We start from the raw sequence: 72,089 nt of genomic DNA on the forward strand, positions 1-72,089 counted from the left end.
TTTTGGACATCGCTAGCGAAGGGATTTGGTCAGAATCTTGTGGAGAGCCTTGGGAATCTGAAAGAAAAAGTTGGCAACTGGAGATCAGAGCCATTGTGGGTTCCCCTGGCTCCGTTTCTGGGCCGCCCCCCCCTTTTTGGAGGCAGTCCCCAGGATGGGTTTGAACCAGGGGATTTTCTTGCTGTTGGTTCTGGGATGAGATGGTGGGCGGCGGTAGCTCAGTCTCCACATCTCCCCAGTCTGGATTTGCATCCCTAGGGACCCATTTTTCTTTGGGAGGAGTTCCCCCCTCTCTGAAGGAGAAGATCCTTTTCCCAGGATCCTCTGAGGATCCCTCTCCCTCAAATTGGAAGATCTGTACCTCCTCCTCAAACTGAGTCTGTTTGGGTCTTTTGTTTCTCCTACCCCCCCTCTGCTCCTTAGGAGGCAGACTTTCAGGGGCAAGAGATTTTGTTTCCGGTTCCTGGGTTTCCAGGGGCTGTTTACAAGTGAGGAAGGAAGCTTCCTCCAAGGCTTTACACCCCCCTTCCCTTTGTGCCTCCTCCCTGGGAACCGGTGAGTTATCGGGGTGCTGCCCCCGTCATTGTTCTGGAGCACCAGGTCCAGAGTTGGGTGCGTTCTGCGCCGGCATGCTGATCTGAGGGTTCTGCTGCGCCCTCAGTACATGACCCATCTCCCGCGCCATGTTTTGAACCTGGCGCTCTAACTGGGACACCCGCTCTGGCTGATACGGGGCCCTGTTTTCTCCCCTGGGCTGATCCCGGGAAGGGTAGCTGTCCCTCCTCTGGTAGTACCCCGGGTTGGGAAGATTTGGGTACCCCTCCACCCTTGGCCTCCCCTCTCCCGGATTCAGTGGTCTGGGCTCAGGGAATTGAGGAAAGAAGGATGGATGATTTTGGGGTTGGAAGTCGGGTGGATATCTGGGGTAAAAGTTCTGCCCCGGGTTTGGTAAATTTCTGCCCTCCTGTGGGAAGTTTGGAGGGAAGTTCCCTGGGTTAGGTGCTTGGCTGGATCCCCCCCCTTGGGCTGGAGGAGTCCACACATAACCCAGGATGGGTCTGTTACCTTTGTAGCGAGGACTTACATAGTCAGGAGAGCGAGGGACCCCATTTGTGGGGCTGCCTCCCTGGCTCCCTGTCTGTGACTGGCCCGAGGACCTTCTGGGCCTAGCATTATTAGGTGCAGGTAGGTTTTTAGGCCCCCCCATCTCCAAATCCAAAACGGGGGTGACCTTTACCTCTGCCACCTTGGCAGCAGCAGGGGTGCTGTTGGCTTTGGGGTTTTTCTGGGCATTGCTTTTATTTTCTATGGGCTTCTGCACCTCATAGATCCGGGTAGCCTGTTCAATGACCCAGTCTAAAGATCTTTTCTCGTGAAAATCCCTCACGAGCTGGGTCATTATATATTTGGGCAAGGCATGGAAAAACGTGTTTATAAATTCACGGCTATCCGTGCGCACCCTTCTTGTGGTCTGTGCAAAAGCCCGCTTTAACTCCTGCACAAATTCTTGTGGGGCCTGATCCTCCCCACATTGCAAATTGTAGGCTGCCTTGCGAGCCTCTTGAGGATTTCTGTGAACAGAAAAATGTTTCAGGATGGCCGCCTTATAGGTGGACCATCTTAAATGATTTTGGTCCTCCAGCCCCGCAAAGAAACTGGAGTATTCCGGGGAGAAGGTCCACTTTACATATTGAATGCAGCTTTGGCTGTCCTTCAAATGGAAAGTCTCCATCATTTGTTCAAACAACTCTAAGTGCTCCCAAACAGAATACTTCGAGTTCTTATGGTAAGGCGTGATGACGCTCCTGATCGCCTTAATCTGCTTTAAGGGGTCCTTAAGCAAGGCCCTTTTTGCCTTATTGGCCTTTTTGGTTCGGGTAACCCTTGTCCACTCTTCGTCGGACTCAGAGGCACTGCTCCCAGAGGTTCCCGTCTGTTCTTCCAGGTTTTCCCGGATTCTGCGAGCCTGGGAATGGCTGGCAGAATGTGGGGACCTGGTCTCCTGTGTCCTGCGCAGTTCAGAGGAGTCTTCAGATTCCTCCTTGCTGCCAGGATTTGATGGGTACCCCCTCCACTGACCTAACTGGGCAGAGGTTTTCAGGATGCCCTTAATGGGCCTACTCTCCTGGGGTTCCCCACTGAACTGTATTGTACTTGGGTGCCCATACCCGGATGCCCACCCCTCCATTCCTGAGTGGTACTGGCCTATGAGCCCCATACTCTTAGCTGGATAGTAATCTGCCACCCCTGTGGCCCTGTGCTCATGTGCGCCAGGGGACATGGGGGTGGTAGAGTCCAGGGACTGGGGAAGATGAAGGCCCCTGGTGTTAGGGCTCCTGCGGTTATGGTCAGGAGTCTCTCTTTCCCAACGGACCTCATCTCTATCCGCCCCTGCTCCCTGTTGCAATGCAAGAGCCTGCATTTGTGCTTTCAGTTCCTCTGTTAAGGCCTTACTCGACTCTATCAGTCTCTCCTGCATCGCTACCTGCTGTTGGAGCCTATCATTGTGCTGGCAGAGGGCCTCATTTTCCCTCTGTGCTTCCTGGTTGGTCCTGGAGAACTGGGCCAGTCTTTGCTGCAGGAGGGTTACCTCCTGAGCAATGTCCCTATTGGCCTGCTCCTTTCTTGCTAGAGCATCCTCCACCCTTCTGGTGTGCTCTACCAAGTTCTGGTTTTCTTTTTGGAGGTCACCCAGCCCCTGGTGGGCCAGGTGATTTTCTTCAATTTTCCTTTTTAAATGGCAGACTTCCTGGCCTAAGGCATCTCTTTCCTGACTAAGAGCCTGCATTTGTACCGCCAGGTCGTCCCTTTGCCGTTGAAAGGCACCAGCTTTCTGGCGCTCCTCATCAAACTCCGCCTGGGTATCCAGGTCTTTCAAGATCAGCTTGTTGCTCTCTACCTTCACTCTATCTAGATGACTTTGCAGGGTGGCTACCTGCTCCGTGCATGCCCTGTTAAAGTCTAACTGTTGCTCCAGCTTTTTCTGGCTTTGCAGTAGGGAGTCCAAACCTTCTTGGTGTTCCTTCTGCAAGGCCAGAAATCTAGTATCCTGTTCTGACTTTTCCTTTTGCAGCACCTCCATATCCTCCTTTGTTTTAGTAATGTACAGTCTGCTGTCATTTTCTGACTCCTGGCTCCTCTGCAGCCTCTGCTCAGAAGAGTCCAGATCAGATTGGACCTTCTGTAATGCCATCTGTTGCCTATTTGCCAGATTTTGGCTTTCAGCACATCTATCCTGCATGTCTCCCATATATAGGTACAGGTATGCTGCTATCCTGGCGATCTTATTGTGTTCCTCTTTGGCTTTAGGAGCCATATATAGTTCACTCAGGGCCACATGTAATGGACCCTGATCTCTATATATATCTGACCCTGTTTCAGTGACCTGTTGTGTGATGGCCTGCAACCACACATCCTGGCCCTGTTCGGTCCATTCACCTCTCACAAATAGCTTATGCAAGAGGTGCTCTCTGGCTATTTTCATGTCTACTAAGGCCGTCATTCTAGAGATTGGTCTCTGTCCTGACTTACAGAAGTTAGTATTTTATTTTTGCAGAACAGAACTTTTCTTGGAGTGTCCCTTTTGAGGAATGCTTCACAGCGTAATGCAGCGTGGTGATCCGACTGGATGTATGTATCCCGTCAGTTAGCACACTGTATTAAGCTGCACAATGGTAAATCTAACCCAGAATCTCGGATACGAGCCCCCACTTTGTAAGAGGATTCAATTCAGCACTACAGCCAAGTTAACGCCTAGTCTATAATACTGAATGAAAACCCTTATTGATATATCTTTAGGTCCAGTTCATGCGTTCTGGATGACTACCCTTGTATGACACCCCTCTCTTGGAATCCCCCTGACCCCACTGAGCCAAGAAGTAGTTCTGTTTTGCAAGTTTAAAAGGTTTATTTGATAAATTAAAATATAGATATCACACTTTATAATAAATTAATAATTGAATCTCACGCTTAATCTGATATGATAAATATTAACAACGGAGAATCTGGCACTAGCACACTTCTTATAATCACTAATGAGTTGATATGAAATGGATAAGGTAGCACACTGGTAAATATGAACAAAAGTATAATGTGGTATAGGACGCTTTATGTAGGCTCAGGTGGATGCAATGTTGAATAAAAATGCAATACAGAAAATACTCAATATGATTTCAACATACAATGTAATCACTTTCTCTGGCAATCCCTTCCCCACCCTTTTTATGCAATGCAAGGAATGGAAGGAAGCACCCAGTTCTCAAAGAGGCAATCACTGTGATTAGTTCAATCCAGCAAGCTTAAACAACAGAAAACAGATCGGAGTTTTGAAAACACAGGCCCAAATGCTTTGATATGTGTTGGCAATGAATGAGAAATATGCTAAATTTGCTTTTAATTCCCCTTCTAAGGTTCAGGGTGAGTGGTATCAAGTTAATATTAGTCCAGGCTCACACTAGCAATGATGCAGGAATGATTAGCAGGTGAAACGAATTTCTTGCAAATGAAATCAGGCGGCAGCAGTTTTTTTACATGTGAAGAAATTGCAAATCGCGGCAAAATTCGCGGATGCGTTTTCCGCGATTGCGGTAAAACTATAAGGAGTAGGAATGTGGTTCTAGGTTCCTTGGAAAGCCACGGTTCTAAGCTATCAGAGGAAAGTTACGGCAAGTCTCTAGCTCAAACGGTCGCGGAGATATGAGCGATTTAATAAAGGTCGTTTTTGGTTTTGTAAATTTTAAACGCACACTTTTTCAAAATGACAAGTGACAAATTTTTGCAGCTAGAATGACAGGTGACAGATTTGGAGCTATCAGGCAGTTCTGCTTAGGTTAAATAGATTGAATTAGATGAATTTAAACTAAGAGATTGGTTCTACACAGTTCTGCTGGGTACTCACACTATATTCTTGAATTAAATGGGCCCCGTCACGGATCTGGTCAGGGTTTTAGACTGGTCAGGTCTTTCCGGGTTCTGCTCACAGCGCCTGGTCTGGTCTCTGCTAGGCACAGCACTGCTTTCCCTCTGGTCTCTGCTCTCTGCTAGGCACAGCACTGCTTTCTCTCTCTGCTCTGGTCTCTTAGTACTGGATAGATTGATGAATTTGAAGTCAGGATCTCTGGATGTTGTATGTTTCGGCAGGGCTTCCAGCGGCATATGAAATTGAATGTCTCTATGTGTCCTGACTCTCTCCTTTTATCTGTTTCTTGAGAATGGGCGTGTGTGTTGCATCACTAGCCTTGCCCCTCTCACTCGCCATAGGTCAAATTTTCATTCCTTACTTGATTGGGGGAATGAAATGAAGTGTCATCATGATGAGGTCTGTTTATGATACAGAGAACCCACCCCTTTCAACTTTACACACAATCTATATCTGACCTAAAAACATATTTGCACAGGTACATATTTGTTTAAAATTACATATACATGGTGTGGCTGAATTTAGCCATGTCGATGTCCAAATCTGCTCATTCTCAGAGCTTGCATTCAAAAACGGCCACTTCTAGCACTTATTCATGTGCTGCACAACATTGGATCTTCATTAAATTTCATACAACTGTTCCTCACATATCTACCCATATACCAATGCATTTTCGTTTGTCTAGCTGAAACAGGGAGTCTGTAATATTAATAAACAATGGGGTTTTGCCCCAGAACATCACACAAATTCGAATTTGGCCTTGAATGAAAGGTACATTTTCTTAATTAAAGCTCTCAAAGTTATACATTTCTGTCATTTGATTACAAAGAGTTATCAGTGTTTTTGTAAAATATATATATTCCTTTCAATTCAATCCTCAGAGTGTTGAGGTCCGCCTCCAAGACTTGGGTGGGTCAGTCCTCTGGGCAGGCAGGGCTTTGTTGACAGCAAACATTTCAGAATTACATATTCCTTTCAGAGGAAAGGGTCCTTTGTGTGGTCTCTGGGAAGCTCCCAGCCAGTCTGCCTTCTATCAATCAAGAGGTCATGTGAGATTCTACCTCCTGGGGTGAAGCTTCTGGAGGTGAGAGGGTTTCCCAGGCTTCAGGCCTCTGGGAACAGCATGTGGCTAATTTTTTAATTAAAATGCAGCCTTTGAAGTCAGCTGAGTCAAATCCCTTTGTACAGCAAATGCACTCAATTCTCCAGTCAGAGTTTAGACCGCTAGTGCCGCCTAGAGGATTTTGTTGGCACTGCATGCAACTTTGGGATTTTCTTGGATTAATGCATTCTAAACAGGGATGATTCTTACATGGTAGTAAATCCTTGCTTAACATTGTTTTGATGGGGTTTTTTACAGTAATATGGTTATGTGGAACCCCACAAAAAGGGTTGAATCTTTAAAGTGGTCAATGAGTCACGATTTCAGCAACTTTTTTACGTCAGTAAAAGTGGATTTTGTTAACAAAGACCTTTCTTTACACTGGTGGGTGGCAAGTTAGGTAACCATTTTGGTGTGCGCACAACTGCGCAGCTCTCCTGGATTTCGGCGCACATGTGGGTTTTCCGCCATCTTGAATTTTCTAAGCCCACAGCACCAAATGTTGTAGCAGGATAGCTTAAACGTGGGTCAGGACACCCAACATTTGGAAGACCTGAATTACTAATGACAACCAGTACCAGCAGAGAAGATTATACATGTTCATGTATGAAGGATTAACATCTAGTAAGGACGGTTGTGACAGCCTTCATCAATATGTGCTTTGGAAGACCTGAATTACTAATGACAACCAGTACCAGCAGAGAAGATTATACATGTTCATGTATGAAGGATTAACATCTAGTGAGGACGGTTGTGACAGCCTTCATCAATATGTGCTTTGGAAGACCTGAATTACTAATGACAACCAGTACCAGCAGAGAAGATTATACATGTTCATGTATGAAGGATTAACATCTAGTAAGGACGGTTGTGACAGCCTTCATCAATATGTGCTTTGGAAGACCTGAATTACTAATGACAACCAGTACCAGCAGAGAAGATTATACATGTTCATGTATGAAGGATTAACATCTAGTAAGGACGGTTGTGACAGCCTTCATCAATATGTGCTTTGGAAGACCTGAATTACTGGTAGTGTGGCAAAATATCTAAAATAAAATGCTGAATGTGCTTTTACTGCGAATTCTGGACAAAACGAAAATGCTGAATCCCACAATACTGAAAGGAGGTTACGGGGGTGTCCCCGCTCCCCATGTTTGGTATTATGGTCTCAGGGGATGTGGGGGGTCTCCTGCTTCCCATGGATGGAGTGCAGTGCCAGTGATTAATAAAGGAAAGAAAAATATGTTTTTAAAAAAGGACCCTGTTGCGGAAGACCCTACCCACTTTATGGGTCAGAGTTCAGTCCTGAGTGAAGATATTTATGAAGAAGCAAAGGTAAGCAGGGAACAAGGGTCAAGGGTAGGGGGAAAGTGGTACAGTGTGATTTATGCGGTCACTGCCCATCTCCATTTTCGGATTCAGAAATGTTGCATTTGACAAAAAGGGGCACGCATTGATCACATAGATCCAAATTACTTAGGACACAGCAGAAAAAAAATGATATAAGTCCATTCATGAACACGTAACATCTAGTAAGGAAGGGTGTGAAAGCCCTAAGTTTTAAAATATATATATATATATATATATATATATATATATATATATATATATATATATATATATATATATATATATATTGGTAAATAATAAAATGATGCAGGTAATCCATCTCATAAAGGATGGTCTGCTAATCAGACCCCCTTCCGAATGCTCAGTGTCAAACGCATAGTGAACACATGTGCCCTACTGCATTAGTCTCCCAATATCTGAAACACCTACTCTGCAGTTTCACAGAACAGGTTCAAAAGTTAGAAATGTGCTTTTTGACAGCTATTGTGACCCAAGGTCACTGCAGACATAGATTATCTTGAACTGTTGCACTTCTGATCCAAAACATCATAATTATGGCCCTATCTGTGCGGTTGCATGGAAATATCTAAGAATAAGCCATAAATAGTTCAGAAAAGTGCACACAATTATTAAGGAACATCAAATTGGTATCATACAAATGGCAGCCCATTGAGCTCAGGTACGCCATGGAAAGGAAACATGTATTCCAGTGTAACGCTCACCTGACTCCCACGGGGGCGCTGGCCTGGTTTGCGCTGCTGTGACCTCGTCTAAGGTGATGCGCAGGGTTCGGAAGACGGACTGGACCGGGCCCCAGATCTGGCTTGTCTGACTCGCAGAAGTATCCTTCTGTAGGTGAGAATATGGGGTTAACTGTCTGCGGGGTAATGCAATCGGCCTCCCACTTACCCCTCTCACCCTCCTCAAAACCCTTCTGTGCTTCCCCGTAGCGTCTCACCTTAGGGTCTGGAAGGACGAGCTCTCCATCCTGCTTCTGATGCAGGGGCGCGTTGGTATCCAGTTACGTCACTGGATTTTCAGATGGGTGAGAACCAAACTTGCTTGGCTTCCAGGTAAGTTTTCTATAAGTGGTTCCCCTTGTGTCCATGCATTAATGTTCTAATGCTAGTGTCTTTTTCCCCATAGGGGCCGGAGTACGGAATGCCGGGGAACAGGCACCGACCCGAGGTGAGCGGTGAAATCCTTGTGGAAATCAGGTAAGTCTTTAATGAGTGTTTTGGTAATGTCTTTTCATTCACTCATTAACGCTGATGTCTTTTTCCCCTTAGGGGGCGGGGTCCGAAAATGCCTGGATGCGGCGCGGACCCGAAATGAAAAGGGAATGACCCAACAGGTAAGTCTTGACATGGAGTTTTAGCTTCCCTTTTACCTTCTTTCTCTCACTTTTGTTCTTGTCTTTTTCTCCCTAGGCGCGGGAGCGCGACTGCGAATCCGGATGGTCGCTGCAGAACATGGAGGCACCCTGTAAAGGTGAGTAGAATGCGGCGCTGCAGCGATCGATGCGATGTGCTTTAAAAATAAATGTCTTCCTTTTCAGGATTGTCGGCAAAATGTCTCTGGGATGCAGATTTAGCAGGTGAGGCCTTTTCCTTCTTCTGTCCTCTTGTTCCCTTCCTTTGCAGGTGATTCAGGATGCTGGCAGGTGTGGCAGAAGTCAAGATGCAGGAGCAGACACGGTGAGTGTCCAGCTGCTAGATGCAGAACAACGCGAAGCATGTGTGGCTGATCGGGTGTGGTTTAAATAGCCTTGGAAGAAGTTCCTAGAATGTGTCCTTCCTCCAATCAGGTATGTATCCTTCCCCGACCACACCCGGGTGGTAAATGAGTCCCACAGGTAAAGTAGTTCCTTTCAGGCCTCAAGGAGGCCGGGGTTCTGCAGCATGGTCTGTATCAGGTAAGTGCACCCAAACACTTTCATAATGAGCCTGGCGCCTATGGCGCCAGGACTGACATTTTCTATGAGCCTGGCGCCATAGGCGCCAGGACGCTGTCCAAAGGGCCCCTATAAGGGGTTGCTGGGACCTTCCCCGGGGACTTGATGTCCGCTTTCGGGGACGCAGGGCCTGAGCCGGTTCCCCGGGAGCGGGCATCGTGACAGCCAGTCTAGCCTGCCTATACTTTCTTCAGCAAGCCAGAAAAAGGCAAGAGTTAGGTTCCCTTTGTTTCTCTGAGAGGATGTAGAGGTATACATGAAATACAATCTTTTGCAGACTACCATTTACAATAAACCCACTGATAGAAACAGTATATTAATGGCATCTAGTATTCACCCGAGGACTACCATTGAAAGCATACCTTATAGTCAGTTTTTACGCTACAAGAGAATTATCTCTGAACCTTCTGACTTTGAAAATCAAGCTAACAATTTGAAAGCCACATTTCTGAAAAGAGGATACTCCCAAATTCAGCTCAATAAGGCATTGTCTAATGCTTCTGCGGTCCGAAGATCTCACATTTTGGAGCCTTCTTAGAAAACTGAATCTGAACTATTGATTTATGTTACTACCTTTTCAGAAGAGAGTTACACAATCAAAAAGATCATCAATAAGAATTGGGAAATGCTTAAGATGGATACAATACTTGCTCAGCTGTTTGCAAACAGTCCAATATTTGCTTACAGAAAAATTAAATGCATTAAAGATGATCTAGTAAGAACAGACCACCATCAGACTCTAACAGACCAAAGAACATTTAAGGGCACATTACTATGTAACAACTTCCAACATTGTAACAATGTCATCAAACGTCCTAGCATCAATCATCTGTATACAGGCAGAAAGATATTTTGAGACACACAAGCACTTGTGACTCCAGTAATGTAATATATGGTATTAAATGACCATGCAGTATATTCTATGTAGGTCTTACATCCAGGAAAGTGAAAGCTAGATGGACCGAACATGAATCTATCATCCGAAAATGCTCTACACATTTGCCAGTGGCACAACACTTTAAAACATTCAAACATTCAATAGCACAGATGAAACTTATCATACTGCAGCAAGCCAATTGTCCAAAAGAGGGGGTAACATCAGTGTGCTACTTAGGCAGAAAGAAATAGAATGGTTCGAAGAATTGGACTCTCTGGAACCAAACGGGATGAATAATGAATTTGATGTAACTTGTTTTCTTTACATTGCTGTTTTTTTTTGTTATCTAATATGGCATTTACTGGTAAATGTTCCATAATATGTCTTAGTTCACAATTTAAGTAGTTGACTGTTCTATTGTGTCGACGCTACCCTTCTACTATATATATATATATATATATGCAGCTATTTGAACATCCAGTATTTCAAGTTATTTCCATTGTAGAATTGACATTATGTGAAAAAAAAAACGAATTCAGATTGAACACACATGAATTAATCAGGTAAATCACATTACTTGTGTGGGGAGGTTGAGAGCTTTTTCTACCATTTGAACATTAATACATCTTTTATCTTAATGGAGGTTTGACTTAAGATTCAGGTTATTTAGTAGTGCAGACTAATTATGAAGGTCTGGAGAGAAAAGATTACACTGTTATTATGTGTGATTGAATGAGGAAGTCTATTTTGCTACTTCAACTGGAGACGGGTGACTCATGACATGTCTTTCTGCCCACTAGAAATCAGTAAACAGGTATATCTGATTTTAGGAGCAGACAATCCGGAATGTCTAAATATATTTTTAGCATGTGCTATTTAACATTTAACCACAATTTACGAATTCACATTTATTGATTACTTATATCATGTGATCAGCAGTTTGAGCACGTGTTTATACACTGTACATAGAAGCAAATTTGAGTAGAGTCATTTTACGTATTGTGCAAGTCGGCTGTTTATTTAGTAGCACGTTGGCGCTCCCATTCAGAGCATATTTGAATTAAGTTTCACGTGATTACTTTGTCTTTTTACACCAGCACGTACTCGACTGTGACCACATGATTAACTCTCACAGTATTCCGCAATTCAAACACATTCTGAGTATGTCAAAGCATTTCGTGTGATCTCATCACGTGATCGGACCGCGATCACGTTATTGCACACAGAAGGGAATTTAACTGCGATGTGGGACGGGAGGCTGCATCAGCAGCCTTGTTCCTGTGCCCGCATCGTAGTTATGACTTTTTGGCACATTGAGGTGAGTGAGAGTTCTATGTTTCAGCGCAGCCTAGCTGGCATATATTTTTGACTGTAACCAATTCGTAAGCATTAGTAGATAATTCCTTATTTTTTAAGTGGGTTTCACATTAACTTTAGACAGGGCTTTAAGTAGGGTAAGAAATCGAGAGGGGGCCCTCATTTGGGGGCGTGGTTTCTGGGAGGGGCGGGGCCTAAAAAGCACGCAAATAGTAAGGTCTGCACACAAATATATATACATGTTATATATCTGTGTGCGTACCTTACTATGGTTTGTGTACTTTGCAGGCCATCTTTTCTAAACATAGAAATAAGTTACATATGTTACATATTTCTATGTTTAGAAAAGATGGCCTGCAAAGTACACAAACCATAGTAAGGTACGCACATAGATATATAACATGTATATATATCTGTGTGCGTACCTTATGGTTTGCCTAGTTTTCAGGCCATGTTTTCGGGTTTATAAAAGATGGCTTTGAAAGTACACATTTCAAGCCATCTTTTATAAAGCTTTGCCGACGGACGTCCGTCGGCAAAGCTTTATAAAAGATGGCTTGAAATGTGTACTTTCAAAGCCATCTTTTATAAACCTCGAAATATGTCGAGGAATCCCCAGGTTCGCCGAGGGTTAAAGACGCCTCGGCGACCTGGGGAAACAAAGGAACAGTAACTGCCTCTGATGACCCCACGCGCGAGGGGTCACCAGAGGCAGTTACTATGACTGACAGAAGTGGCAGCCAGGCACAGCATCGCTGTGGTTGGCTGCCACTTCTGTCAGCTAGCCTGACTTCATGGCAGGCGCATCTCCCGTCGTGGCTGCGGCCGCGACGGGATAATGCATCCTGCCAATGTTGTGTGCGGTGGGACTGGGGGCCCCGGCAGGGCCCCGGCTCAGCCCCACTTTTTGGAGACTGCCGGGGCCCAGCCCCGGCAGGCCCCGGCCAACTTAAAGCACTGACTTTAGATTTGCCAGTTGGGGAAAATTAGGACATTCAAGTCTACACCAGCGTGAGCACATAGGCTTTACATAAGTTGGATAAGTATGCAAAATATTCTTTTTCTGCATTTTTTGTTTGGATTTACATGAAGAGCGAATTTACATATAACAATGTTGTATTCTTGCGAGTTTCTTGCACCGTACATTACATTGGGAATATTTGATATGTCTTACAGATCAGAACAACATCCTTAACAACAGAAATATCCAACAAATCTATTCTGGAATTATGTCATTCCGTCCAATAAGGTTGGTGAAATTAATATTAGCATGATTTACCCATGAATGTTCATTCTGAGTAGTACCTAGTAGTTACACACTTTTTTTGTTTGTTGTTTTTTTGACAGTTTGAAGTCAGCTGTAACAGCTACACCTGAAAAAGGGGTCTTTGAACCACGAAACGCGCTGTGTGAAGTGTTGCTTTTATCCATTACATCTAGCTAGACAGATGGAGTGGGATTAAGATGAATCAACACATACATGTTACTGGACTATGTTGACTATTCGTTATTAAAATAGTTTTGAGAATATTCCTCTGTACAACCCATCAAGATTGTTAATACCATAGATGGGGAATGATGTACATTCACTGAATATGGTTTTTTTCATTGAAATTATTTTCATTGAAGTTTAAAAAAGTGTATGTAAAAAATATAACAGATGTTTTGTCTATAATATGGGAAGTTGATGTTTATTTTCATCTGTACATTAAAATAATATATTTTCATCTTTTTGAAGCACAGAAAAACATTTTTTTAATACTATTGACGTGGATAATACCTCGATTGGAGTGACCAGCTTTTTAACTCAGTGGTTTCTGAGGTTACATGATTGGTAATATCTAAGAATAAGCTTTGGATAGTTCTGGAAAGGAGACTGATAGTGCTCACAATTATTAAGGCACATCTAATTGGTATCATACAAAGGGCAACCCATTGAACTCAGGTACGCCATGGAAAGGAAATATGGATTCCAGTCTAGCCTGCGTGTATTTTCTTCAGCAAGCCACACAAAGACTTAGGTTTCCTTTGTTTCTCTGAGAGGATGGGCAACGACTACACTCCTACACAGGAGCTCTTACCAGTAGAGCTCCTACAAACTATACTTCCAAGAGGCACACCCTCACCAAAGGGAAGCCTCGTTCCAGGTTGTTGCACACCAAAGAGCCTTTAAAGCTGAAGGCTTGGAAAGGGAGTGCAGTTAGCAAAGCCAGAGGTGACAGATTAGGGTTCCACTATCTTGCTTATCTATGGACATCTGTCTCCTTCCTTTCCCCTCCACTTCCTGAAGAACAAGGTACTGTGGGTAAGATGCAAGAATCAAAGGTCTCTTGTCACAATGATTGTTATTGGACCCATTACATCAGGCATGATGTTGTGTAATCCCCTTTTCCCTTTTAACCTTATAAGGAAGGGGTCTTCTACTCCTTCTTTGATTCATCTTTGACTTTAAAGGCGACAAGATGACTTCTTTGGACCTGTACTGGGAGTGTAGTCCATTCCAAAGTCCTCCAATTGTGATGTGAGGATAGAGAGTTGCAAAGGCAGAGACGAGCTCTATATCCCCTAACCATCCCCACACAGAGTGCAGTACTACCTTTGGTGCGGTCATATAACTTTGAATTGCTGATTGCATCCATTGATCTAATTCCACTCCATGTCTCAATACAGACACTCATCGCCCCTTCGGCTTGAACAGAACCTCACTGCTGTGTTAGTTCTGTCAACCACTATGCCTTTGAACAATGCATCAAACCACCAACATGTTCAGATTGAATCAAGTGAGACCTCAAATTCCACTGGAAGGATTGTGTCATTTGTCGAATTGACCTAGTAGTACGCATCACCTCAACCAGATAGACCATCAAATTGCAGCTGGTGGACTAAACAAACTGGACCATTCCAACACAGCATCATATCTTTTTAAATACATATCCTTTTTACAAAGTGACTTTGTTTTAATTTTGTGCCTCTTCACCTCTGCTACATGTTCTTCATTTTCTGTGTTCGCTCCCAAGGGGTGGATTTTGGTTAGTGTTTTTCTACAATATTAATTGCGTATTTGTTTGCTTAATTTAAGTGTAAATATATATTTATAGAACCTTGATTTAACATTCTTCAATTTGAGACTTTGCACTAGTGCTGTTTAGGTTGCTACTGTTATTACATTCACACCCTTCTTAATAGTATTGCCTGCCATCAGCCCATGTTAGCAAAAGAGCAAAGGAGGTATATGTTAAGATGGATTTCTGAACTCTGACTTGGAGGGACAGAGGTTCAGAAGGCCAGCCTAGTTTCTTGGAACAGGGTAACCTCTGGACAAGCCAGACCAATCAGGGTAGCGATGGCGGCGGTCAAGACTAAGTCTCAAGAGGGGTGTGGGTGACTGAAAGACATCAATGAGCACACAAAGCAAGGACACTTACAAATTACTCCAGACAGGTGTTATATTAAAAATATAGACACATTTATTACAAGGCCTTTGTAACATCGACCATAGCAAAGAATCACAATAATACTCAAGTAAACCAACACATCACAATCAATACAATATATATACAAGACCGAGGGGTCTAAGGAGTTATGAGCACGTAATATGTAGACCACCTAGATGGGGAGGAAAACAGGCAGTGCAAGCAATCATTAGACCCATTTCGACATCAGAAATACACCTAACTAGGAGGAAGTCCGAGCCCTATGAAGAGAGGAGCCTTATGCTCAAAAGTACCTGCAGGTGCTGGTGCCAATGAATAAAGTAGGGTCTCTTCAAGAGTCTCAGGCAGTTCAGGAAGGTGAATGAAGCGATGCAGAATAAGTCCCCACTACTCAAGCAAGGCCTCCACTTGTGGGCAGAGGCAGGGTGAGAGTGCAGGATAGAGTCGCTATTTCGCAACAGCGGCAGGAAAGAAACAGGCTCCTGCGCGAGGGGCCTCCAGTTGGGGTATGGACTACTCACTGGTCCCCGACGCAGGCAGACCCAGACTTCTCAGTTCAGTTCATGTTGCTGGCAGGTTCAGCTGTGATGATCAAGACGTCTGGACACCGTGTAGATTCTGTGTAGCAGGATGCAGGGTCTAGGGTGTCCCAAATTCAGCGGACGTGCACAGGTTGTTACCGCAGCAGGGCAACACAGCAACTGCATTTACTCTGGTCCGGGTGCACTCGTCTGACTTCAGACCGGGGAATGCCAAGTGTACGAATTTCGGTGTTAGGGTGCCGCGGACGCAGAGCAAGCAGTAGACCAAGTTTCCAGGGGTTCCATGAAACGGCGGCGGTGACAGAGCAAAGCGTCCTGCGTAAGATGGTCAGCCCACTGGTTGGCCCAGGGGCACTTCCGAAGAGGCTTACTTGCAGAGTTTGATGAAGGTGCTGGGAATAGTTGATCCCACTATTCCAATGGGTCGAAGCGCCTTCGCAGACCTTCTAGGACGATCAGATGCAGAGGGGTCTCTCTCGTAGGACGACAGCAGTTCAGGGTCCTAAACCTTCAGCGGGTCACCAGCGGTTCCTCGACTCAGCTTCTTGTTGCAGGATCCTTGGCTCCTTATCCCTTGTTCGGTGTGAACTCAGGAGATCAACATGGTAGTGATGTTTTCAGCCTCCTCTTATCCAAAGTTCCCTTCGCGCCAAAACGGAGAGGACCCAATCGGAGATCTGCTCACAAACACTCACACTATACGTGGACCTATCATGGACCACGGTGGTCCCAGGCATTCAGGACATTCCAGACTCTCTGGCACCCAGGTTGTGTATTGGGAACAGACATCCCAGTCCACATCCTGGAGGCACACACAAGGCATGCAGAGGCCCGCGAAAGCTTTGCCTTTTCGCGGGAAAGTGCATGACCAAATAAGGACTGACCCGGGTCGGCTCGACCTGGGGAAGGTGAAGGGGCAAGACGGTCAGAGGACAGGACAAAGAACCTCGTGACATGGCCATTTTGGGAGCCAGGCCACTCATTTGTGCCAAACGCGGTAAGCACGGATACCATGGCGAAAAAGGGTTCACAACACAAGAGAAACGATAGCTGCCACCATTCCTGTCCGTGACACACTTGCACAGTTCATAATAAGTCCAGCAAGAGTTTCCAGGGCCTTTGGAATGACTAGAGACCCAAGAGCGTGGTAAAGTAAGTTACAGTGCACTCTTGTTTCATGGTGCTCAAAAGCTGCAACATGAGGAAAGGACTAAGGGAAACAAAGTCTCCTAGTACTGACTGTCTTAAGGGCATGTCAGTTTCCCCATAAGAATTGAGCGAAAGCCCAGAGGAGTGCGGCAGAAGGCTGCGCTTCTCTGGCAAAGTCTAGATCAGGGTGTAAAACAGTAGCAAAAAGTTTGGGGGTTGACACATGGAGGGAAAATTACATACAGTTATGAAATCTTTCCTAACAGTATACCTCTTAACTGTCCATGTTTCCCCTTTTATGATTGGGATTACTGTTGGTTTGTAGGAGTGTGAGGACTGAGTAGGCAGTTTTGCAACTACTCAGCCTTGTTCTCCTGTGGAGCAGTAGTCATTTTATCAAACTGGTCGGCAGACTGGCCAACAGTCTTCCAAATTAAAAAAACAAAAACAAAAGTGCACTTAAGATTGGAAACACAGACATGCATTTTTTTATTGCTACTATGGAACTCAACAAGAGTGTCATGTGAGTCACAGTGGCACTGGAAGTAAGGGGGTGTGGCAGGTGCTGTAGCACTCCCTTCTTGTTTCTGCACATTTCCTGAAAGAAATCCTCACTGCCCGCCAAGCAGTGCGATCATTTCACACATACAGATCTGTAACCACTATGTTGCTTTAATTAATCTGAGAAACTCTGTCTCTCAATTGCAAGTAAAAACATTCTAATAGTAATGTTGAACAAGGAGCCAATTAGAGGGCTCGTGAGTCGTTCCGGACCATGAGCAAATCATACTTGGTTAGGTCATGGGAGTTTCTCTTACCCTTCAGAATTTAGCTGCGTGTGTGTTCAAAGTTCCTTGCAGGCCAGAGAGTTGGTTCATTGCAGATTCATTAGTGTGTGTGTCCCAGAGGAGCCGAGTGATCTTCTGACCACTGCTCACAGTAAGTATTTGATTTATATGCATTTTTCATTTTTACTAGCGGCACTGTTCATTACCATGCTGCACCGTTGCTATTTGTTTTATACATAGCTGTATCATTCATTCCCTCTTTTGATTTTCTCTGCTGCATACACTTTAATTAATATAAGTGTTTCACTGAACTTGATTCTCCCTATGACATTAAAAGACACGTTTGACAACTCTGTATCAAGGTTTGCGAGGCCTGTGTGCCAAGAGATGCACAGAGGCCTATAAACAATGCACATATTAACCGACAGCACATACAGACAGTGCATCAAAGAAAAGTATCTCACATAAATTGACATGAGTCTTTTTGTACTGGGGAGGGGATCCTACTACATTATACTACAAGACATTGGAATGAGTAATCCATGAGACAAATATACTTTGTAATGTACTGAAAAAGAAAACTGCACACATCAAGTACTGCACCACAGTAAGAATTCGGTTCCAATAGATTGATCTTGTTGGCATATTTCATATTTATTGATAGCCCTTTGCGATGACACGTGTTTCGGCACTTTTAGTGTGCCTTCCTCAGATCAGGGCAATGTCTTTTGGGGAATGCCACTGCAGCAATTTGAGTCAGGCCTGGTGATGGTTTGAAGCAGTGATTCTGATGTTCCCATGTGTGGTTCAATGAAGCAGTGGTACGATGTTGGCCCATGTCCAGCCATTCGGTAACTGCTGATTTAGCTTGGTGATTGGCACTCCGGTGGGTTGAGTTGAAGTCCAACAATGAGCAGTTGACGGGCTCTGTGAGGATACAATGTAGCTTAGAGATGGCCCGAAGTTGCCAGCACCTTGGATTGAAGGTTTGGTTGACTGCCAAAGGCAGCACTGGTTCGTTCCACTGGTTTGAGTACAGTGAACATGGTTAGAATGCAGTTTGACAAATTTGATGCAGCTGAACAGGGCACCTTAGCTGATCTGGTCCTCCGCATGCTGTGAAACCCACTCCAGGTGGTCTAGGATGGGATGTTTCTATTTAGGTTCTGCTCTCTACGCCTTGAGAGGTTTGGTGCAGAGTGGCAGGTCCTTATCCTCAGTCACTCCCAATGAGCCCTGAGAGTGGGTATGGACCAAAAAATGACTCTGCCTAGGACTTCTACTTCTTCACTTGAATTGATTGCAATAGAGAGTTTTGGAAAGGTTAACTCTCCCGGAAGAGAGGTCCAAATTAATTCCCCCTTAAGTGTTCATCCAAAATTGAATCAGAGAAGGAGGAAGAAAGAGAGCACTTTATTTAAAGGTAAAAGTATGCATGCGATTGGATCAAAGTAAACCTGCTTCCGGGATCCAATCCCTCTCCTTGAGATAAGTAGCCCTTTGCCTTCTAACATCATAGGCAAAGCACTTTGTGTTAAAGGAAGTGGATGGGACAGGAAGGCAAGAGAGAAATAGGGGGAAACGAGATGGTGGCATCTCCCCCCAGTGATGCAGAGCTCCCCCTGACTGCACTAACATTGCCCTTTCTCTTGTCAATAGCACGAAAGGACCCTGTTGGTATGCAGCTTCTTAGTGTGAGGCTAGTCCTTTTGAAGATCACTGTGCCCTTTGATTTATATTTCCCAGGACACCACCTGCTGGGAGTTAGTCCTGCTGGAGAGAGGTGTTACCAGACCTCACAAAGGATCAAACGTGAGGCCCTGCCATTCAGTCTCCTGCCCTGCTACTGACAGGGCCAGGCAGTCTGAACAGAATACTCATAATCCTTAATCAGCTGAGTTTGACTCATATGGCTAGCACATGTATGATAGCAGTCTGATGTGGTTTTAGTAATTATGAGAGATATTAGCCACCATTCCTTAAACTCAGATATGGCTTATAGTTTAAGTTTACAACCGCTTACAGGATCGTAACTGTCAAAGTTATGCGCGTTAGAAACAGGTGCATATCTTAAATGCAACTCTGACACTGGAGTGAAGTGGCTGTCTCTGCAGCTGTCAAGAGTGCAACTGTGGCCCCTGGACCTGACCTGCACCCTTGAAGAGCACATGTTGCAGATAGGGATACTGATTCAGCAGGACATGTGTGCACCCCATGCTTTTGGCAAGACTTTAAATACTATTCCTTCATGAGAAAAAACGTATACATTGCCTGTGTGGGAAAGAGACATATAAGGAAAGTAAAGTACATTGAGCAATGCAAATACCTACTGCAAGGAATGCAAATGACTGAAGGGGAATGCAGCAGTTTGGGGAGGAACAGAAAAGAAGACTAAACAGGAAGGTTTGCACATGCTCCCCTTTGATGCTGAGCCCTGGTGAGGGTCTTGGGGACTTGCAAATGTAGAAGTGTAATAAATGGTTTTGTTTTTTTGACATTGTGCTCTTCAGTGCCGAATTCATGGGGAGCTACATGGGCTCACCTATAGCCACTTAACGATGATGGGGGCACCTTCATGAGTGGGAGCAATGAGGTTCTGTGTAGTGAGAGCACCTACGGCAGCATTATGAGAGGAATCTGGGTCGTTCTGGGAGAAACTGGTAGCGAAGAGGTTTAAAGATGTTTGGTGCTTTTTGGGGGCTGCAGGACCCTATAGAGTGCAAAAGCAAGTGTAAGCTGGCACATCCCCCCACCCCCTTGGCGGAGCAAGGAGAGCACACAGTGTGAAGGCTGGGTAGATCGCTGGCCATGGCAGGCAACTGGCAGAAATGAACCTAAGGAGACATTTTCGAGCCCCATGCTTATTCAGAGAGAGGCTTAGGGTTTTCGGAAGAGACAAGTCAGACAGTGGTTAGATAAGTAAGGAATCAGCAAGATTACGGAGCCATTATTTATTAATTTATTTGCATTTTTAAAGTGCTCACACAGCCCAGGGGCATCAAGGCGCTGTTACAGAAATATGTCTTAGTTGTGTATTAATAACAGACTTAATACCCAGAGGTTTCTAAGCACGGACCCAGGGATCAAACCTGTGTTGCTTTGAGTCATCTTGTTTCCAAGGTGAGTACATTGCTAATGATCTATCGTCCTGGGACATTTTTTAATGTGCTTCATGGACAAATTGATAAGCTGGAGCACGCTGTGACACCTGTTACATACAAACTGGAGCTTTTGGAAGGCCATATAAACAATAATGAAAAGGAGATTTGAAAAACAAGGCCCAAGTGGAGGTTTTGAATGCTAGAGTCATTGGGCCAGAGGCTGTGGTGAAGGAGTTGAGGAATATTAGAACTACAGTGATAGAGGATAAAAGACTCCTGGACCATAAACTTGAAACCACAGAAACACATACTGAAATTAAGGTTGGAAAAGCAGGAGCTAAAAGCAGCTTCTGGGTATCCCGCATTGACCAGTGATCATGAGCCATTTATTATTACCCTTTAAGCTTTACATGTTATGTAGAGGTGTCCTAGTGTTTATTTATAGATTGTCCCAAACACATAGAGTTAAGTAAGTGTGTGTGTCTGTCAGGTATCAGTTGGCCTGGGGAACCAAAGGTAGCTCCTGGAGCTGTTGGTGTCAAGCTAACCAGGCTTTTCTAGTCTACAAGCAGGAGCTCAATAGCTCCCAGCTCCCCTTAATTTCGAACCTTGCCATAGGGGAGTTGTAAATATTAGAAAGCTGGGAGTTCCTGGGACAATTTCTAAGTCCGACCTAAGGGCCAGGTCACATCCCTGGCTGGCTGGTCTTGACTTTGGGCCATGGGTACTGTAAGGAAACTATGGTATCAACAATAAGACGACAGGCACAAGTGACCACAGTTCAAGGGTGTTTTATGAACTTCAAAAATCCCAAGTCTAAAGATGGGAGTAAGCTATGACCATCAAATAATAATAACAGAGTCCTAATGGTGCCTTGTCAAAACAAACATGGCCTATGCTAACAAAAACCTATTACCAGCCCTTACTCGAATACAACAAAATGTGAAAGGGATGTGTAATGCAAAAAGGAAAAGTGTTCAAAATAATATGTCAGAATGGAAGAACAATAACGTTCCCGCCCCTACTTTTTCAGCATGGAGTAAGTTAGAGCGCTCGGCTCTAAAGCACACTCTGGCTACTCTGAGCATGAGGAGGCAGTCTCCCAGTAACGGCAGGGCCTTCTAAGACAGAGTCTCTCAACAGCACAAATAATCTCACGCTCGAAGAAAGTCCTGTTCAACAAAACGATCTAACAACTTAAAGTTCTCTTCCCTTCGCTGATAGCACATATTGGGTGGATCGTCCACCCCAGTGTCTCCCTCTGCCTGGTTTGGACTCCCTTACCTTTCAAGGACACCGTAGGCCCCCCCTTGTTCGGGCTCTAGACCTTTCACTTATGTCAATGTCCTTTGACTTGATTAACTTCAATACTGTATGTTTGTCACTGTTGCAGGCTCCATCGACCTGGCGCAAGCCTATATTTCATTCTCTTGGGTATTTCTTGTGATGAAGACTTTCAATTGTGCTAGACATTTTTAAACCATGCAGGACCACTTTTATCTTTCTATACAATCTCAAAATTTCTATTTGCAGTATACTTTCCTGGCAGAGATCTTTTGACTGGGCACCCACGCAGTGCCGGCCCACTCTGCTATCATGTAGGAAATTGATTCTTTCTTCCTGTGTTCCACAATGTTCCACTTTTCTCTGGATCACCTCACTCGCCGTTTCACCAATCGTTCATCAGCGACAACCTTTTGCTGGCAACCTTTTCTCAACATAGCTCGGCCTTGCACACGCTCTCTCAACTCACTGGCTGCATGGAGGTACGTCTCCCTTGCCATGCCACAGCCTCTCTCTCTATCTGAATCGGCATCTTAGCTTCACGTTCTTCTTTGGTCTCTCAAGGCTTCTTTTTATGCGCTCTGGCTTTCTGGGTCCTCTATGTGTTCCTGACTTCTCCTCAAAAGGTTTTAGGGTTCTCCCTCCATCGGGTTCGGACCCCTCCTTAATGTTTTACACACAGGTCTCTCTCAGCCGGGATTGGACCTCTCTCAGTTTTCACAAAGAGCCTGTTTTGGATTTCCAGTCCCAGAATGCATTGTGGTGTCTTTTTCTCCCACTTCACTAGCTTCCTGATAATGGCATTCTCATGGTTTGCTAGCAGCAAAGTCAATAAGGGGTCCTACCACCTGTCCATCAAAGCCTGGGGTTCTCCTTTGTGGCCCAGGGCACAAGCTCTGATGTGGGTGCTACCAGGTTACCCCATCTGCCCCTGGTTTGGCTCCCTGGAGGCCCAGCTTCCACTCCACTCTGCAGCCTCCCTTGTCCTCATAGGTCCAGTGTCTGGGCAGCTCTTCCTCCTCCAGGCCTTCCAGGTTCTCTCCAGCACACATTGTCTCCCGCTGGCTTCTCTGCACCCTTCAGCATCCCAAGCTTGCTCAACATGCTGTTTCTGGCTGCTGCTTTTACACTCCCAGCTAGAGTTGATTCGAGACAGGTGTGAATAGTTGTCCCTCCCTGCCTGACTCTGCCTGACCTCATTATCGGGACATCATGGAGACTTCCAATAGAAATCCTTTGTCCATGGATTCTTCTGGGTAATCCTCATGACTGCCATCTGCCTCTTCTTCGTCCCAGTCCTTGGTATTTCAATAGGGGAATGGGATTATGGGAATTGTGATGTTCTACAAAAAAGGAATAAATATATTGTAGATTTTTGTCAGGAAAAGGGGTTTGAATGTAGGGCTGTTGAAAAGTGGGTTTCGAGGAAACGGGGGTAAAATTCATGTTGGAATTTATGGATGGTCTTTGTTTTCCCTGATGGTTTCCCCTTTTCTTTACAGGGAGGTACTGGGGTATGATGGAACTCTGTTGACAATATCCCATGACATGACAGCTGACAGGATGTCGGGTAGGGGTGTATTGCAACAGGATGAAAACCATGTTTCGGCTGAGGATTTGTCTCCCATAGTCCCCATGGACCCCCCTGACCAGGTGATCCTCCCTCGCTCGCCCGCCCGTAGGTTTGGGATCCAAGAGTGATGGCTCTCCCCATGCCACCTGTTAGGCGGAAACCTGTGCAGTTCCCTCTGGGACCACTGCAAAAGATTTAGGACTACAGGCGTTGGTGGTGAACCCACTTGGTAGTAGTCTGTACCACACAGATTCAATTGGTAGCTGTGGCTGAGCAGTCAGACTTCTCTCAAGAAAAGTTGGTCAGTATGTGGAGTATACAAGATAGGGCAATTCTCCACAGCAAGACAAGGAAACACGCAATGAGGCTTAGTGTAAAGATAGTAAGTTATTTATTTATAACAGAACGTCTATGAAAAACACTAAAGCAAATCACGGCAAACAAATCAAAACACAATTACTCTACGTAGTAGAAAACGATCAATCCCCCTAACACAATATCGACAACTCTAGGTTCTACCGGTACCACTTATTTTCAGACAGAGGTGTATACCTCAACCTAGATGACACTCGAATAATAGTTAGGATGGGAGAGAAAAGATAGGCAGGTTATGAAATCAACACGGTTCACTCTGAGGCGGGTAAAATGCAAGGCGGGAAGGCAAAAATCACAATAGGTCATAAAGTTCAGAGGCCAGGCCCACTCGGAGAGAGGCAAGGCGCAATGTCCCAAAAAGTCTCTATTGGAGATGCGTTCAGGTCTTTGTAGCAAATTGTTATCGACAGATTGAACCAGTTCAGAACAAAGAATGAGCAAAGCTTGGAGGCAACCCAACGGAACGGAGAGGCTTAAGACACCTCGCTCGAACCGATCAAAAGGGAAGCCAGGCGGACACGGTACCTTGTTGTGGAGGGCAGCTCCGGCGGGGGCAGTTGTTCCTGGTGGTGGATGCACGATGGGTCTTGGCTAAGAGAAGAGATGATCTCGTCGTCGAAGGAAAGGAAGTCCGGTGCACCACCAGGGAAGAGACCAGCCGCGGAGTGCTCCGTCACAAGGCACCACCTTTCGGTCGCGGTACAGGGGTAGTGGCTATCCGGTTGCCGGGTGCTCTGCACGGGCAATTCGACCACTGCGTCCTGCGGCGAATAAAAAGCAAAGGAGACTGGTTGTTCCCACCAGTCAGGGGAAGAGACTCTCCGGCAGGGAGATCTCCTCTGTCGTCGGGAAGTGGTGAGTCGGTTCCGCAGGGCTCCACCGGAGGTGTTGTCGTGCAGGTCGGCTCAGTGTTACCCTCATCGGATTCTTTAGGTCCTGTGGCGACTTCTGAAGATCCAGTCCCAAAAGCCCTGGTTTTATGCAGACGACCCCCATTCATTCAGCCTAGCTGTCAATCAACACATGCTAAGTGGTGAGCGGGAAGGCTCACCACCTGGGCCAATCACTCCAGAGTGTGACCTGAGTTGGCAAGGCAACTCGGTCCAGGGTGCCTAAACCCCCTCCCACACCCCTGAGGTAACCCAGACAGAATGACACCACTTTGGAGGGTCTCTGTCCAGAGGCCCGAAAAAGTGGAACAAAGGGCTCAACCTTTGGTTTAGGAGTCACAGAGACGAACACAGACGCCATTTTAAAACCGAGTTCTGGCAGAAAATACCACTCGATAAACTTATTTAAGATAAGTAGATCGGTGGTACGTCAGAGATTAATGAGAAAAAGTAGCAATCTCCAACAATGGGACGAATCCCATAGGGTTATGTCCGGGGTCGAACATAACAAGTAGTTTCCACTGCCACCAGCCAAAACTCGACGAGGGGGGACGGGACAGTGCCACCTCGAGTAACAGATCCAGGAGTAATCGAATTACCCCTACTAGCACGTCCACAATAAGATGGTTGGTACTAGTTCTGTTAGTAAATTTAGGTCTAGTAAAGCCAATGGTGACTTTACATGCCCGGGGAGACGGTAGTCAGTCCCCGGGTATGGAGTCTATGGTGGGGGACCCGCTAGGGCGCCCCCGTGTCACGACACGTAGGGTGCGGTGTGACACACATAGAAAAACATATGAGACCCTATGGAGTAAAAGACCCCATAGCCCATCGAACACATTGACATATCAAAGGAATTACACACATACATGTCCAAGAGTGGGAGAAAAAGAGTCTCACTCTTGGCAGGATGGAAAAAACAAACTCCAGAAATCCAGCAAAGCTGCTGGGGGACTCACTAGGTTAGGAAATTCAGCCTAAACAGAGAATTCTCCCTAACACCACCTGAACAAAGGCTCCCTGAGAATAGCCTGGGAGAAACACCAATGGGGAAGTATGGTGGAGCTAAGGTGGAGCTAAGGTCATAATGATCTTTGGGACCCAGACAATCAGGAAGTGCTTTTAAATGGAGCTGTAGACAATGGCAGAAGAAGTATTCTTTCCCAGGTGTGGGTCCGGAGTCCATGCAGAAGCGTAAATCCCTGCCAGCGGCGCGGAAAAACTTCTCCGCTTTGAGTCAAATTATTGGTCTAGGCCCCAGCTAAATTGACGGGCTACTGTAAATTTACAAGATATGTCTTTATGCACTGAGAAGAGGCTATCTCTTTTCTGGAGAAGGTCATTGCAGAAGCTCCTACCTGATCATCTATAGTTGACAGTGCTTGCCTATGCATGTCAATGGAGTTTAGCTAGCCCAGCAAACTGTACTCTTTATGCTCTTGAGGGTTAGTTAGCAATATGGGGAGGATGTTGAGAGTAAGAGGTTCCATAAGGGATGATTATCCTATTGTTTTTGCATATGGTGTAATTAGCTCTGATCCCTTCTTCTGCCACTTTTTACATTAAGCCATTCTGCCCTTCTTGCCCCTATTTTTGCATATTATTTCTGTACGCTTTGCTGCTGAGTTGGTTGAATTGGTGTTTTTTGGGTAGTTAATCTTCTCATGAACAGAGCTGTTTTCTCACCTTTTTGCTCTTATTGTGGTGTTCCCTTTGTGCTTTCCATTGTGGTGTTGAAGAATTGTCAATAAAATAAATGTCCAAACACTGAACTAACTGAGCAATTGTGACCAACTGAGAGGGAATTAAAATTACTGTATTAAGGAAGGGTGCTAGTCGGAGAAGAAATTGAAATTACTGAATATAATTAATTATGACCTTTACATAAAAGGGGGCGAGCTCCTAATGATGAATTTGAATGAATACAAGTATGTATCCACCTTTTCCCTCAGAAATCCTTGAGTTGCTTATCTGGAAAACTTGCAGAGAGTTCCTGTTTTTATAGGCATCCATAATTGGCCCAGATTGTGTCATGCTAGCAGATGAGTACGTTCAATACTTTGGCTGCAAGAACCAAGATGAAATGGTTCCTTAAAACAATGGTACAATTTCATTTCTGGGGCATGAAGAAACGATGGGAAAATGTACACTTTGAATGTCTTACTGAAATAAAATAGGAAGTTTTTTGTTAGATACACACACCAGTATGGTGGCATTACATTTAACTTTAGAAACCACAAGCAGCCAGTGGTAGCCATCAACCTTTGCAAAGTTATTAGTCTTCCAGAGTGGGAGGGGTATGCCCAGATGTAGGTCCTGGGTTTGCTGAACCTAGAAACCCATGCTATTCATCAATGCTGATGCCCAATGAGGCCAAAACATATTTGCGGAGCAGAGACATGGCTTTTCAGAGCAGCATGAATTAATTGAAACATCTTTGGACTACCCCAGAAATGATCCGGAGGGGTCTAGAGAAAAAACAAGATTTATTTGTACCTTGTTGGAGAGAGTTGGAGTCTTTGCCAGCAACAACAGAAAGCTTAGTGATTTGATTCAGTATGTTTCCTTACCAGAATGGATTTGTTTTTTATACATTAACCTGGACCGTATCCAGTTTTTTTTTAATGTTGCCCACCTCTCTTCCCAAAGGATCAAAAGTGATTTGGTCATTTGGTCAGAGACTACAGCAAGGATTACCTCTGTGCCATTTGCTTTTGAGTTACTCCTGGCTCAGGACTAGTTGCTCAGAAAAGATGAGCCATACTGTTAACAAACAAGAGCAGCGCCAGATGAGAGCCCAGATGGACACCACGTGTAATTTCTAAGGGGGATAAGTAGGGGTCCAACCTGATCTGTTTGGTCTAATCCTTCAGAAATCACTAAAACCAGACCATATCCCAAAATTGCTTCACCCAAGCTGTGCAATTCTCTGAAAGAGGGTGGTCAACCATATCAAAACATGGCAGAGGGCTATACATAGGACCAGCATTGAGGTATTACCTTCATCCACATACTTAAGGTGGTAGCCCAGATATCAATCCATGACTTTTCTGTTCCATGGCTCGGGCAGAATGCTATTTGGAGCCAGCAAAGCCTTCCAAGTAATTCTAGGAAGGCTAACTTTGATGTTACCCAGAAATTTAGGAAGTACTGGTAGATTTTTAATTGATTTGTATTTTTCAGAATAATTGCATCAAGAGAAAACCTTGTTTTCAACAGGTTCTCAACTATCGCTTACATGAACATGTATGTCTGTATTCAGCTTTTATATTCCAAACCGTGATAGAAATCAACAAAGCGTTTCACAAAAAGGTATAGATTAACAGGATGCAACTTGAATGGAGGAATATTATGGGTGCATTGAGAAGGAGATACAGGGAGCTGCTGACAGGGAGCACAGTAGGCACATGCCACCTGAGCCAGGTTCAGGGAGGCTCTGCATATTATCCAAGAAGGTTGTATTTACCAAACAAAGGGTTATATCACTTAACAGCTTAGCCTGGTCTTTAGCAAGCCAGGCCAGAAGAATGTGCATGGTGTAGACAGTACAGTATTATTTTTATGATTTGAAAAACGAAGTGCACAATTAGAAAGAATCTAATTGCTCTGGGATGTCTCAGCATTGGATTTGGCTGGGAGGATAGCTCAGGGGCACTGCATTTGTCTTGGAAGCAGGGCTGGTCTCCGGGTTGTAAGCACTGTATAAAACAAAAATAAAAAATAAAAATATTATAGTTAAAGACAAGTCTGATCTCATGTTTTCTATTTTGTTCTATGCACAATAAAAAATTGGCATATTTACTAGTAAGGAAAGACCCACTTGGGCTTTCTATACCTAATCCTAACTTATGCCATCAGCAATGACAGCAAAACTGTACATCCGAAGAGATAGAAATACTGAAATGGTAGGTGCTGTGCAAGTGCTGGACTCACTCAGCAGAAATGTCCCTATTCTACTTGTGCCAACACTGTTGTGATGCCTGCCATGCACAGGGTCCCAGCTCAAAGGGTCAATTCTTGACAGCCACTGCTTTTGAGGTCGCAGCCCAGCATTATTCTATCCATTACATAAACGTAGCTACATGGTCATTACAATTTACATGTAACAAACGACTTGGTTATACAGTTAATCTATAATTCTGCAAATCTAATCGATCCAGTCAAAGATCACAATGTAAGTGGAACATCACTGGTGGCATATTCTTTCTTTTGTAGATGCTCTTCTAGATCTCTTCAGATGTACCGTACCATTAAAGAACATTAAAAATAGATAATGTCACAAAAGAGGATATCTGGTTTTTTTTTAGAAGTCAGCAGCCATAGCACCTCTAACAACCAAGTGGAGCTGCTCCTCCTCACATGTGCTAGGAACTAGTGTTGCAGCTTGTGGCAGCAACACACCTACCATTTGTCACCATCCTGTCTCAGATATGGAGGCTCTGTTAGTGATACAGATGCAGACAATATTCCATCGACTATTGTCCCTGCCGCTACTCCTTTGATTGTTGCTCCTGATGCTGGCAACCTGTATTATGGCTACTCAAACGTCACTTAATAAACCATTTCAGCCAAAGGATGGCTATCCATTTCCACCATGGATCTTTGGTAAAGACTCATTCACCGAATCAGGCAGACCTGAATGGCTAAAAAAATGGCTGTGGTTGTCTTACGTTAGCAAGAATGATATGGTTCTTTGCTGTATGTGCATTCAAGAAATACAGAAAAAGATTATCAGTGAAAGTGTAAGGCATGGATTGAATTTCATTAGGACTTGTTTCTCAAATTGGTGCAAAGCTTCTGAAAAGTTTTCAAAAGTTTTCAAACAATTCCACATCCAAGCTGTGGAGAAAATAACACGGCTGAACTCTGTGCCCAAAAATGCTCTTCTGTCTGCGTGTGCTGCAAAAGAACAAACCAGTCCTCATATTTCACAAAGAAAATAGTTTTGGTTTTGGTTCAATTGAGTTTCTTCAATGTCAAGGAATGCCCTTTAGAAGTCATCAACATCAAGATGGAGTTCTCTGGCAGCTAATGGTGGAACAGACAGGAGACACTAAGGCCAATGTAAGAGAATGGTTGCATTGACGGGGACAACTGAATGTCAGACACAATCCAAAATGAAATCTTTGAAATCTTTGCTCACACCATTGAAAGGAAGATTGTTTCACAAGCAATGAATAGTCCATTCTTTGGACTGACTGTTGATGGAAAACTGATATATGCACCTCTGAACAGTTTTCATGTAACCTACAGTTTGTTGATCCAAAACTAATGTCCACAATCAGTTCCTAGGTTTCTTTAATGCGCCACATACTGGTGCAGAAACTTTGTTCAAGTGCTTTAAGGACATACTTTTAAGACTCAATTTGCCTCTAGACCGTCTGCACGGTTAATGCTTTGATGGAGCAGGTAACATTCCTGGTCGGTTCACTGGTGTTCAAGCTAAACTCAAAGAAATCTGTCCAGATTCTCTTTTTGTTCATTGTAGCAACCATTCTCTAGCTCTTGTTTTGCCAGAAGGTGCCCGTGAAGTACATATTGTGGCAAATACATTACATTTTGTTCAAGAAACTTCAGTTGTCATCCGCGATTCTGCCAAACTGAAACATATATACAACTGAGAATTTGGGTGTGGAGTAGCTGTCTGAAATATTTCAAGTCTCTGTCCCCATAGATGGTGTGTTCAAACAGTGGCAATTTCTAGAGTTTGCTCAGTCTACCGTGTCCTGCTGCAGACTTTAGTAGTATGTCACGAAGATACCACTATCAGAAGTGAAATCAGGGCAACGATTTCTGGGCTACTAAAACATGCTAAAAATGCAAAGACCAATTTTAGGTTACTATGTTGTGAAGCAATAGTTGGCCCTTGTGAAAGGGGAGCAAAAAGCCTCCAAAGTGTACATGTAAGTGCTCTTGGAGCTTTTTAATCTGTAAAAATGTTAACAGAAAGACTAACTGTTCTGATAGAGGACGCCACATTTCAAGCTTTGCTTACTAGAATTAACACCTGCATTTCTCCAGTCCGCTTCTGGCAAACAACAACGTTTGATGAGCATATTCATGAAACCAATGAAGAAACTTGGAAGCAGGAAATGTATGAAGTGTTAGGTCTTGTTAGTGCAGAGCTTAAGCAGCGTTTCAACCAGGAAGGCATGACTGTAGCATCACACAGGGCACAGCTTTTTATTGATTGTGCAGGACCTCGAGGGAAGAGGTTACTGTGCACTGATTCTGTAGTAAGATCTGAGCCTCATCTTCCTTTGCAGTTTGATGCATCTAAGTTACAAATGCTGTTGACAATGTTAGGGCATCTAGCAAAAGAAAAGGCACTACCTCCTGTCGGAACAATTGCTGAATATTTGGAACACTTCAACCGCAAATGTAAAGATGTTGAAAACCTAATTAAATTATGTCTATGCTTACCTGTTGCAGGATCAGAGCGCACTTTTTCAGCTCTGAGACGACTGAAAACCTGTGTGCTTAACACAATGGGCCTCATTACGACCCAGGCGTTAACCATGGTGATATTAGCGCCAGGGTTGATGCCGGATTCCGCCATGGTGAATGGTGGAATTACCGCCCCATTCCAAGGTTGGCGGGCGGTGATTCCCCATTCACCATTGGCCCTTCCCCATTCCCATTCTTGCCCCCATAGGGGTCAATGATAATGGGGAAGGCGGTAATTACAGCCGGCACCGCAAATTGTAGTAACGTAATTACCTCCAAGGTCCCTTTGCGGGTCCCTTCCTTAACAGCTGGTAAAACCAGCCGTTATGGTAGGGACCCGCAAAGGGACCTCGTAATTGGCCGGTAAGGGATTACCGGCACCAGTGCCCTTACCGGTATCGGTAATCCCTTTCCGCCCGGGTCATAATGAGGCCCAATGAGTCAAAAAAGACTAATGCACCTGGCTCTTATGCATGTACATAATGACATTTTGGATAGTCTCAACATCAAATCTCTAATGCAAAATTTCATTTGCATGACACCTGAGCATAATACAACATTTGGTGCTGTATAGCATCACAAGACTATTTCCCTTGCTTTTCAGTTCATTCTCACACTTTATACTATACGCGTAAATAGGACAGTGCTGCTTCAGACTTAGAACCTTTTACCTTACATAGTTAACTTGTGCCCAGTGTTCTAAGCCATAGACAAAAGCTTAAAACACAGATGTGTGAACCAGGTATGGTTAGTTTTAGCACCGCACGGGTACTGGTCAATAACAGGCACAGTGGCTATCTGAAGAGTAGCGTTTCATATCAAGAGGAGTCTCATTTAGCTCTGAATCTTGCATGCTTAACATACATATCTAATCCTGTAGAAACATTCCTCTGGTCCACATCTGTCATCCAGAAAGAGATACGTTAAGCAAAACCAGTCACATTGCATTGTACCACAGAAGCATAACTCAAGATCACATCTTTACGCCATGGATATGTCAAGTCCAGCATTATACGCAGTGCTGTACTTAAAGCACACTGCCGTACAATTAGGAACAGTGCCTTACATCACAGAAAGTTTATCCAATATCAGAGCTTAATACCAATTAAATCTATTTTGAGCCTCCGGTGTAATACCAACCAGTATCATCAGTCAGTAGCATCCTGACTCAAGAGTGCCTTGTCTAATAGAAAAAACTTCAAACCCCACTGATTTATTTAATGCAGTCCAGTACATCAGACCAAAAGAAGGGTGCCTTATAGCACAGGCACATCTCTCAAAATCAGACTCTTATACAACAGAAAACTATTAAAACAACAGATCAGTGCCTTACTTCACAGAAACTTTACTAAGGATCAGAGCCTAATAACACAGAATGTAGCTTCATGCCCAGTTCGTAATTCCAGAAAATACTGTCAGGCAAAGTGCTCCTTTCACAGAAACGGTGTCTAATACCATGGTAAGCCAATTCCAGTCTGTTTATTATCTAGTGCAGTACATCATATCATTCAGCACAGTGGTGTAGACCACTGAAACAAGGCTCAGGATTACAGCCATGTACACCTAAACGCTACCAAAGTGCAAAATGTATAAAGAGAATTCCACCAGACCCTGATTCCTACACCACCAAATCTTTATTGAAGATCATAAAGCTACTTCACACCCATTGTCCTATCCATTGTAATTTCTCAAGCTCAATCCCTTTTACCTCAGAAACCTACTTAAAGAGCAATGCATGTGTGTTACAACAGAGGCTGCTTCATTAAGGCATACCACTTGCTTCACCAGCACTTGATTGAAGCTCAAGTAATCCTAAAGCAAAATTCACTTTCAGCCGATACCCTTGCACTAGAGACAGTCAAGAGCACAGCCATATGCCTGCATCACTGACTTCAGTCCTTGAGTGTTACAGATAAAAGGGCCATAAGACGCAGAACCTACCTTCAAACTCAGATCTTCATTTATGCAGAAGCAAGCTTCATCAACCTCATACTAGAGATAGTTACCTCAATTCAGAGACGTAAACCAGTCAAATTACAAAAGGAATATTAACTGCCATCACAGATTTTCTGCCAGTCCTAGGACTTCAAACCAGGCAGCTGTATAAACCGATAAGGTTCCAGTAAATTTAATCATCAGTAGTTGTACCAGAGGGCAATTTCGCAAAGCAACTATCTGCCTTAGACCCATGACTAAACAGATTTTATTAGAGCAAAGAACAAGGGTGAGTTTGATTAGTATAGCATAGAAGTCTCAAAAAGCTAGTGCAAGTGCCTGAAACTATGTAAACAATACACTCAGGCAGCATTTCAAATGTCTTCAGTGCCACACAGGACATCAGGCTTCCCGTTTTATCTAAATGTTTTCCCAGGTAAGACAATGGCATTTGATGTATGTTCTTATGTATTAAACTGTTTATTTAGACTGCTAACTGCAGGGCGGCTTTATGTTTGGCACAATATCCTGAAAACATGTTCTGTGGCTCAATATGCTGAGAAGGATAATGAAATGACACAGTGCAACTATTGGACAATTATTATACAGAGTATACAACATGTCATACTGCATTCTTTATTGTACTGTATTGCTCATGTTTCTTTTTTCAACAAGAGCATAGTAGTATTGCTTCTGTCATTGCAGAATGCTTCTGACAGGTGCATTCTCTGTTACTAACCTTGTTCCTTGGAGCCATAAACGCTCCAACAGAGCAGAAGATGTGTATGGCGTATGTGTATACATTTGTTTCACCCTGCAGGATACTACTTTGTGTGGGGTAGAGGAAATATGGAATCCGTGTATGAGATTTTGTTCAGAAGTATGTTTAAAACATATATGGTAAGAGTTTCCAATGCGGCTAATCGTGTGATGGACGATTGCATAAATGGTGGAACATAGGAGATATTATTTGAGCACCCAAATCCTATGCACAAAAGCCTGCGTGCCTGTCTTTGAGTGGGAGATAGTATGAGGTCTGTGCATGGCCATTTCCCCGCCGTGAGGTTGCACAGTTGGATCCATGAATAAATATCGTTCCGCGCAATAGTGCGCATACGATAGACGGTCTGCAGGCTGTCCCTCATACCGGCCACATGTACCCTTGTTCTTGCTCATTTTCCACATCCGGTCCCCTACCCTGCCCTGTGCGCAAGCCAAGCCCACGCTCTGTGTGTTGTCTCGCACAAGGCACTCAGCCACACACTGTGATGCGCAGAGCTGGCGCGAAGTCCAGACAAAGTACAAAAAAGTCCAGCTCAGTCGATTCCAAAAATCCACAAACAGGATTTTGCACGGGTTTGGCGTGCAAAGTCCGAATTTTCCACTCAGATAATTCCATGAATCGATCCCATAATATAATAACTGACCTGTGCCATCCAAAGTGAATAAAAAGCAATGTTTTGCATTGAAAAAAAAGATCACGCCCAAGCAAGCGTTGTTTAGGAAAGACCTAAAAAAACACACAATCGTGTTTTTTACACTGCAGGAAATGAATTGAGTTCAGGAATACATCACATCTTTGCTGTCACTGTGTGATGATAGTCCTGTTATACAAACCAAAAACAGAAATGTTGAATTTAACTATAACACAATTGGACATTAAGCTACTAATACAACCTTGAAAGGGGGCATGGAGTCAAACGTTCAGAAGGGTTCATTTTAATATAGCCAGTGCTTATAACCGAATCACACAAAATTGCTGCTAACTTATTTCGGCAGGGGTAGCTATTAATTGCATTCCAGAACAGTCGTGCACAACGTTTCTGTTGCGATTATATTATTTTAAAGACAGATTTGAATAAAAATGACGGGTTTATCAATTATTTGAAAGCACTTTATCAGGGTAACAATTTAGCGTGCCTGTAATTTGATTAGGGGACTTTGATTATTCTCAGCAATGAATAGGTGCCTGTATCTCAGCTCATTGCATTCATCTGGGGGTTGCTTTCAAATGTAGTAATGTAATATCGAATTTAAATGATATGAGATTTGCTCTGGCAGTTTAATGCATTTTACAGCCTCTTTACCTTCATGAATTCTTCTGTAGCAAGGACATTTCCTTGACACATTCATTATTATATTTTACATATCTCTAATATACACAATTCAATAAGGATATCTGTGCATTAGTGACTGGGAATGCCACCAAATACCACGTGACTCCAAATTCAGTGAGTCTCTCGTGAAGCAAAGAGCAGGATGGCACTTAGAGTGACAGAAGTCTCATCTGCTTTATTTTTACTTCGAACACCTGAGACTTTCTGAATAAGTGTATATGGTTCATGATTAGAAGGATAGTTATGCAAAGGTAGCAGGCGCCCCTCTCTCGAAAGAACAGACTTGATAACCTGTTCAGTGGTTCTTAACCACTTGAGAGTTTGCAACCACTGTTAACGCTGGAAGGACTGCTGTGGAAAATAAAATGAGCACCAATGTGCAATATGTACTGTTGACACAAGCATACAGCTATTTTATCTCGTAGATTGTTTCACATATAAATATCAGTGGTAATTCTTAAGTTTCCAAAATCTACTTTGATTTCGTGGAAAACAGCCAGGAACCCTCATTGGTGGAATTTGTCACCTTCTCTTTTCTGATATGGGTAGTTATTTTAAAACAGTGCAGAGGATTTTACCAAACAGTCCATCTTGGAATCACAAACATTGCTCAGAAAATCATTCATATGAGTATACTATGTTTTGATAATGTGCTTTGCTCAGTAAGGGAAGCATAATGTTTTTACTATGACTCAGAAATTACTAGAAGTGATCCTTGCAAATTGATACAGTGCAATTTCAAAAGGAGACAGTTTACAATGTTAATGCAAATTAAATACATTGGTTTTTAATAACTTATTTTGCCAATAGAAGTACACCTTTTTGTCTGTCAAAATATCTTAAAACCAAAGATCTGTTTTTACTGTGGGCACTAAGACAATATATAATTTTCATCAGAACTCAAGCTCACCTCACATGGTCTAGCCACCCACCCCACGGCTCTCACCAGACATATTATGCACCCACACTGTGGTGACAACATTGCTGCAGTGCACATGTGATAACAAAGTATCACACCCAATACCATGGATATCTCTCGAGGATAGCTCAGCGGCAACATGCTTGCCTTGGAAGCAAGACGACACGGAGCAACACGGGTTCAATCCCCGGGTCCATGCTTAGAAACCTCTCGGTATTAAGCTCATGTCTATCATGTCTTCTCACGTGTGTAGTATTGAGTGAAGGGGCATTCCTCTGTCACTGATACTCACTTTCTACTTTGCAACACAAACAATACAACTCCCCCTTCAAGATATGTGTGTATTTTCTCGGACATGCTGCTATCAGCAGCAATGGCTGGCGGTGGCTCTAGCAAACGTGCATCTGACAACTTGACTGTTGCCCACAAAAAATAAGAGGCAGATGCAGAGAGATATTGTAGGTGGTGACATATATAACACATGGGTGGCTTGATCATGCAACATTTATTCAGAATAGAAAAGTGGATTCGGAAGTCTGACAGTTACAGAAAATGCTTGAATGTACATGTGGAATGGAAACAAATCCTCTTTCAATATATATATATATATATATATATATATATATATATATATATATATATATATATATATATATATATATATATATATATAAAAGAAGAAGTCCTGACTGGTTGACTGACTGACTCATCAACGCCCAGATCAAACCGTTTGACCTAGAAACGTGAAATTTGGAAGGTGCATTGTTTTCATGATGTAGGAACCCAGTAAGGAAGGCTTTGCTGAAATTCCGTCCCTAAGTGGGTAAGAAGGGGGGGCTGCATTTTCTTATGAGGATACCTATATCTCAAAATCCGATGATGTTACAGGCGTGAAAATTGGAATTTAGATTCTTCTTCAAAAATAGCAAAGGACACAGGTTTTACCATTTTCTGAAAAATCCAGTTAAGGTAGGTGGAAGAGGGGGGTACATTTCATTTGAAGGATACCCATTTTTCACAAACCAAAGATGTTAGAAAAGTAGAAAATTGTGATTGCAAACTTCTTTATAAAGTACATTTACATGCCAAATGTTTTGCTCTTAACATCAGTAGTTCTCGAGATATGGATATCACTAAACAGAAGAATAATCTTTTTTTCACATCTGACAGCTGAATCATAATATATCATTACAATTTAATATTATACTCTTATAATTAAATACTACAGTAATTGTAAACAGAATAATTATAACATATTTGTAATGTGCCGGACATACACCGACCCCACAACTTAGCTGATTGGTTCCATGTACGAGAAACACAGAGAATTAATGAAAACTTACAAAGTTATTGTCAGTGACTGTGCAACCCGAACGGGCACACATTGTTGCGAGTGGGCACATTTTTTTAAAATGTTTAAAATTTGATTATCCCTATTTTGGAGCTGCATTGGTCTGTTCCTAGATACGGTTGATGTCTTGCTTCATTTCAATTATCGTTTCTGTTTATTTGGTTTAAATTTTCTTTCTATCTTCAATAAGTTTATTTATATCAGTATAAATAGTAGAATAACATAGTCACCAAAAATAATATATTGACCTGCTTCATTTCTTTTATTTCTTTGCCATAAAAAAATGCACATTGAACATTTAAATGTAAATGGTGTTTGACACCACACACAGTCGTAACAATTGTAGGCGATGGAGCGTGCCCATTCTGGGCACTATCTTATATTACGTATGGCAGTCAAAATCTAGGTAGTGGAGTACACAAACAAATAGTTGACCATGTGGTTGAAAACTCAAATGAATTTTATATAATGTGCCACGACCGTTATAGTAACAACTATGCGAGTGCCCATGCATACTTTGACTACATGTCCCAATCCAATACTTGTAGTGGTCTATACGAGTTTATAGCAGCTGAACAGCTTCATGAATTAGTTTTCAAAGTTTATTGTAACAGTGAACTTTACCCAAAATTCGGTATCAAAAGTAACCCTGTAGAACGGTTATGTTTTATGCAAAATCTTTCTAGCACCAATTTTGATGCCTATTTGCCATATGAACCTGATGGTGTTTCTAACAGCAATACATTTCTCACTCAGTTCAATCATCTCTTTCCATTTCCACACATAAGGCATTTCACAAACATTGTGCTAGATACAACAATGCCACGAGATAAAAGCAACGTAGGTCTGTGGCAGAGAACTATACCCGGCATAATCCTGAGCTTTTCTGTTCTGCAGTGGCTGTTTATCAACAAAAGCAGCAGTAAAACAGCAGAAAGACACACCTGACGTACATAGGGCATAAGCAAAGAAATATCAACAAGAAAAGCCAGAGGTGCGTAGGGCGGCGAGAAAGAAATAACAAGAAAAACGGGAGGTACACAGGGTGGCAGTAGAAAGGTATGAGCAAAACGATCCTGGTAAACCAGTTGAAGTTGAACGGCTCTGTGGAAAGTTAAAGCTCACTCAGGCGTGGCATATATGACCCTAATATGAGTTATGAAAATTACAGCACTGTAGCTCTTTGTGCTACATGCCACAAATGTAATTATTGCAGCGTTCTCAAGTGGAGGGAAGAAGCTCCTGGCATGTGTTGTAGTGCTGCTAAAGTGCAGCTTCTCCCATTTACAGCCTTTACCTTAGCCTCTTTACAGTTTGCTAATGATCAATCACCCAGAGCATACTCATTTTATGGACCGTATTCGTAAATCTAACAGTTGTTTTCAAAAGACGTCATTCAGTGCAAAACAGATTATTGAAGCTAACGTTCGAGGTGCAAGGTCAGGTATACCACTTAGTCAGCGGTCTTCTACCTGTTCCACATCAAGAACCTCAATTCTTGCAAATTTATTTCGTCGGAGAGGACAAAAGGGTGGCATGGTTAAGGTGTAGCAATTTTCCTGGTGCCAAACATGGTTTGATGAAACAATTGCTGCATATGTTTCACAATAACAATAAATATATAAGTGACCTGAAAACCACTTTAGACAAGGTGCCTCCAAACTGGGAATTTCAAGTTGTCATTCATGCTGACAGAAAACCTATTGATGGTCAAAGAGGTCGATTTAATGTACCGAAAGTAAATAAAGTGGCTTTAGTGATGGGAGGGCAGCAGTATGAACAGCAAAATATTGTTTTGCATAGCCACGATAACACGCTTCGGCGTATCAGCAAAATTCACTGTTCTTATGACACCCTTCAGTACCCGCTTCTGTTGTGTCATGGCGAAGATAGCTATCAGTTCATATGCCTCAATGTAACCGCAGAACCAAAATGCCACTCAGAAGTTCTCTGCAGCTTAATTTTATTCTTAATTCCTCATGGTCAGGCAAAATGAGATTAACCACTTGCTGTAATTCCATTCTCTCTGACATGGTTGACTTGTATGCCAAAATAGAGATTGAAAGGTTGAACTTCATGAAAAATAACCAGGCACAACTAAGGGCAGAGAATGGTATTCCTCATAGGGATGCTGTGGGAAGGCAAGATGCTGATGCTAATCAACTGAGTCAGATGGTGATACTACTGTCTTCATTCACCGGGGGACCCCATTAAATGCAAAAAGAAAACCCTGGCTACCATGACATATGTCCACCACTATGGACATCCTGACCTTTTTAAAGACTGAAGGGTTCATTTCAATTGGGAATGGTGCCTGCCATGAAGGCATAGAAAGAGGCACTCACAAACAAAAGTAGATGCAGCCTGGCCTGCGAGCAATCCAGGCAGCTTTTAGTCACTTTGCAATGCAGAGTATAAATGTGAAGGATGAAAGGTGGTGTACGCCCCCTTTTTCACTTTACATGCACCCCACAGTGCAAATCATTAAAATTTGGTGGCAGGGAGCCGCTAGCGGGACAGTGTTAATGTAATGGCTCTCCGACGTCAAATTCTGCTAATGAGCAAAAGGAGCTCCTCGGCCTCTCCTACAGCTCTCCATGTCCCAAAGACATGCACCACATACAACCCTACCCCACTTTTTAATGTCTGACCTCTACTGGTTAACAAATCATTGCCATCCTCCAAGCTGGTTTGTTGGCTACGAGTAGTGGACATTTCATACTCTTAAGCAATGAACGGGGTGTTCATTTTTACAGTTGTCAGTGTGGCACTGTAAGGTTTCTTCTGCAGTTAGAGGCAATGCACCCAGCTCTACTCAAATATCTTCTGAACTGAACACGTGCGGCAGCTTAGAAATTCAACAGCGGATAGACAACCTGTTGTTGCAATATTATAATGGGTCATCATGCTTTCCCATGCTAAAAGGTTCGGTATATAGACATTAATATTATGTGTGGTTGATAGGCTACAGTCAGCCCTCTGATGGCCTGTCTGTATTTAAGATGCCAGAGTCACTGAGGAGGGTGCTGTAAGGATATTTGGCGTGTTACAGTACAGAGTACAGCACTACTGCACAGGTAGCAATTTTTTTTGCCTCCTGCAATGACTGAAAAGGAGAAAAATGACGCCTAATTTCTTTTTCAAACTCCAACCAGGTCATATTCTGTTGCTCATTTAATCCCCTTATGATGCTGGCCGTCGGGGCATCTAAAGTTAAATGAAAATATTGTCTGTACTGTTCCTTAGGTATCTGGAGTGCCTTAAAAATGTCATGCACCGTTTCTAAGTGATCCTCAATGCAGCATTCACCTCCCTTTTTAAATGGTTTGATCAGGGCTTTAATGGATTTCATTATTTTTATGGGGCTACTTGTTGCAATGCATGGAATTGCACTATTTTGTGGGTCAATCCTGTTTTCAGGTGTATGAGATTGGTGGCTGCCCCCAATGGGAGTATCAAATCCCCCAAGGGCGCTGCAACCAAGTTCAGTCACCGGCCCAGTCCCTGGAGCACTAGCTCTTTGGGCATAGTTAGAATTCACATCCACTCCATTGAATGTGGTACCCTGCCGCCTCTCCTGGGACCTGGGAATGCACATTTGCTGTTCTAAGTCCTTACACTTTTTAAGGAGTCTGGTTGCTTCATTCTGCAAATAATTATTTTCATCACTCATTTTATTAATCACCTCCTGCATGTCGGACATTTGCATTTGGCATTCATTGAACTCTTTATTTCTCTTGTCTCTTTCTTGAATCATTTTAATCATTTCTTGTTCTGCGCTCTGGAGATCACATTCTTTTTCACAATGTTCTTTTTGTAAAATCTGCATCTCTGAAACAACCTCATCTTTATCCTGCCTAATGTGGTCCACTAAGGCTTTTAAGTGCACCAATTCTTGCTCACTATCCTCGAATTGTTTCTTGCTTTTGGATAATTGAGTATCAAAGTCTCTGCATTTTAATTGCATGTCTTTTTGGCATACATCCAATTCTGCTCTCAACATTTCCTGATTTTTATTTGCCCCATCTAATTCAGTCTTTAACCTGTTAATTAGCTGAGTATCATTCTCTTGCATTTGCAGGGACTTGTTTAAAATAAACCATATTTTGCCGCATAGCCGTATTAAACAGTCTTTCTCTGCACTTTTATCGGCTGCATTTAATAATCTTGTAAGGCAGACCTGAATTATGCTGCCTTCTGCAAAAATATTGTCTAGTTTTTCTTTCTGCACCTCACCCTGAATGCGGTTACTCCATTCTAACGTGCTAGTCGAAGACCAGTTCCCATGTGCAAACAACTTTGCCTCTAAATATTGCACTAGATCTGAGAATGTGGTTTCCCTTTGTGACATTCTGAAATTCGTTTTTAGTGGCACACTGTTATTATAAAATGGGTTCCCTTTAATGTGCAAATGGCAGTGTGAGACACGCTTGCCACGCCCAGTAGGTACTCTATGATCACTTTCCCGGCCTGCAACGCACCATAAATATGTAGGGTATTTTTTGTGGATATTTGGGGCCTGACGGTATTTTCTTACCGCCGAAATATAACTTAGCAACAATCACTCCTTGTATTCATATTGGGCCATGTACAACAATAATACAATGAACATGCATTATTTCAGCACCCAGGCATGCATATTTGGTATGCGCGGTTGGTAGGCGTGGTTGGTGGTATTTTGGTGAGCATAATTCCCTTATCTTTGCTTAGATTTTTCGTGTGATCACTAGAGAGACCTCAGACCTACATTTTAGGATACCACATTTTTTAGTGATAGTGTTGGTGCGCCACCATGGGCAAACTCACTGACTTATTTACGACAGAGAGCTATATGTGGTAGTCTTGTGGTAATTTCCACTACCTTATATACGGTAGGGAGCTATGTTCAGAGAGTCTCTCTTCCCGTTGGCTCATGTACCTCCAACAAGCTATGCTACAGTCACTCACAATTATTCATAGCTATTCTGACATGCACACATCTGTCTTAAAATGACCATTGCACTGTTTAAAAATCTCCCCACATCATCAGCATTGTAATGATAAACAGTAAGTACACCATCCGTCTGTTTTCAAATATTTTTCTGTATTATAAAAGTTGTATTTAACACGATCTCATTCTTTACAGCAATAAAATGGTACAGTCAAAGCATTGTCCATGATACACTGCAAATAGAGTGGCGGAGAACAGAACTCAAATTGCAACATTAGCACTTGATTAAGACACGCACGGGACCTTCATTTTTCTACACTGACTGCATATTTTCGTGCACACACACGGCTCCCACAGTTATGTAATTACCTTATCTGTTCAGAGGCTTCTTTGGCTCATCTCTTTCTGCACGTGACTCCCTTGAAGATTAACTCCAGTGAAAACGAATGGTTTTCGTTCTCAAACCGGGGTCATTATCTGGAATTCTCAGCTTCTGCCAAATCTTGACTGTAGCAGGACGCAGGAGTCTGCATTCAGCCAGGAGTTCCACAGCCAGGTCTTCTCCCCAGTAGTGCAGAAAATGTCTGCCTGTCTTTTTTCCCGATACTGCCCACTAAAACTTTCATCTCAGCCCTCTGTATGACGTGTCCCAATGAAATCCATCATCTCTCGTCCTCCTACTCTCAACAATAGCTTCGCTTATACATTTGCAATTGTTGCAAATCTGACTTCCTTCTTCCTGCAGTTACTGTGCACAAAAACACGGAGAAGCAGTCAGAGAAGCGAAGAAAAAAAAAATCTGAAATGGCTTTCAGAGTATGCCTAATTCTGCAGTGGAGAACACATTTTATTAGTGGATTATGTTAAATAAGGTTTTATTAGTCAGGTTAATGGTTAATAGGTTAGCTGTTAATTTTCAAATGTGTCTCTTGCACCATAGGCATTTCAGGTGAAAAATAGTGTGCATTTTTGGGTGTGCACATGTGCTTTTAACTGTAAAAATAGATTTGCATCTTATATGTTAAAATCGTTTTTGACTGAATAGCCTGTCTTTTCTTGTTACTCTGGTAACACATATAGCAATGCACCGCACCCTTGTGGTGGTGCTGCAAAAAAAAAATTGCTACCTGTGCAGTAGTGCTGTACTCTGTACTGTAACACGCCAAATATCCTTACAGTGCCATACAGATTCATCTTTCTGTAGACATTGCAATGCTTAAAATGGGTGTGAGTGATGCACTGCTGTCTGATGCAGCTATTCCTGAGCTTGACATGTGTGCTGTACTTATACGTATACGACAATATTTGGGGTGGTTGGTGTACTTTTTTTTTTTTTGCCTGTCATCTTTCTTTAATTGAACTTCCAAATGTTGCTTAAACATTTGCACAGTGCTTCACATATGCTTGCTGCATGTACTCCTACCCAAGACATGTGGATTAAAAGTGGTTATTTTTTCTTTCAAACATAGGTCAGTATAGGAAACCAGCAGGTAGTCAATGATTCTTCTAAATCCTATTAGTCAGGGGATCACCACCCATGATTAAAAACATGTAGTTGAGCAGCTGTGTTGTACCAGCAGTACCGGGTAGGGTATTCTGAGTTAAAAAAGGAACATAAGAGAGAGGACTTAACTCAGCGATACATTCTGACTACTAACAGACTTGAAGGCCTGCATGAAATGGTGTATCTGCAAACTGACATAAGCGAGCAGCTGCCACTGAGGCGATTTAAAGAATGTCACATCTACAGCTGTGCTATGCATGTTGAATGTACCCCGTGATGGTACAGTACTGTTCAGGTAGCCTGCCCAGCATGTGCAAAGTAAAGTTTCAACGTGCGGTCACTGAGTTCTTCAGGTTGTGCAGTAGGAACTTGTATCTCATCTGGCTCTGGATAGCACATTTTGTCATCTTACGTCTGGCTGAAATAGGAGCTGCTCTTCTGAGCCACCCCCCTTGCCTCTGGCTCATTTGTGTCCAGAAATGTTTGTCCAAATGTGTCATATAATCACTGACCAGTGTTTAAACTAAATCTCGAAAGATTTGCTGATCCCTTCCTACCTGCTTCAAGTGAAAGACACTAGTGGCACTCATTATGAGTTGGACGGTGTGATATTAACATGCCAGCATTGATGTATGCCAGCACGTTACCACACCAGCCAACTACAAGTTTGCCGGTGAGGTGGTCAGAATGAACTCCCACTAAAAGCTGGAGGTTGTTTTACCACCTTACCAGCCAAAAAATCCCAGTATTAAAGTCACCAGTAATACTGGCATCTGCAATACCGGCAAGCTCCCCCGTGAAGTTCTTTAGGACTCCATAGAAAGGGGAGGCACTCCATCACCTGGCACTCGAAATCCAGTGGATATTCGACCGGACCGAATGCCTATAACGGCAGTTTGCTGGTATCCTGTCAGATTTGCTGCCAAGATCCCAGCAAACATGGAATGCGGGCCACTGACTGTTGTTATCACATCGCAAAATGTCTAATGCCCTCACAGCAAAATCATGAAAGTTTGACTTTCCCACAAGCCAGAGTCAGGGATTCCTTGCTGCTCCAGCTATTCTTTCCAGGTACCTCAAAGGCAAATGTCTCATTCACGTGCATTCAGGGTGGGACACAAAGTTGTTTGTTACCCACCTCCTTGAATCTCTTCTGCTCCATACTAGCAAAATCAGTCAAGCTTGACTTTTCAACACAAACTGCCTTTGGGGATTCCCTGCTACTCTAGCTCCTTCTCTCAGTTGGCACAAAATGGCACATTTGTTCTCCATTTGCTTCAAATGACGGACACTGACTGGTGTGTCACCCTCATCCCCAAGTCTCTGCTACTCCCTCTCAGCAAGATTAAGTGAGCATGTTTCTCCCACAAACTGCCTTCAGTGATTCCCTGCTCCTCCCACTCATCCTCTCTGGTGCAACCTGTTTGCCCATGTGTCGTCCACTCAATTTATGAGATAGAAGTTGACTGGTGTGTCACCTACCTTCCTGAATGTGTCATGATGGCAGTATGAGAGAGACCTATAGTGAATCATGTGCTCTTGATACAGAGAAGATAGAAGAAGAAAGAATCCTGATACAGGAGGAGAGGTGAATTGTACAATCCAAGGCCCAGGAGAGAGGCACGTTGCAAATGTTACAACCTGAGACCTTGGAAAAAGGACTAATATGGTCAAAGGGCCTCCTGAATCCAAAAGCCTATAAGAGGGGCCGACTCGTAATCATACAGAGAAGACAAAGGAAGTAAGATCCTTGATACAACAGTAGATAGGGGACAGAAGGCCCTCGAGAGACCTTATGGAATCCAGAAAACCACACTCCAGGAGTGGACTCCTGTGGAATTATGTGATGCAAGGTCATATGGGAGCTTATTGTACAACTTGAAGGACATTAGGAACATATTTTCATGTTTTACATTATAACAGGCATAGATTTGAAAGGTAAGGTTTATGAACTTTAATTTTGGCTAAATTCTTGGAAGTTGTGTTTCTAACACAGGGCACCCGGGAAAGTTTAGACTCATTAAACTTAGAATTAAGATGTTTATGTTGGCCACATAATGTGAACATTACTTTTTAGAGAAGGGCATCCCTGGAGGGGCAAGACATTGTTGGAATATGTTTTGGATCTTATGTTCCACCACAAAGCAATCACTAGGAGATCTCAGGGATCACAATTGAGTTCAAAGCATCCTGACACATTTTTGTTTAGTCTTTAGTTTTAGATCTTCCCCATGCACCAGTTGGGTGAATACCTAAACCTATCATTCTATTAATCATAATAACGTATTTTAGAACCCTAATTCAAGAGTGACAGTTATCATTGTCAATGTCCCGGGAGGATAGCTCATGGGCAACGTGCTTGCATTGAAAACAAGATGACATGGAGCGACACAGGTTCGATCCCCGGGTCAGCGCTTAGAAACCTCTGGTTATTAAGTGCGTTAATAATAGCTTTACATATTATATCATTGCCTCAATTTTCCTAAAGAACATCAACAAGAAAACGTAAATTAGATCTGTCACAAGAAACCATACTGAAAGAAAACAGTTTTCTGCTTAAGGGGAATTCTCATAAAAGGAGACTAATTAGATCATTACTTAATTTTTGAAACATTTGTTTAATGTGAACAAATGGCTTCCAATACATGAGCAAATATGATGACTTCACCTTGATGAAATGCAGACATTAGGTCAAAGTGCATTTAGACAAGAAGAATATTGTTTGCACCATAAAGACACGAAGACTATGACACAAGCAATGCATAAGCTAAAACACAACAGAAACAATATACATAGATAGTTTAGTAACATAGAAACACAGCAGTAAAAGGGTGCCATCTTTGTTAAAATTGAGGTTCTAACATGCAATGAAATGACATAGAGATTCCGAAGTCTTATGAAAACTCAGACTGCTGAATCCCAGTGAAGCACATATTTGTGTGGGGTGCATGCAATTGTTATGCAGCCCCTCTTCAAGATTGTTGAAGAATTAATGGAGTGCTTGAATGGTCCTTAAGAGAACATGAGATAAGGAATCCCAAGGCACAAGACATATTTCTCTTAGAATAATAAAAGAACACACAACTTTTTAATGACAGGTCCCGACCAACTATAAGTTAAAACATATTAAAGAATGGATTGACCAAGTCCCCAGTGGCTAGAAAAGTAATAACACCTGTGTTCTTATTAGCTAAAATCTCAAATAATACAGGACAGAATAATTCAGAACATGGTCTCTTCGCAGCATGTGACACATAACTCACAAACAGAGCCTATTCATTAAGGCCAGACACAACACAGCACCTGCCTTGACTCCGCAAACTTTCTCAGAATCAAGGTGCCTAACAAGGTCAAGTATAGAGGGATATTCCTGGCTCATCTAGGGACCTAGGGATAAGGGACAACGACTTGTTTAATTGGAAGAACAGAGATATTGGTCTTCTCACCCCTCACTCCCATGTTTAGTTCATGTGCTGATGACCTGTCATAGCCAAGGTTGGTGAGCAAAGTACAGACCAGTGAAAAATGTTGTGCACCCAATACACATTTCAGTAACCAATGGCCAATTTTAAAGCTGATATCTATTCTCTCTTATCAATCTGGGGGCATCCCATGTGGAGCCCTCAGATAGCAGTATAGCCAATGGAAGAACTAACCCATATATGTTCTATAGGTTGACAATTCCCATAACCAATCCCGTACAATGTAGGTTATTGTAACCAAGAGTGTAATGTAACGTCTATGGTGATGTATTTTCTGGTGCTATGCTTTTGTCATGCTTGAGAAGACCAAGAGCACACAACTATTTTGTTTGTATGCTGTCCCTGCTTTGAGTGTATTTTTAATGAACAGGATTATGACATTTACTTTGACTGTTTTCGTTATTGGGTGCAGGATTTCCCGGCCCATCTGTTCCGCTCAGACTTTGGCCTTCCAGTCTACCATAACAAAAGTAAAACCAGCAATCATTGATTGAAATGACACACAAAATCAGTGGAACAAATCTGCAAGGAATGCTACAACCATCTACCATGATACTCTAAAAATGGTCTACTATTAGTGCATAAGTACTCCACATGAAGCGAAAGAGTTATATTAGACTTCTAGGACACTGATACATTCCTTTATTGAACAATGAAATGGAACATATATTCTAGGAATTCCCCATGATTGTTCTTTTATGAAGAAGAAATGTCAGATTTGTTTGGGTTATTCTCTTTTTCTCTTTGCTGCTTCAAGGCAGGCAGTATTATTTTACTTTTTATTTCTGTGCATGGCCCTGGACATTTATAAGCCGAGCTGAGCAGCAACCATGTTTTGAGATGATGTTGTAAACCACAGCTTTGAAGGGGAAAGACAGGAAAGAAATGAAAGCTGATTGGTACACAAACAAAAACCGAGAAAACAGTGTGACACAACAGGCTCTGTCTAGGGCACAGGTATGCACAGTCACACACTCGGTGTCATCAGTAAAGATGGGCTTCACTGCTTCAGAACTGGAATAGAGAAAAATGTGGCCTTTATTAACTGAGTCAGGTACCAATATGTGTTTGGAAAGAACCACTCGAGTCACTGAAGTTTATCATGTAATTTGGCTGGGTAGAATTGAACAAGACTCAACCGGTGCTGTAAGCCATGCCCTTCAAGGTTGGAATATATACCAGTAGGATTATCATTGTTAATGTAACCTAATAAATGTACCATGTTAACTTTCTGTATGAGACCCTTTTGTGCATAACCCTATAAAGCTCTCATGGCTTGGGTGGGCGGGGGGGGGTAGTTCACAATTTGTGATGTGGATAATATGGGGGTCATTACAAGTTTGCTGGTAAACATTAAACGTGCAGGTAATTCTGTTTACTTTTAATGTACAGGCAATTCACAAGTCAGCAGAAAGACTGTTGCTGGTAATACTGGCTCCAAAAACTGGACCAAGACCTCGGCACCAGCATTACTGACAGAACAGTAATACCGGCAAATTACGGGTATGGATTTGTACCAGCAATAATCAGGTGGTATTACCAGAAATTATCAGGTGGAGATACCAACATTTCAGAGCTGCTGGCAAATGGAAAAAGGTGATGCTAAACAGGCCACAGGCGTACCCGATCCACCCAGGTGCACCCAATGCAGACAGGAACAGTACAAAAGGGTTACACCTTCCCCAAAACCACTTCCCAACACAACCAAGCTGCTTCTCCTTGCTGCCAACATGGACCTGGACGTGCTCCCTGCTGAAGTAGAGCTGCTAGACTGGAATACCAGCAGTGACAACAGGAGGCCAGGGAGAGAAGGAGGAGGAGGATGCTGCAGGTGGGGATGTATGTTGTGAGGAGAACGAGGAGACATCTGGTGATCCCTCACTCAAAGGCCACATCATGGACCCTCACAACACACAAAATCCTTACCCTGTAGACAGGAAGACCATCAGAGTACTCCTCACCCACATCCATGAGGACGTAGGGAGCATGATTGGCATCAGGAGAGCCATTCCTGTTCTGGTAAAGTTGGTATCAGTCCTGCACTTCCTGGCCCCTGGCGCGTTCCATCACTCTGTAAGCCAGCTGCATGGCATATCGCAGCCTGCATTTTCCAGAGTGCTGGTTTAGGTTCTAGAGTCCCAAATATTGCCCTCACTATCAACCTGGCACAGCTCAGCACCACCAAGGTCTGGTTCTATGCCAGTTGGGCATGCCCCTTCAATTCTTAGAAGAGGTCTAAAGGAACCAGAAGCAGTTGCACTCCATCAATGTCCAAGTGAGCTGTGATGATGACCTGACCATCACGCACTCTACCGGTATGAATGACAAATGCAGGACCCACCAGCTCACCCCAAAATGAAAGGCCTGACAAGCAAGGGTAGCACCTGACTCGAGATGTAGCAGTCATTGAGCAGGCCATTGCAACCCGAACAGGACATCCACACACAATGTATTTCAGGTACCAGGATGAGTCAACCCAGCAGAATGCCACCCTTTCAGTCAAATACCTAGAACAATATGAGTGGTGACCCTGAGCTGTGTCTACATTTTACCATGTTACTCTGGATGACACCCTGAGCAGTACAATACACTTTTAAGGACTGGAATGTTAAACAGAGTAGCACAATGTGAAATGGAACATGCGTGCACTTACTGACCATTGCAATGCCACCATCACAGGCAATGCCGTTAACAATCTGCACTACTCAAACCCGTGTCTCGTCACCTTGTAAGTGACTCTGGATACCCACTACTTCCCTGGCTGAGAACTCCTCTGAGAACTACCCAGATGATGCAGGAAGGGATATACAACAGGGCCCATGTGAGGACCAGGGTGGTGATTGAGCAAAACTTTGACCTCTGGAAGTCCCAATTCAGGTTCCTGCACAGGTCGCCCGTGCGCTCATGTACAGGCCAGAGATGGTGGGACAGATTGTATTGACCTGTGCAATGTTGCACAACATCTGCATCGGGTGCAACATACCCCTGCCCCGAGATCTGGAAAATCATCCCACAGAGGGTGATGATGCTGTGCCAGTCGGTCACATGCACCCACACACAGAGTGCACTGAGGCCAGGGGTAACAACCCCCCCTTAACTCAGCATTCCCCTTTCACCTTACTGTATGTCCTGCACAATTACATGCCTTACTGTATGTCCTGCACAATCACAGTGAACACTTATTGGAAAACAAAGGAATGTCCCGTTTTTGTTTCAAGTGAATTTATGTATCTACAATGTGCAACGTGTAACAAACATTCCCACACCATCACCCTTCCACAAAATACCCACCCTCAAGGACAGCCTTCCCAAAACATCCACCCTCAAGAACACTCTCCCCAAAACACCCACCCTCAAAAAACACCACCACGGTATCCAAATGTCATTTCCTGGCCCTCTTGCCATTTGGGGCCTGCTGCTTCTGCCTGGAGGTGAGGTGGCACAGTGAAAGGCGCTTAGATGTGCTTGGGAGTGAGCCCTCTGAGCGGGTAACAGATGTGGATGGCTCACAGATGTATTGTAGTGTCAGCTGAATGGCCTGATTCAGCGACTCTGCAGAGTCTGAGGAGTAATCTGTGTGCTCACGCACTCTCTGCCACAGCGTCCCCATGGCTGGTGTGGCATGGCCATGTGAGCGCAATCCTGCATGTGCACCCCTGCAGGCAGTTCCTCATGGCCTGCATTTCTTGCAGCTGCTGGCCCAAAGGTGTGTGGATGTCTGCCTGCTGCCTCTCGATGCTATCCACCCTAACACGTATTGAGCACATGTTGGTGTCAGCCATTGGTGGTGGATGTGTAGGCTTTGTGGAGGCTCACCTACTCCATAGGCATTCTCTTTTTTACTGTGTGTACTGTGTGTTACACAGCACCTTCAGTGCAGTGACACAGGGTTGTCTTTTTGGCTTCCCAATTCCAACTCCATTTTCTGGGACTGACTACTGTCTCCCAGAACATGTAAAGTTGCCATTGACTTTATTAGTCTATTTTTAAAACTCACAGACCCAGTACAAACTATCTTAAATAGAGTTCTGGAAAGTGTTAATACTGATCTCTTTTTGTCTGGTTTTCTTGGAGCATAGTTTTGCTCCCTTTTCATTAAGATTTGGCTGGTGGCAGCGGTAACTATCCTATTTTACCTACCGCGGTTATCTTAAATAGCCCTGGTATTGTTTTAGGCTATCTTGGTAGCCTCAAACTTAAACCCGCTAGACTATATACGCTTTTAAGTATATGGGGCTCAGAAAGAACCCTGCTCCACTTAGAGTCAAGCGCCACAAAATAAAGGTAGTACAGAAGGCTGTTGGATTTTCATGAAGTATATTTAACAGACAGTTGCCCTATAGAGACACGTGTTTCGGCGAATCACTCGCCTTTTTCAATCAGGGCTAATTGGTGAGAGATATAGTTCACTTGTTCAAATAGGGTGGTGAATTTCATGGGGTCAATCCCGCCTCACAAGAGGTGGTCTCCTTCACAAGCGTCGGCGTCTGGAAGCGAGCCATATATACGCTTTTATATGGTTCCGGCTGTCACGGTCCATACCCCAAAACATCAGGTGCAGACACCCTGCCTAAGGCGTTGGGTCCCATGGGAGCCTCGGTTCTGGTGCTGTTGGTGCCAGGCTCATACTGCCATCACCAACATGGCACGTTTCAGACCCAGAGAGGCACGTGCAAACCAATATGAGGCAGGGTGAAGGGATTATTTGCCGTGGGACTATTTGCTTGGGTGTGGTTGCTGGAACTACTTTCAGAAGACTATATAAGCCACACCCTTCATACAGAACACGCTTCGCGTTATTCTGCACTCCTGCAGCTTAACGCTCACTGTGTCTGCAGCTCCAGGCCAGCCATCAGCCACGCCCGTCCAGTGGTCTCGAGCTACCTGCAAAGAAGAATTAGAAAGAAGAGCGGAACAAGATACTTACCAGTCTCTTCATCCCGGCCGCTCGGGCGTCCATGCTTCTTCAGAACTGAAAAGGAAAGAACATCAGATTAGCCTTGCAGACCACACGCTCTTCATCGCAGTTCAGCACCGCACTAATACTTACCAGCGAATCATCGGAACAGCATCACTCGATCTCCGATTCATCTTCCGATCGCCGCTGCGGGACTACCACATCTGTAAAACAGAAAGAAGACATCAGGTTAGCAGAGCAGTGGGAAGGCCTCATTTTGACTTATAATCCTGCACAAGGCAGCTCTCACCTGTAGGCAGCAATCCTCACGGGCTCACAATTCTTCATCACGCAGCCTTTCTTCAAAAGCAGCAGGTTAGTTGTGCAGAAAAACAGTATCGGGTGGAAAGACTTTTGCATAGCACTGGTGCAAATCTTACCTTGGGAAGCCAGCTACCAAGAACCTCGCACCATCCAATGCACGAAGAGGGAATCTGTAAAGAAAGGTAGAGAGTGAACTTTTGCCACTTGAACACTTAGCTATCCATATCTTTGGAATAAGACTTACCATAGAGTCACAGTTGTCTGGAACTTCCAATAGGACCAGTGAAGTAACTAGATCCTAGAACTACGACGCACCCCTGCGAACAGTGGCAGGACGGAGAGCGGGGGGGTGCAAGAGGACGCCGCGGGAGGTGGGAGCCGCCCTCATCCACATGGTTGGGTAACCTGTGATTTACCTTTCTAGACAAGCCTGCTTTCGTATAAGAGGGGAGTACAAAACACCACTCACCACCAGATCATCCAGCTCCGTTTGGCGCCCCTGTGGAGATCAGGTGAGCGAAACACCGGCTGGGTTTAGTCGCCATTTCTTTTTGTAAAAGTCTTTCTCATGTTTTACTCAGTGCGCCAAACTATGTTTGGTCCCTTTGTTCGCCGTCCTTTTGCGGGCTTCTGTACAGAAGCCCTCCTTAGGCACCTGTATGTCTGGGGGGGACAGGATGTGAGGGAGGGGTTTAGGACTCCCTGCACAGGGTCTCTTTGGAGACCCATGTTGCACTCTGAACTGATTGGCTGTGGTGACTGTCCCTGCGGGTCAGCCAGCCTGCTGTGTGATTGACAGCCAGCTGTGTGAATGGGGGAAACTGCATAAAAAACAGGTCTCTGGGGCTGGAAAGGCAGAGTCGCCACTGGAGCGAAAGAACCGAAGAGGAGCTGACAGAAGAGGACTCCTACAACGACTGAACCACCCGGTGAAGCCCTGCTGCAGGTGCAAATCTTCATACTCCAACGACAGGGAAGATCTTCGAGGAATCTTCTCCCCTGGAGCTGGTGGGAACAACCAGTTTACCATACTGCTCATCAGGCCTCACTTCTCTGGTCAAATTTGCTGTACAGAGCTACAGTGAATTGGATAGCTAGGAGGAACCGACCCTGCTTGCGGTTTAAGGAGCGCACCTTTTATTTGTTGCTTTGCTCTGCTCCTGGTTTCTTTCCTGGACAGTGCAGGACCCTCCAGTCTTCCTACGTTGTGTCAGTCCAACAGTCACTTCAGGAACCGTGAGCCTGCAGGTTCTGCCTGGAACGTCCGCTTCAGCTACAGCCTTCTTCTCCATTTAAGGTACTGTTCAAATCCAGTTGGACGTTTCGTTCAGCCGTGGTGAAAGTGTGTGAAACCTTTCGCCAATCCGAGGGCTTTTCCTTCTCCATTCTTTAAGCTAACTTTTCTGCCGACCAACTTCGTCCGGAACTCTTGGCAAAGACTTAACCGCAAACTACCCTGATCTGTGTGATCTTGAGCAACAGACTTTGACCCATTAACATTGGCCCAGGCCTATTGAATTGATTTCCTCACTGTAGTTCCATTTTCTAGATTGCCATGCCTATTACTTGTTGGTACTGCTACTGTTTTGAAAACTTTGTCTTTCCCTCCCTTTTTGAATTACTGGAGTGCCATTTTGCTCACACTTCATTTTGAGCCTAACTTCTCCAGAATCTATTGAGTGTGGTGTAGTGTATTAAGAGTGTGATTTTTCAATTGCTTTACTTTAGAGAAATGTTTTACAACTGATGTGTAAATAAATGTATATTCTTCTACTCAGAAACCTTGAGTCAGTGTTTTTTTAATCATAGTAATTGCTGTCCTTTGTGTAACTATTGATACTGCTCACTTACTCTTGAGATAAGTCTGGCTGCGCAGCCATTGCTACCACTTTACTGTGTAGTGCAGGCTTGTAACAAAGGTGAATTTGTACTGTTACCTGTAGTCTTATTTGTGTGTGGTGTTCCCAAAGAGTATTGCATATAATTCTGCCTAACACAGTTCCACGGCCGTCACCCTTTCCATGGCATCGGCCCATATCTCCCTCTTCCTCGGTACAGTGGTCTTCCTGTGCATACTCTTAAACAGGGCCTCAGGATGCTGGGCCACAGCATCTGATAATGTTTAAGCTCTGTCTCAGAACATTTAGGCTTGATGAGCGAGAAATCTGGTTTTCTCTTGCTGTGACATGATTTGGCTGCCTTATGTGACTGCATGGCAGCATGAAGTAGGGCATTCAGTTTGGATTGTGTTATTAAAATCGCTACTGCCAGCTTTCCCATCCTTCCCCTCCTGGCAATGATGCTATTTCCAGCACTGGTAATACCGGCAAAGGTATGACCGCCACTGGTAATACCGTTGCTGGTATTACTGGCACCGGTGTTACCGGCAGTATGTTTGGCAGTATCGGTATTACCGGCACTAATCTGCCGGTAATACCAGCAAACTGCTGTTGTTGCCAGTAATACTGGCTGCTAATAAAAAAGGGTGCTGATGCAAGTGCTAGGAGCTTGTGGAGGCTGACAGCGATTTGGGGTGGGAAGCCAGGACCCAGGAGGACTCGTATGGGCCCTGGTCAACAATCTCTGCAGCTGTAGGCTTTCGGAGATGAGGGGGGAAGGGAAGTAGGAGGTGAAGAGGAACGAATTGAGGAGCTTATGAAATTTGAGTATATCTAGCTTAAGACAAAGAGGAAGGGGGACTCTGTTCCATAAGACGGAGCCTGCTGAGGAAAGAGAACGGCGGCCAACAGCTCACTTTTTAGCGAAGCGCTTGACAGACAGAGAGTTGCTAACGGAAGAAAGTAGAGATCTGGAGTGAGAGTATTTAGTGAGAGCGAGTTGTAGATAGCCTGGTCCCCGGCCATAGAGAGCCTATTCCCGTGTCAATAACACATGGTTACCACTTACAGTACATTCTACATAGACATCGCTAAAAACACAGTATCATATGAACTTATGACACAAAATTCTATGAATTTAAAAAATAAGAGGTATTTACAAAACAGCACGTTTTTACCATAATCAACATACTCATAATGAGGCACCATACGGTATTACTGCTACAACCATACTCATAGATGTAGGTCCTAAGTATTTGATTTCTGACTGATGTGCAGCATAAAACACTATATAGACTGTACACATGGTATCTGCATCCCCTTGTCTATGGTTGTGTATGACCAACACATATTAATGCTAAGATAATAACATGCTGAATCCTTTTGAAAACATATTGATCATTAACAGCATTAATCCATGTGTGTTGTACAAGGGATGGAGAGAGTCTGCCGACTAAAATCTGTATCATTGGGTAGGACATTATTGTTTAAAGGTTCACTGGAAAGAATCATAAATAATGATTTAGAAGTGATTTAGAAAGGCTTGTGTCCCTATCGTCAGTAACTTGGCTTTAATGCCATATAATATTTGGGTTTTTAAAAAAAACAACTAATTAAATTGGCAACTATTCCTCGAAGTTGGAGCAGGTGTGTTCGTATAACACTCATTATTGTGCAGAATTGTTATGCAGTTCAGGGAACCTGACCATTGAGGACTGGCGGAAGGATGCTGTCGCAATTTTTGATCATTCTGGAAGAGATGAGAGATCGCCATCTGGGATCTCCATTATTGGAACTGCCAAAGAAATTTGCTCAGCCTGGTTTTGCGAAGGGACCTTTGAAGATTCAGGTGGTTTCTGCCAGGAGACGACAATAATAATGAAGTGTTTTTGCACAAAAGCACCCCATATCCAAAAACTCCGTGGTAAAAAGAAAATAGAGATTAGGTCAAGAAAAGGCATCCTATCTTAACTGAATAAAATATAAATGTATGTAAGAATTATGATGGAAAAAAAAACAAGGGGCACATTCAAAAAGGTAAAGAGATATATAGGTCATGTATGTCTCGCTTATGTAATGACCACGCATTCTTATACATTAGAACTGCACATTACATTTGCAGAAAAGCATGCCTGCCTTCTGTGAAGCTTGTACATAATATACCTGTAATAGATGCAATATACAAAGAAGAACACATATAAAAGAATTCCTTACGTGTGAATACTAATAATGTGTTTAATTCACACAAATATTTGAGGCTCCTGCATGTTTGCATATGCAATAACCACACTCCGCAGCTGAGCAGACTCACAGACGTCAAAATGCAAACTCAAAGTGCTCTGGGTGGCTTCAATTAAACTGCTGGGAAACTGCCACATTGCAGGCTACAGGTCTGCTTCGTGTGGGGCTGACACGGGACGATGCACACCTCTGAACCACAATGCAGCACGCTTTGAACTGTGCCAGGTCTGCGGCTCCTTTTCTTGTGCCCTGCCAGAAACGAGGGATGAATTCAGGGATCGAAACAGATACCTGCCTACATGTCGTATCCCAACTAGAAAAAAACAAATAGAAACTTGTCAAAACTATATTAGTGTGTGTGACCATTTAATCCAAATATGCTCACTTAATCTATGGTGGTACAGGGATCTGACCAGCACTCCCCAACATGAGTACATTTACAAAATCAATGTTCAAGGGTCGGGAATGTGTCCTATACGTGAATACAGATTGAGAGAACTTCAGCTGGTGCCTGACAATTGCATCCAGCCACAGCTGCATTTCACAGAACAGTCCTGCATGCAGTGCGCACCACCACTGCAACGTCTTGCCCATTCCGCCGGTGTGCTTTAGACACTCGACTTCACCCAGTATCTATCACATGTGGCATTACAAAAATCTGCAGGTGGAATTCTCGATTAAACTGCGTGAATAGCATGTAGAGTTCTTATAAAACATCAACCTGGTGGGGGCGGCCTGACCAAGGTTGCCTTTCTTCTCTTACTCTCCAGTTATGAAGGTGAAACAAAAACCTGATTTGACCCTCCCCAATGGTTCCATGACCCCAACAGTGCATGTAGTAGCAGTGCAGATAATAAGACTTTAAGGGAGAGGGTCAATATGTTGTTATATATTTAAAGCATTAATTCTAATGGGCAGGCCTCCTTACCCTCTACTCACACAGAAGGTTGGCTATAGTGGTCACATTCTTAGGTGTAAGAGTCGACCAGGATGGGTGTTGCTAAAGTGAATTTATTCCTGGATGCCTGAGTTTAATGCAGCGTTGTTGATGAAATGGAACCTGCTGTGGAGGCCGCAGTGTATGCAGGTGGTTCCTAACCTGGAGTGAAATCCATTGGAGAAGCACTGACTGAAAAGAGGCAGCCACCAACATGGAATGCAAGGTGGCTCAAGAGTTCCCCCACTAATGCTAGACTGGTGAACCATTGGCACTGGACGGTCCAGAGTGGGCACACAGACTCTCGTTCATCATACTTGTTAAAAGCTCTGGTGAACAACCTGAGGCAGTCCCCTTGTGGAGCTCTAGTCTATGCCAGGTAGGCCAGTGATTCCTTGGCCGAAGTGGAAACCATTGTCATGCACTTGGATGTGTTGGGTCTAGCACAGGGAGAAAAAAGGCCATGCCACTGATTGCCTTGGGCGTGGAAGGACAGAGAATATTAGCGGGCCGAAGGCAGAGCCTGTGGAAGATGCTCGGGAAGATGATGTATATAAGAAAGCCATTACAAGAATAGTGAACACAATTTCAAAGAAAGAGAATACTGTGCAGCATAGAATAAGCTAGGAGAGCAGACAGATGATTATTTCACTGGGTTGCAAGAGATGGCAGTGATATATGATATGCAATAGGCTCTAGGTGCATGTAAACAGAAAAAAAGAATCAAGACTTATTGATAAGTAGCTGAAGCTGGGTAAGGCATTTCAAATAGCCAGCAGAAGAGGCAACGCTAAGGTACAAGGAAATGGCACAATGTCCACTATGCGCTCCGGTGCATGCACTCCAGAAAAGAAGGGGTCGAGACATGACCAGACTAAGGAATGATGCCCAGGACGAGAGAGACAAACAGGGAGCCATTAAAATGATCAGGGGTGGCAGTATAAGACAGTTAGAAAATGAATGGCAAAGCCCAGTTAGAGGTAAGGAGTGTGCCAACTATAAGACGGTGGGTAATTTTGCGACAGAATGCCGATGAAGAAGAAAGGAAATGACAATGGTGGAATTGAGGGATGAAAGGGAATCGGAAGAACCATCGGAAGAAGGCCAACCCATGATCCTAATGGTAAACAATCGAAGAAGCAGGAGAGAGAAACCCCATTGCATCATTAGGGTTGTTGTTAAGGGAACAAAAATAATGACTGACCCAGTTTAAGACCTAAATATACTGCCAATACACATGTACAAGTAAATTATGGGATGTTGGAAGGGCTGAAGACTAAACAACAGTCCAAACAGCCGAGTCAAATAATGCCAGGAGTCCAAATAATCACAACATGAACTGATGAACTGCCTATACATATAATGAGCGGGCAACCTCTTTGAGGGTTCCTCCGCCTGTTTTGATTGCTGTTTGCCCTTTTTCATTTCCATATTTAACTGTGTGTTCATTCATCAATTTCCACATCACCCATGCATCCCTGATCCTTGCGTACTCCACTCCATTGCATTACTGAGAGGGAAAAAGGGTTCAGAACAACCAAAAACACAGCAGAGTAGCCCTGACAAGGAGAAGTGCTCTCCTTATCCACTCATTTACCCGTCCCTATTTACTTGCAGGCTTTAGCCTGTCCCCCCATCCAGTTCCTCTAACCAGTACCAATGTGTTGTACCGGGGTCAGTCCCTAGCCTTGATATTTTACTAGGTTAATCCCTGGATAAAAGAGAGACAGGACTAGAAGAATCACATGTATAACAAAGGCGAAACCTACTACTAATAATACATACCCAGCCCAAATTATCCATCCCATTTCAGCATATTCCCTAAACACATCCGATCCTGCGTTGTCCATTCCCTGGTCCAAAACATGACCCTTGGTTCCCCGTCTGGTTTTGCAAGTACTCTCACCAACCCCAATCTCCTCCTCTGGAACCCATCTTTGCAGATTTTCAAGTAGGTCTCCTACCTTATTGTTTTGAGTGTTTGTGGGGATGTCTGGATTTATGCTTTCGGGGTCCAGCGTTCTTCAGCGTTGTCCAACAGATCTGAGTTGCGGGCACCATCTAAGAACGTAAAATCAGACAAAAGTAATCAGGTGTCATATTGGAAATGGACAAAGCAAGACATCCTTTATTAATGGTTTGCAAACCATACAAATAAATAGCCTCTATCAGACCCTCACCCAAATTAAACCAACTTGCATCCAAGTTCCCTTCCCCATATATTCCCTCATGGTCTGGCCCCTCATAATATGCCTGCCAACACCCTGTTGTTGCCAACAGGTAACCCCTTTGCATGTATGGCATTCTTCTTGTAGCCCCTAGGAATTTATTCTGCAGAGATGTGGCTTGTTTCATGTACCATTCTTCGCTTGAGATGTTCCTCCTATATCTTAGGAATTGGCTGAATAGTACACCCTGGATGGTCCGGGATGAAAGCTTGCTGCCAGTAGAATGCTGTTCCTTTCAGTAGGTTTTGTGAAGATTCAGGTTTGGAGTCCATCCTCTGTACCATAAATCTCCACATCCAAGGAGTGAATTGTGCGTTCACTATGTTTGGTTGTGAACTTAATCCTGGGATGCATTTCATTCATCATAATAAAGAACTCTTCCAGTTCGTTCACAGGTCCCGTCCATATAACGAATATATCGTCGATATATCTGACGAATACGGAAAGATGTTGCATTCACCTCTTGATGTTAAGAATATGCTGTGTCTCAAGATTTAGCATAAAGGTGTTTGCATAACTTGGTGCCATGGTGCACCCATTCTGTTGCCAGATAACTGCAGAAAGAACATGTCGTCAAATTTAAAGAAGTTGTTCATCAACACCATCTTGAGCAACATCAACACAAATACTCTGTAACTTATACAGGAATACGTTTGTAACAAAAGCCATTCCATTGCTTCCATCCCTGCTTCATGTACAATGTTGGTGTATAACGATGTAACATCCAAGTGAAGAGATTATCGCGTCCCCTCACAAACACTGTCTCATTGAGCTTAGATAAAAAGTGTGTTGTGTCCTTAATGTATGCCAGACTATTCTGGACAAGTGGCTGAATTACTTTGTCCCGATATTTAGCCTGGGATTCTAGCACACTCCCCATTGCTGCAATGATAGGTCTATCAGGAGGATTGACTAGTCTCCTATGGATCTTCAGTAAAATATAGAAGACAGGCATCACCAGTTGCATAATCTCAAGGAACTTTCTGGTATTTTCTGAAATAATGTCCTGTCCTCTGTGTCATCGAGAACCTCTTGTATTAATGCTCGTACTTGTTTGGTGGGATCGAACAAGATCTCCCGGTGTGTTTTCTGGTCCATAAATTGTCTTTCAACCTTTTCCAAATGGTCACACTTGTGCATATGTACAAATGCCCCTCCTTTATCTGCTGGTTTAAATATGATAGTTTTATTGTCTGGTAACCCTTTGGGAGTTTAACAATCCCTATTGGTAAAGTTACTGTGTCTTCTTTTTCAGAAAGAGATCTTCTTGAACTCTTCAAGTACCTTTTTTTCAAATACAGTCAGGACATGTTTGTGTACCAACTTTGCATGTACTTTAAGGGGACATTTCCAAGATTCTCGAATGCTCTTCTCCCTCAGAATCATCTTCTAGGGAGTCCTAGAATAATTTCAGCTTAAGCTTCCTCATTAATCTAAGGAAGTCCATTTTTTCTTTCAGTGGGGTACTGCTATATTGTGGTACGAATGGCAGTCCTTTTTTGCAATACCTTGAGTTCAAATTTAGAAAGCTGATATGCAGAGATTTTAACTAATAGGTCTTCTTTGTGATTACCTTCTTTCTCTGGGGATTTCTTTTTTTTTTTCCTTCCAGTTGTTTTTTTCTCTAAAGAATGAACCTTTGCTGTGGTGCTGGCGTCTGATGTGAGGCCTCACCCTCTACCTCCTCTCTCGGTATCGATTAGATCTCTTTACTTGATGCATCAGATGAACCCGTCTCAGCAGTTGGTGTGCACGATTTTAGGGGGTGTGGATGTCGATGGTAGGATTTTGCTGCTCTCTGGCTGTAATACTCTTGCCAGGTATACACAATATTCAATTTATAGACTTGTGTAGCCCTCCTGTATTTTCTAATTTTATTGACCTCTAATTCCTGCTTGTATTTTGCTAGTTTTTGGTTGGTGTCTTCCTGTATTTGCTCAATTTGCTCATTTGAGATACTGTTGCTCAAGCTAGTATTGATGCATATTATTTCTTCCTATAGATTGTTCAGATTCTGTGCCAGCTCCTCTATGGTTAATAATATTAGATCCAGGGAGCATTTGTTTAAAATTTGATGCCACCATTTCACAAAAATAGTTGGAGTTTTCCTTGCACAAAGTTGGTTCAAGTGGAACTCGTAGTCCACGTGGTATTCTCTGTGCCCCATGGTATTGTCCGAGGGTCGTGACATGTAGCTTCCGGTTGATCTCTCTATGGATAGTACACTCCAGTTGTTTGATAAGTGTTTCTGGTTTGTCTGAGGAGACTAGGTTGTCGCCTGTGGTTTAAATCAGTCCTAGGATTCTCCTGGCTTCTTCTTCACTGAACCAAAGCACTACTGCTCTGTTCATTGTAGTGGAGTCAATCTTACCGAATGACATATTGATTGGTATATGTATCTGAAAGGGTAAATATGTGTGTGCCCCCCAGGAGAACAAACATATGCTAAAGGGAAGGCTATGTTGAGGGGCACTACCTTGTTAATGAATGTTCACTGTTTAAAAACCTTAAGGCTGTCGTGTTCACTGTTTCCTAAATAGATTTTCTTAAATATTTCTGGTGCATGGGGGTATAATCTGCCAGCCTGAGGGAGACTCAAAAACCACAAACCAACCAACACCCTGTTGTTGCCAACAGGTAACCTCTTTGCACTCTTGGAGGACAATGCTCCTCCTATACTCTTGTTAATCACTTATAACCACCAGTAATCAGTTTCCCTCTGTTGTAAAACTTAAATATATGTGTTCAGAAGTCAAAGAAACCTTCAGCGACTTTGATAGACTTCACAACGTGCTTGTGTAAAATAGTCATATTTTAGTGTGTGATAAATAAATCTTGACTAACAGTTTTTTTCCCGTAGACCAATATTTAATAGATTAATACAAAGTGCACTCTCAGATACTTGTTCCAAAGTAAAATTGAAAACAAATTCCCCCCCAAAAATACCAAATCGATCGTATGTACAAATGGCTATGAACTATTGCGTGCCGTCACCGCACCATACTCCCAGTATGGTCCCTGGGCTCCCCACCTGCTCACACCACATTCCCTGGGCTCCTCTCATCCCATTCCCAACACAGTCCGAGGGCAAGTGGAAGCTGGTGAGTTTTTTAAGTGTAGGGTTATACATATTTCCCACAAAAATTCCATAGCAACTGACCGCAGCCCAAACCAACCAATTAATCACAGGCAATACACTTCACCCACCCATAAACGTTGATTATTGGGTAATCCTTTATTGATCTTGAAAGGATGAACACTCTTACAATGAAATAGATTATTCCTATCTATAGGTACTTTGTAAAGTGAATTGTAAACAATGCTTACATTGAGCTCCAAAAAAAGAATGTCAGTTACTTCTTGAGTTGCTGTACATTGATTTGGAACATCAATATGATTAATACAAATGAAACAACTTTAGACTGCTGTATAGAACCTGAACATTCCCAATCAAAATGTCATCTTACTAGCAGCCCCACTATTTCACACAGTTACACCCATAGATGTTCCAGAAGTTTGCAAATAACAATTATCATGCTATCCAAAATAGTTGTTATGCTAAATAAAATTCAGACTCATTACAAGGAACTATTTTAAATATCCTATACCCCCTGCTTGTAGACATATGTATTCTGTACCATCATTCCCAAGACCATGTGAAAAAATGGTATATACGTTGTTCAAAGCATAGTTCAACAAGGTGTTCACATCAGAGACATGTTTTTTAATGATGCAGAAAATGTGTAGTCTTTTTAATGTAGGCAATTGAATTATGTACTAGTGGTAGACGAAAATAAAATATGTGCTTATCCAATGGTTGCAAATTGTGACAAGCTGAGCCAGACCATGAACAAATAAAAGCAGACAGATTGCCACACAACCCATAAAGAAACGATGTACAAGATACAAGTCTCCAAAACGGCTATCAGTTCTGCCCAGTTTCCCTTTAAAGACAGAAAAAACCTGACCTAGCCTATGTAGTTGAGGTGATTCATGTTACTGATCTCACCCAGCAGGTCCACTAGTCTCAGCAGGAGAGAAAGACACATTGTTCATCATGTCTGCGTTTTGCTCTATCAACTACAGTAATCGCTACATAGGCACTGTCAATCACAGTGGTAGGTTCCCCAATGAAAACATTAGTACCCTGGGAAGGGGCGCAGGATGCTCAGAACACAGGCTCTGTTTCATGGTACAATAACACCTTCCAAGCAGCCTGGAGAGTCAGCACTCCCTCCCCTTCCCTTCTCCGCTCCCATTACAGCCTCGACCCCCTTAGCACCCATGTACTTTCCTATGTGGGGGCTAAAGAAACATGCCTTTGTTTTGTGGTCCAGCACCATGCAGTGCTGTCGTCCCTGAGATCCGTTTTCAATTTAGATGATGTCAACAATGTTGATGACCTTAAAAATGTTTTTAAAGACATCATTAGCACCCAAATAGGTTGCTATCGCCACAGTATACGATTTAGTGTGCCAGTTTACGTAAAAACAGTTGTTTACAGCCACTAGTGAGAATTAGCAGGCTTGCTGCTGGGCTTCAATTTGTCTCTTAGCATCGTTGAATAATATTTCATTTTCCAAAAGCTACAAGCAACTTTCCCCATTAGGTATTGGTAAATCTCCAAAGACATACGTGGTTTTTGAGATGGATCTGGTTATAGCCATTGACAATGTATTTGTAAGATATGAATCAACAAGTAAATGCAAGGCAAAACAACATACTGGTGAAACAGTCACATTTACAAACATGAGATTACATTTCTTCAAATTGTAATGGCGATTCGGTGCTCAGATCATGTTATTCACCCATATTTAGTTACAAAGTGCTAATTTTCATACTTTATGGAGACCCATTTTTTTGACATTTTCACTTCTCACGACAGCTGACATCAAAGAAAAATATAACTATTCAAATTACATGTATTCCATATTTTAGGAACTTTCACATAATGTTTGATATGATTCCCCAGACTCCCCGCTGGGTAATAGACTGTTTCTGTACAGTAATACTACTTGGTGAATTTGCATGTTGATGCCAAAATATGTGTGTAATTCAGGGAATGCTTTTTGGTATGTGTGTTGCACTATGTTGTTCGATGGTTAACTAAAGACAATACGCATATCACCAACTGCCACCCCTTCATATTTTACACTATTGTGGTGCCCTTTGCTTGTCCTGCATCGTTTTGTTCCTTTGTCCCCTCGTTCCATTTGTTTTCCTTCAATTCTTTATCATCCTCACATCTCTTTGACACTCCTACATAGCTGCCAGGTTTTCCAGTTCCATGCAGAATCTTGGAACAAGTCCTGTTTTTTTCTGCACTGTATCCTGGGACTTGTAGGCCCACCCTTGCAATGGAAAAACAAAGCTACAAGTTTCAACATGCAATTGGAACCAAAAAGTCAGAAAGGTTCGAGGTATCACACATGGAACTGGGAAACTTGGCAAGGAGGCTCCTCTTACCCTGCACCTCACATGAATTCATATGTTCACTGTTCTCCACTCTTCCCATGCACTTCTCTCGCTTCATTGATAATTCTTAAGATTGAGAATACCCCACTCTCTTCAGTTAGCCCTCTCTTGCTGCACTCTTTTCCTTTTACTCCCTCTTTATTGGTTGCAAATCCCTTGGATCAGAGTCTCACTCTCCACATTGAACACCCTTAAGCGGGGCAATTGACAGCAATTGAGTCTTATTCTTAAACCTTAGCATTCTTCAAAAAAGGATCATTTTGAGTGCAAAACATATCAAGTTTACTGACGCAGCCTGGCCCACAAAAACTCAGTTAACCAACAGGAAACTAGAGGTAACTGATTTAGTTCAAAGAGAAGCACTGACATGTTCTTGTAGTCACTCTTAAACACAGTGGTCTTCAAACTGTTTTGGCCTGGGCCCCCCCCCCCCCCCCGAGACAAAATTTGGGCAGGCCGGGCCCAACCAAAAATGCCAAATGGACAGTATGTACAAATGGCTTTGAACTATTGTGCGCTGTCACCGCACCCTACTCCCAGTATAGTACCTGGGCTCCCCCACTTGCTCCCATCACAGTTGATGGGCCCCCTCATCCCACTCCTACCCAGTCCCTGTGCTCTCCCCACCCCATCACAGACCCTGGGCTCCCCCCACCCTGCTCCGACCACTATCCCAGTGCTCCAACTCATCCTGCTGCCACCATAGTCCCTGGGCTTCCCCCACCCGTTCCCAACACAGTCCGAGGGCAAGTGGGAGCTGGTGAACATTTTTTAAGTGTAGGGGCATACATATTTCCCACAAAAATTCCATGGAAACCGAGCACAGTGTGGGAGCCCAAACCAATCAAGGGGGGTTCGGGTTTTCCCCCCGTGATTTATTTTTTTAAATAATGGGTTAAAATTTTGCATTTTACAGTACACTTTAAAAAGTAAATGGGTAAAAAGCCAAACAGTTTGCAATTGGCACTGGGGGCCCAAGGGTGAAAGCATGGTATTTTTGACCAGACATCTATATTAGATATCCAGTAAAAACAATACCATCTCTTTCCCCTGGGCTCCACAGCGCCTCAGAAGCAGAGCTCATTTTGGCAGATGGGTAGGGGGATTGTGCAACAAAGGCATGTTTAAAATGCCTTTGTTGTACAACCCTCCTTCCCCACACTCACCAAAATCAGCTCAACGGACCAAAACAAACACATACACACAAACAAACAAACACACACTTATCGTCCGCCTTTGACTTGGTAAATCATGACATTCTTTGTAATCACCTAGCCTCGGCAGCCAACTTCTCTGACAAAGCCAACGCCTGGATTCGATCCTTCCTGAATAACAGATCAATGAGGGTCTTTGCCCTCACAGCCTCAGCTGCACCAGCCCCCGTCACCTGTAGCGTCCCCCAGGGCTCTTGCATTTCCCCCACACTCACTTTGCATTCACCAAGCCTCTCTTCGACATACTAGACCGCCTGGGTGTCATCTATACGAACTACGCCGACGACACGCAAATACTCATCCCACTAACAGGTGACTACTCCACCGATAACACAGTACTCAACAATATTTTCTCTACCATCCAAGAATGGATGGCCAAACACGGACTCTGCCTCTACGACGACAAGACTGAGCTCCTTCTCTTAGGCTCCCAAGCCAGACTTAACAAACTCGACAAACTATATCAGTCATTCACCATTGACGGTAACAACATCCCTGTCTCCAACAGCGTCAAAACCCTTGGCATATACCTTGACTCTTTCCTCACTCTAAAAAGACAGATCAACGCTATCTCATCCTCCTGTAAAGAATATTTAATCCAGCACTACAGCCAAGTCAATGCCTGGTCAGGGATGCTGAATGAAAAACCCTTATTGATATATCTTGATGTCCAGGTTCATACTCTGGATGACAACCCTCATATAACACCCCTCTCTCAGAATCCCCCTGACCCCACTGAGCCAAGAAGTAGTTCTGTTTTGCAAGTTTAGAAGGTTTATTTGAGAAGTAAAGCAATATATATCTATCACCCTTTTATAGCAATTAATAATTAATATCACACTTAAAAATATGAGCAGTAGTGAACAATGAATAATGTTCTAATAGTAAACTGATTTGGTTACTCAGGAATAGTATAACAGATAAGGTAGCAAACTTAGGAATAGGAACTGAAGAACAAGGTGGTAACGAATGCTTTATGTAAGCTCAGATGGGTGCAAGATTCAATGGATTTCAACAAAACAATGTAACCCCTTTTCTCTGGCAATCCACTCCCCCCCCCTTTATGCAATGTAAGGAAATGGGAGGAAAAGCACACAGTTCAGGTATACAATCACAATGTAATTCAGTTCAGTTCCCCCCCAGCACGCTTAAAGAAAACAGATAGGAGTTTTGAAAACAGAACACAGGCCCAAATGCTTTAATATGGTATGCAAGGAAGAGAAAAGTAGGCTGAAAAAGGCTTTTAATTCCCTTTAGGAGTTCAGGTGAGTGCTATCTAGTTAATATTAGCTCAGGCTCACTCTAACAATGATTCAGGGATAGTTTTTATGAGGCAAACGATTTTTTTCAGAGGAAAGCAAAAGCAGCTATCTTTTGCAAGTGGAGAAATTTTCAAATCGCGAATGCGTGTTTCGCGATTGCGGCAAAACTGTAAAGAATAGGAATGCGGTTCTGGGTTCGTTTAAAAGCTGAGATTGTAAGCTTTCAGAAGAAAGTTACTGCATGTCTCTAGGACAAACGGTCGCGGAGATATGAGCGATTTTGTGAAGGTTGTTTTTCAAATTTGCAACTTTAAAAGTTACTCAATTTGACAAGTGAAGCTTTGAAAATGACATGTCAGTTGTGCAGCTGCAGAATTAACAAATGACAGGGGTGCAGCTTGCAAAGGACAGTTCTAATTAGATTAAAATAGCTTGGATTAGATTTATTTTAAAACTAAGAGATTTGGTTTTGCACAATCTGATCTAATTACTCACAAAATATTTTAGAAGATCTGGGTCGCGCCACGGACGGTCTCGGCATACAGCGTCTGGTCTCTGGAACTGCTCTCTGTCCTGGACACCGGTTTTCTGGCCACGGACAGTCTTTCTGGGTCAGCACTGCACTCCTGTCCTGGGTTCTGCTAGGCACCGGTTCTCTGGGTCGGGTCCTGCCTTCTCTTTGGATATTCTGTCACCGGGTTCTTGCAAAAGTTCTTGGCAAAATTCAGACGGCTCGCCCGGCTGTCTGAAGAGTTCAGTTGCAAAAAGATTTTTGAGGCCTGCTGACAAATACTCTTGCTGGCAGTGGCCTTTTTGGTTAAGGTTCTGTAGTCTCTGTTTATCTTGGAGTCTAAGTGTTGGCTCTCTGAAGGTTGATGGAGGTAAGGTATGGAATTTTGGCAGAGCTTCCACCTGCAAGTGGAAAATGAATCTCTATTTTGCTTGCACTATCTGCTTTTATCTGTTTCGAATGTGGGTGTGTGCTAGCATCACTGAGCCAGCCTCTCTCTCAGCTTCTAATTGGTCAAATTTCCATTTCTCACTTGATTGGGAAACTGAAGTGTGTGTAAGCGTGATGTCATTTTACAGCCTGCAGAAAGTCCACTCCTCCTGTCAACTTGCACACAAATCTAGATTTGAACAAAATACATATTTGCACAAGTATGCAGTGGTTTAAAATGACATACACACATGAGGCATTACTGATGTTAGCCCCTGTTCTGACTCTGGCGTTTCTAGGAGCTTGCATCCAGAAATGACAACATTTTGCGCGTTTTAGGTTGGTTCCTAATATCGGATTTTCTTCCAACTTCATACAAATGTACACAGCCTGTCCATACTTATACCAATGAATTTTCATTTGTCTAGCTTAAACACAGTGTCTGTAATATTAATAATTAGCAGGGTTTTGCCCCAGAACATCACACAAATTGGAGTTTGGGCTTGAATTGAAGGTACATTTTTTAAATTAAGGCTCTCAAAGTTATACATTTCTGTCATTTGATTACAAAGAGTTATCAGTGTTTCTGTAAAATATATATTTTGCTTTCAATTCAGTTCTCAGGGTGTTGGAGTCCGCCTCCAAGACTTGGGTGGGTCAGTGATCACATGTGTCTTCAGCAGGCAGGCCTTTGTTGACAGGAAACAGTCAAAATCAACATATTCCTTTCAGAGGAGAGGGGCCATTGTGTGGTCTCTGGGAAGCTGAGATCAGGAGGCCAGGGAGCCACTTTGCATTTAATTAACAGAACCCTGTGATTTCCTGGCTTCTTGTGTTGAGTTCTGAAGTGTCAAGAGTTCTCAGGACAGGCAACCCCTTTGAACTTTTAATTAAATAAGACCCCTTTCTTTGCACTAGACAGTTTTGCAAGACAGCTCTCCTGTCAGAGTTTAGACCGCTAGCACCACCCTCAGGATTTTGTGGTTACTGCATCCATCCTTGGGATTTTTTTTTAGATTGATTCATTTCAGCAAGTGATATTACATGGAGTATATTGTCCATGTTCAGGACATGGCATTGGTGTGTTTCTGCAGTAAAGTAATTCTGTGCCCATGATTTTGCCATATTTGACATTCAAGAAAAATGAATTCCCAACAGTTATGGGTTTGCTTTTGGCAATCAGCATTGCCCCTCTGTGCTCACAACATAGGCAAAATGGATTTTCCTGTGCATTTTCTGGGGAGCTCTGGCCATCATGATGTTTTCAATGCCAGTAATGCACAGTTTTTGTGGTAGGGCTTGGATGCATGGATAAAAACATCCCACAAGCCCCCCTTCTTGCGGTGGCCATCTGATCCTTCACTGGTGGGACCCGCAAGATCTGGGATGTAGTTCTCATCTTCTTCCGGTAGATGGCCAGTTCAGCATCTCTTCCTTCATCCGGTGGATCGATCGTTCATCCTCGCCGGTCCTGATGGGAATATTGGGCGGTACCCCGGGCCCATTGGATCTTCGTTCCCGGTCCCTGGGTCATCCTCCTTGGTCATTCTCCATGGTTTCATCTCTCCTAGGATGATAAAGCAAAAGCGGCAATACCTACTCATAGACGTTTTTCCACCACTGAGATAGTGGGGCAGCATATGCATTTCATCATAATGAAACATTACATTCTTATTTTGAAAAAAAAAAAACAGTATTACTAAGAGACAGTTTCATGCAAATCACAATATTTTAGAGACTAGATGTGGTATGTTTTATGATTGGAACTGAATTAGTCTGAGACAGTACCCGGTAGGATTCCAGAGGATTCCTCCAGTTGTTGCAGAGTGTGCCTGGGATGGCAATATTTCAACTGGTTTATGTGGACCCACTTGTCTTCCCCCGCTGCCAAAGGACCTTTGGGGATGTGGATTTTGTAGGCCACAGGGGAGATCTTGTCGATGATCTCAAAGGGTCCCTTCCATGTAGGCAAAAACTTTCGTTGTTTTGCCTGGTTTCTTTGGAAGTTGTATAAATAGACCCGGTCCCCCACCTGATATTCCTTCCTGGAAGTTTTCAGGTCATAGTGGGTCTTCATGCTATCAGCTGATCTTTCTAGATTCCGCTGAGCATAAGCAAAAGCATGTTGAAGGTGTTTCCTTAAATTCTCCACATACTCATGAGTTGTGGAGGCCTTTATTAGTGTCTGCTCTTGGGTCCTGTAGGGCAAATGCTGCGGAAGCACCATCTTGCGCCCAGTCATCAACTCAAATGGTGACATTTTGGTTGCAGATGAAGGGGTAGATCTGATGGCCATTAGGACCAGAGGTAATCGGATATCCCAACTTGGCCCAGAATCTGCCACAAACTTTTTTAAGATGCTCACAATTGTCCGGTTGTAGCATTCCACTGCTCCAGAAGAAGCTGGCCTGTAAGCAATATGTAACTTCCTTTTGACCCCCAGTATCTCCCACATCTTTGTCATTACTTCACTGGTGAAGTGGCTACCTCTGTCTGACTCAATCCTTTGAGGTAGACCAAAACGGGAAAAGATGTGGTTAATCATCAAGGCAGCTGCCGTTTCTGCCTTGCAGTTTGGGGCTGGGAGACATTCCACCCACTTGGTAAACAAGCATGTCACAGTCAACATGTACTTATTCCCCCTAGCAGAGCGAATCACAGGGCCTACAAATTCGATTTGCAAATCTGACCATGGCAGTGTCATCCCCCGCTTTTGGACAGGCGTGCGGTGCGTGAGGGATGATGGCTGAAATTGTGCACACACAAGACACCCCTTCAAGTATTGGTCGAGGTCCTGCCCCATGTGTGGCCAGTATGCAACCTCTCTTAAGATTTCCAATGTTGTGTGAAACCCCCTATGACCGGCGGTGGCCGCATCATGGGCGTGACTTAACATCAGGCTTAGGAATGAGGTAGGAACCACCCACTGATCGTGGCCAGCTTTGTATTTCCTTACCAACAAACCGTCTTGGATTCGGAACATTTTTGGACATTTCATCAACACTCTTAGGTCCTCTTTCCCAATATAATCGGTATCCGTCAGGGGAAAGTTCTCAGGGTCCTCAAGGTGTTGGTAAAATTTACCAATTATTGGATCCCCCTTCTGAGCGGTAATCAAATCAGCATCAGGGGTCTCCTTACTCCATTGTGCAATTGAAAGGTCGTTGTGAGCATTTGTCTGGGACCTAGTGATTGCAGTGACCTGGATTTCCCCCAACAGGGACTCAATCTCAATTAGATCCCCTTGGATGGCCCCGGTTTTGGCCAGCTGATCAGCTAAGTCATATCCAGTTTTGTCTGGTCCCTCTACTTTGGAATGTCCCTTGATCTTCTTCCAATAGATGGTCATTCTCTTCGAGGTGACCAGATCATCAATGTTTTGGATCAACTT

Source organism: Ambystoma mexicanum, chromosome 9 (genome assembly GCF_040938575.1).
Source record: "Ambystoma mexicanum isolate Mex_15411 chromosome 9, UKY_AmexF1_1, whole genome shotgun sequence".
In the NCBI taxonomy this organism is placed as follows: Eukaryota; Metazoa; Chordata; class Amphibia; order Caudata; family Ambystomatidae; genus Ambystoma; species Ambystoma mexicanum.